Source organism: Solea senegalensis, linkage group LG7 (genome assembly GCF_019176455.1).
Source record: "Solea senegalensis isolate Sse05_10M linkage group LG7, IFAPA_SoseM_1, whole genome shotgun sequence".
NCBI classification, from domain to species: domain Eukaryota; kingdom Metazoa; phylum Chordata; class Actinopteri; order Pleuronectiformes; family Soleidae; genus Solea; species Solea senegalensis.
Genome location: NC_058027.1, coordinates 18802012 through 18857107, shown reverse-complemented (window position 1 = coordinate 18857107; position 55096 = coordinate 18802012). Strand labels below are relative to the sequence as shown.

At 40.3% G+C, this 55096-nt stretch overlaps 3 protein-coding genes and 1 long non-coding RNA gene across 12 annotated transcripts in view; 2 read left to right on the top strand and 2 right to left on the bottom strand.

Moving 5' to 3' along the window:
* Positions 1-13791, bottom strand: part of LOC122772053 (A-kinase anchor protein 13) — a 90395-nt gene extending 76604 nt beyond the window's left edge. For 4 of the 9 annotated variants that reach the window (XM_044029704.1, XM_044029706.1, XM_044029707.1 and 1 more), the window contains exon 1: positions 13550-13790. The gene's annotated coding sequence lies outside the window, so the exon portion shown is untranslated. Of the gene's footprint in view, positions 1-8478; positions 8630-13549 lie in introns of those variants that run through there. The other 5 variants (XM_044029710.1, XM_044029711.1, XM_044029712.1 and 2 more) reach the window with 3 other exon arrangements.
* Positions 13792-22170: 8379 nt separating this feature from the next.
* sv2ba (synaptic vesicle glycoprotein 2Ba) lies at positions 22171-40032 on the top strand. Its single transcript, XM_044030745.1, has 13 exons — positions 22171-22310; positions 26144-26867; positions 30588-30768; positions 33144-33295; positions 33763-33896; positions 34801-34890; positions 35569-35682; positions 35779-35867; positions 37203-37367; positions 37476-37609; positions 37686-37886; positions 37992-38151; positions 38640-40032. Exons 2-13 carry the CDS (start codon positions 26390-26392, stop codon positions 38821-38823), a joined length of 2082 nt encoding a protein of 693 aa, XP_043886680.1. The 5' UTR covers positions 22171-22310; positions 26144-26389; the 3' UTR covers positions 38824-40032.
* Positions 40033-42482: 2450 nt separating this feature from the next.
* Positions 42483-42836, bottom strand: LOC122772003. The gene is made up of 3 exons (XR_006360724.1): positions 42806-42836; positions 42607-42732; positions 42483-42513 (listed from the first exon to the last, which is right to left on the bottom strand). It is a non-coding gene; the product is annotated as an uncharacterized LOC122772003 (long non-coding RNA).
* Positions 42837-53979: 11143 nt separating this feature from the next.
* LOC122772633 (mesoderm posterior protein 1-like) lies at positions 53980-54880 on the top strand. Its single transcript, XM_044030821.1, has 2 exons — positions 53980-54714; positions 54827-54880. The coding sequence occupies exons 1-2, from the start codon at positions 53980-53982 to the stop codon at positions 54878-54880; spliced, it is 789 nt and encodes a 262-aa protein (XP_043886756.1).
* Positions 54881-55096: the final 216 nt, after the last annotated feature.

Below are 55096 nucleotides of genomic sequence, written 5' to 3'. Positions count from 1 at the left end.
CAACTGAAAGTTTACATGCACTAGTAATTTGACTCCCAATTGTATTATCTGGGTGTATAAGTCAGACTTTGAGGAATTAGATTTAGTACAATTTCAGTCACATTTTTGTGCAAAAGTATAAATTTGTAGCAAATTGGACAAAACTCCCTCAAGGTGTTACTGAGAAGTCGCGTCAAACATCGCCCAAATCAGTGTTGGTGCTGAAGGTGAAAGGATTCCACCATGACATTCCTCAAATACCATGTTCACAAAGCAAAAAATGTGACACTGACCTTGACTTTTGACCCTGATCGGTTTGATTATTGGCCACACAATTAAATATAATTTGACTGAAATGCCATTGTTGTTACTTTCTCTTTAAATTGTGAGTTTAAAGAGCTGTTATCGTGTTTAAGCACAATGAGACCGCTCGGGAGAGAACAAGATGACCTAAAGAATCACCAAATATGTTAATAATCAATTAATTGAAGTGGCCCTACCTCAACACAAATAAACACAGAAGACACACACTGACTCACACAGGTTTCTGTGCCTGTTTACTGTAAAATTGCTGCAATAGTGATTACGTTTTGTGAGCTCTAAGCCTCAAGCCTCCAAATCACCTATTAATTTTTCATTAAGAAAAGAAGGGAAGTAAACTACCAAAGCACACTGCTTTGCCTCTTACACACGGGTTTATGCTGGGCCGATCAGTTAGCAGGATTTAGAGGCTCATGTTCACGTTTGATTCCCCACTCCCAGTCTGAGACACAGGCCTCAAAGCTGTTCTCTGTGCACAAGGTCAGAAGCAGTGAGTGTGTAATTACATCCAAACAAACATATTACAGCTGTACAGTTAGGGACAAATGGATTACAAACCTTTTTATTGAACTTTCTTCAAGAGATATTGCATGCATTCATCTATAAATCAAGGGACGTGACAGCTTTGAGAGCCTGAATTCTCCTCAGTTATTTGGAGAGAATATTTTCTTTTTGTTTGCTGTTCCCTGGCATTAAAACAAGTCCTTGCTGTTGGCCTCAGTGGTCAGCAGTGCATTAATCACATGCAGCCCACAGCGGAGGAGTTGGCGACAAAAGGCCGGGACCTAATGAGTTCGGCAGAGTACACAAAAAGAGTCAATGCTGGATTCAACAGAGCGCTGAAGCACAGCAAGGCCAATTCACATTATTTACCCCCAATCCAAACATTTTTTTCCACTTTTCTGTTAAATAAATGGGCTTGAGCTAGAATTAGGCGGATCAAGTAAGGGGATAATCAGTAGCTCTAATAATACTCTGGAGTCTAATCCTCTTGCCTTAAGTGCACTGGGCCAGAGACCAGGTTCCTCACCACATGCACAACTTAGAAGACTCTCACATAATGTCCCCAACAAGCTCAGTCATTCTTTAGCATTTTGATGTTCGGGGCATTTGTCGTCTGCCGTCTTTCTGACTAATTCACAGTATATCACCACGCATGAGTCGAGGTCCTGCTCAAATGTGCTTAAACAGGACAGATCGCCGCTGCCATTAATGGCCACTACAAAACGTAACCCAATTTTAATTTTATAAGAAATATTTTGGAACAAGCATCTTGCTACACTCACAGTTGTGAGTGTTGAAGACAATAATTGAGGGAAGGATTGTTGTGCACTTTGCATTTTATTCTTCTTCTTTTGATAATTTCCGGCAGGTGGTACATCAAGAGATGTAATGCTGCCCTTCACTGTTCACAGTTCACAGTTCTTAATCACAGTTTTCTTGCAGTTTATTCACTTCACCTGGTTTTAAATAGTCACATCTGGCAGCTACACATAAGAGCTCAGTCTGCCACTTCCATGGTCACTTTCTTAGCTCAAGGGCACCTCAACAGGTATTAAAGGAAATGTATGTCAGAATGAATTTAAATGAGACGTTTCTCAACTTTCCAGGTTGAAGGATTTCTTTTAGACGGATAAATATCCAGCCTCGATTTTAGCTCTGCTCCAGCACTTGAAAGTCCAATCCAGTCTTACAACTAATAAGTTACGTAATCCATCAACACAGTGTTGGCCATACACATTGTATTGTCATGTTACTATTTTTCCATACATACATTTAATCCATAGCATTGATTTACTTTATATTTTTGTTTTTGACCCAGAAAGCTCAAAGAAACAGCCATGTTATTTCAGTACATCGTACAAACTTAATTGGGACATAATTATTAGCACTGATAGAGTCAGAAATAATTAAAAACCTAGTGTTCAAATGAAATTGCAATTGTTATGGAAAACACTATTTGATACATTTTCATTGCAAGTTCTTGCTGCTCAATTTTTCAACTCAGGAATAGATGCTCTTTGGGGGAAAGAAGCGTCCCTCTCACTGTGGGTCATTTATAACTACAGTTCCTGATGCAGGAAAGTACAGAAATGGTTCTTGTATCACAGAGGCTGCAGTAACTTCACGGGTAAACAAGTTCCAGTCAATTTACTGCAACAAGATATTTTTGGTGCTGTGGAAAACACCTGTGCTTGTAGGTCAAGTTGCAATGTCATAAAGAAGAAAAAAAAAAAGGAGTGTTGAATAAAATAAATTACATCTTAGAACTGCAAAGTTCAAGTTTGATACATGTTGACATGTTTGGTTGAACCCATAATCGGGCAATTATCTACACAAAACTCATATCAATCAATCAAATCTTTGAACAAGATGAGAAATAACAACATCTATTAAAAACCTGCCTATCACACGTGTAATTAACAAAAAGATGTCCATATCAACACTCGGATTCTTTCTCTGGTAACAGAAGAACCTTGAGAAATGACCTTCTCTGAGCACAACCTATGGTTACCTGACACCTAGTTATAGATATTGCCTGACCCATTAACTGGGTCTAAAACATTGGGTGCAGCCAGCCTTCAGTCAAGCTCCTTAGAGTCCTTGTTATGGCAGAAAATGCTTTTGAACTGCTACTAAAACAGAAGCAGGGGCATCAGCTACGTTCAAGTGCCCAGCCATCACAAATAGACTGATAAATCAAGAGACAAAAGGACCCCCAATGATGTGATAGGAGTAGTAATGCAGCAAGTCAGGGATGTGAATGGACCTGTTATGGCTTCAACGGCTCTAAAGGCTATCAGAATAAGCCATAATAGCCATGTGACTGCAGCGTGAATGGGGGGATGAATAGGATTAGCTTCACAACTCATTAATCGGACTGTCTTCTGGACACCTCTCCCCATTATCAGCTGAGGATTCCCCAGCACAACTACATGCACGAGGCAGTCTAAGACTGCAGCTTATTAACTAATAAGACATCCTTTTCTCACCGCTCTGTCTGCAAATGTGTTGTCCACATCCGTGTATCCAAATGAGTCCAGTTAACAGTCTGGAGGCAATATGAGGATCAATGACCACTGACCTTTCTTTCATACTCTGATACGTAGAGATACCTGGTAATGTTTTCTTGGAAAAAGAAATCCACATTTAGTGTTTACATTATTCTTTGTATCTTTGAGGGCAAACAAATGAAATGCATGAATCTCCTTCCTCAAAAAGGTTGCAGGTGGTAATTTAACCACGTCATGATCAAACTGAATTAACTTTTTTTTTATAAAAGGCAAGCTGTATGCATCTAATCACATACAACTAACCCATAGGATTGATGGAAGGAATAGTAGACAGTTGGTATAGATCAGAGGTGACTGGTGGCCTGTGACGGCATCAGCATAATCTCTGTCAACACCACTCCCTCAGAGACTTCCTGTAGAAACAGCTGAGTCCTGTCCAAAGGCCACAACCCTTTAAACTAATAAAACAAAGGCACGTGTTGAAGATTACGCATTTGCTAGGAGGAGTGTTGTATGTTGAAAAATGTTTCAGGGGAAAAGTGCATCCGTGTCATGCATGACACAAACTAATCTACCTCAATTAACTGAAGATGCCTCTTCGATGAGAGGTGAAATGTCTTCAACTTAATTAAAGCAAGTGCAGTTGCTTACAGCTAACTCCTGAAGATGACTATGACCTGGATGACTAAGAACCATAACAGACAAACCTAATGATGACTCCTCCCAAACCCCATGATCTACGTGCTCCATTCAAGTGCAACACTGATCTTTAAGACATAAAAAGCATCCTTATCAAACCTTTGTTGGAGGATATGCTGTCAAATTTGAGCTTCAATACTGCGATGTAAAATTCAAAATGACCGCATTCAGTGTGCTTCATATTTGCTGCACTTAATTACAAAACTATGCAGAAGTGCATCTTGTTAAACGGCTTTTAAAAAATTATAATAGTGGCATGATTTGTTTTGGCATGACTCTTCCACAACACAATTATCTTGCCTGTGTTCTCAGTGTGAGTCAGCAGCCGAAATCTTCCAGGAGAAGAACACACCAGGGGTAAACACACCATTTTTCATAAAATTATCAAATTAAAGAAAACTCACGGGTCTTAATGTTTACATCTGCTGCTAAAATAGAGCACAGTACTCGTCCAACTTTTCCTAAACAAAAACACCCCTCAAAACATTCGAGAACTAGTGCCTACTAAAATGTCCAGACTGCACAATCCAGGAAAAATACTGAAAAACTAAATAAGTTGCATTGTGTAAACTCATTGAGCATAAGGTGCATCAGTGTTGTATCACCTCGAAGCTTCACACTGCTATCTGTCTAGACTGAAAAATGTTCCCATTGGAAAGTAATGACCTTGAAAAATGTCATTGAGGATCTGTGTTATGGGAACCTAAGTTTCTTAATGAAGCTTTATTAAATTCAGCAGTATGTATAGAGAGTTGCAGTCAAGGACATGGAGACACCTGTAAACAGACACACAGATGCCCAATATAGACCCGAGGTGTCATCCAATACCGGAGCTCCATGATGACAACAAAGACAGAATTTAGGGAGGAGCAACACCGAGCTTGTACCCTGCCCATGAAGGCTTAGTCCCTCTTATGTAATCAAAAGGAGAACAATTTGGCCTGGGTACCCTTCTTTTTGCCACTACCAGACTCAATTTGTACATCACCATTAAATATACGCACATCTTGTCTTGACGTCACCCCCACAAAGGATTCTGCAGGTTTAGGCGTTCAATACCCTCAGCACTCTTGTTTTGGGTGCAAGGCCTCATTGTAGCATAAGGAGATTTGGATAAAAACCTCATGGCAGATAGAGTGCCAGGGAGAGCTTTTAAGGCTGGTTAAAAGCCTGGTGGGAGACATAGTTCATATGAACTGTCAAACAGTTCCCCGATCTTCACTTTCAATCATAACTCCTTAATTCTGTTGTAAACCAGCCATGTTTTTCATATCCTACACAGTTTTTTTTTCAGAATTGAAAATGCTGGAGTTCGGCCTGCATATTGAAACAAACACTTTATATTTGATTTAGAATACAGAAACTAGAAACAACATGTAGAATATCTTTATTTTTTAAATCCAAACTAAAAGTTTAATTACAAACGTGAAAAAATGTCACGCTCTCTCACTCCCTACCATGAAAATGTTGCTGCTAGATTTTTCTCAACAGCAACTTCCCTGAAATAATGCTATCTCTCTTCTAAAGTCTTCAAAACTGGGACACTGAGGGGGCACTGTGGCTCAATGAGGCTCAGAGAGGTATTAATATTTAACTCAGACATTTGCTTAACCTTTCGAATCTTCTCCCCCAACGTTTAACCACTAGGTAGTGGCCTAACACTACCACATGACTGCATTCAGCCACAGCACAAACCTTCAGAGAGTCCAAGTGCGTCTGCTTTGTGTTGAACGCTCAGCTAATTCTTTTTACGGTTCACTATCAGCTCGGCTCTTCTGGGGCACGGCTAAATTAGTCAGGGCTACATCACATTCTTAACAATGCCACCACAGTAACTTGGACACAGCATGTTGACTACCATTTAGATAGTCACGGCTGTTTGATTTAATCTAACCTAGCTATTGTCTCTATGGACAGATATGAGGCCTTCATGGTGACGCGGCCGTACCAGGCCACACAAAAGCTGCCTCTGTGCAGAGACTGCACACAAACGCTGGCTGACAACACAAGGCCAGGGGATGAAAGGTCTCCTCAGTGTTTGGTGACAGTTATTACCCTCTCCACTGAAACCAAATACCTGTGGGCCCAGATAGCATTATCTTATTGTGAGGGACACTGGGGGTCAGCCTGTAATCAGGGCCTGAGCCTTGATCAGTGCTCCTCCCCAGGTTTGATGCTACCCCCTCCCCCTCTATTTCCACCACCATGAGGTGCACTGAAGTCATATTAAAAGAATAGTTTGGCTTCTTTTTTTGCAAAGCACTATACTCACAGTGTTTCATAATACTATGTTTTCATCTAAAAATGCATAAATTCTGCTTTGGATATGACTGCCATTCACACTATTCCAGTGTTTCAGAAAACCAAAAAAGGCGTTCCTGGGGAAAAAAAAAATGCTATTGGCTTTGTTTTTGTTTGAAAACATCTTTGGAGCTTTGAAACGATGACACAGTTACCTACTTCCTGATTACTCCTTCTTGGGCACAACTTTACTATAAGCAGTGAACGTACCGTTTTGTTGGTCTCATAACAGAAAGCTTTATTCTTACTTTTCTCCATTGTTGAATCTCATAATAACGGTAGCAGGTGGTGGTAACAACTTAATTGACGATAGACGGCATATAGTGACACTGTACATGCATCTACAACACAGAAGTTAACCATGTTTTGGTTCATAATGAAACTGTAGCAGGCCTAATAGATTATAACATGCCAAGTAAAACCAGGTTAAATATTATTACAAATATTGGAAACAGGAAAAAGCTACGCTAGTCATTTCCTCTTCTCTCGTCACATTCTCTATCCTAACCTTTGCTAGCTGATTGGTAGTGGTAGCTTCATATTTGACTTATGCAATATGTGAGGGGTATCAATGTTCCAAAGGGGAAACATGAAAACTTCCCAAAACATACATAATTTACATTGAATTAAAATGACTGCTGATGCTACGTCAGACATAACAATCTTGGGCTGCCGTTTTAAGAGTGTTATAGCAACCTGATACCTTTGCCTGTGTTTCAGACCAATTCAAAAGAGTTAGAGCATTGTAGTACTTGCTTACTAATTTGACCAGAGTCGTGTAACTGTCATTGAAAAGAAAATAGCAGCAAACACACAGAAACTAAGGGAGATGAAAAGGGTTAGTCCCAACTGGGAGGTAAGAGATTTAGCCATTGTTAACCTCAGTCTCATTGCCAACCTGATCAGATTAATATCACCCCTACCCACCCCATAGCAGTCAAGGCTGTACTTTTAGGTTGCATCAGTTCAATAAACAAACCAAGTTTACCTGCAACACATCAAAAGGCAGTGATGCAACAACAATAATAAAAGGTATGTATAAAGTGTGCCAGATAGTGACCATATTACGACATTGTGGTTATTAGTTGCATTATACAGCAAGAGGGTTTAAAATAACAGCAATGGTTCATTCTACCTGAAGCTGAGACATGCAAGTTTGGTCAATCAGAAACTCTAAATTGCCCACAAATATGCACATGTTTGTGTATGTTTAACCTGTGATACAATGGTGACCTCTCCGTGGACTTTACAATGAGTTACACTTCAACCAGATGACACATAACCATCATTCCCCATCTCTTCAGAAATCATTTGGAAGTGAAAACCACTGCAGTGGTTTTGAGAAGTGTGGTGGTTGTGCATGAACTGCACACTTCCCCCACCGATTCCCTGCCAGACTAACAAGCCCCAAGTCAGCCCACAAGAACACTTTACATCCCAAACAGGACATACTTGTGAGCTAAATACAATCTGAAGTCTACCTCTGGAACTGCAGCTTGCTCCAGGACATCAATTTAAGCATTTGTTAAAACATACTCTGCATAAAAAAAAATACTGAGAGTACAACAAAGCATTATGGGAAATCAACGACCAAGCGTTTTTGTTGCTAGGCCCATTTTTAGCAACTCTAATCTCAGCTTGGACTGCTTTGAGTTTTCCCTTTCTGCATCTCTTCCAAGTTTCAAATATTTAGCCAAGAAAATGTTACTTTTTGAAAAGCCCCTTTGCAAGTATAAACTGTGTGGTCATCACAAGATGTCATCTTTTACAACTACTCTACATTAGATCCCAAATGACATGTTACTGTATCTTGTATCAAACACAACTTTTACACACATTATATAAAAATGATTTCTCTAAAAGTCAAGAGTATAACCCTTTGGTCATACGGAAATCATTACAGCGCTATCACTAAAGCACAGGTTGCTAAGCACAGAAGGAGCATCACAGTCAGACATTGCCCTGGGGAATATTATCAAAACAAAAACAAGGAAGAGGTCCTTCCTATTCTCCTAGCTTCATAGACAATCATGATTTTGTTTAGCTTACATCAACAACTACGACCTAAAAGCTATGATTATGTAACTGTTCCTCCGTCACCTCAAATTACAGAGAAACTTTTATAGCAATTAAAACCACGAGAAGGAATTAACTGAAACCTTACCCACAGTCTAGTTGATGGAACCCAGTTATGGACAGACTCCTTCTGGTGCACGTTCAATTCTTGTTAAGCCCATCAGAGAGAGCAGGTGTGTTTATACTAGCCAGGTATCGTCAGCAGCTAGCATGCAAGCTCTCACCACACTGATTACACTGAGCTAAATATGGCTTTGTGCTAACACAGACAGTAGGCAGATCAAAGCCTGATGTCAGAGGGGAGAGGCGGAGTCTACAGGCCACAGGTCAGGTGTCTGCTGCAACTGCAGTGGTGCAAGTCCAACTATCCTCCCTCTGCTCTTTGACCGTGTTGTCCTAAACAATGTCGGCACTACCTCCATCTTTTGGGGCTCGTAACAAGGTTTCTGGTGTTGATGCAAAAGGCTATGAATCAGCATGGTCAACAGCTGCACAACCTCAACCACTAAATTACAGGGGAAAGAAGCAGTTTAAGTTTTATTTTTCTGATACAGTGCCAGACATAAAAAGCATAAACAAGCATGTGTGTATTTTGTCAAACTGCCCAGTAGACGAAAAGGATGCTCACATAATACACATTTTTAGATACGCCACACCGTAAAAAGACTTTATAAAAGTTATATCTCTGAATTTAGCACTCTATTGAAGTATTACATAAAGATAGAAGGTGAGGTAAAGATCATTCAAGATAACTCCATTGACAGAAATAAATATGCAACAAATTTAGGGAAAACATTTTTTGCAGTTCATGAAGTGTTTAACACCCAGAACAGAACTGCTGTCTTAAACAGCAGCTAAATGTACCTTAAAGTATCAAAGTAGTTACTCACTTTGCTGCTACAGATGCAGCTCCTTTGATCTGATATATTTGCTGGGTATTTAACCTCAAAGCATCTTATTTTATAGGATTATCATATTTTGTACAAAAAGTCAAATTCAGGAACAAGTGTTAACTAAATACAAGTAGTGAATTCAAACATATATATATTATGTAAAATAGAGGTAGACCAATTATTCAGGCCAATATTTGCATTAACCCAGACCCACTGGTCACTGAAGTTGAGTAACTTTTTTATATTATTTACTTTCATTAAACAGATAAAAACAAACTATGAACAGCAACATCCTCAGTTTAAATTGGAAGGCAAACTTTGTTTAATATCTCATGCTGCCTTTAATTTCCTGACATCTCTTTCCTGCTGTTATCTAAAAAGGTACACAAAAATAATTAAAGCACGTCTGCTGTGCACTGGAGAGTAAAACTTCCTCAGCAGCAGCTTAAATGAGTCCTGGTTATATGCGACAATGTGTTTCACATTCAAATAAGCTTTTTGTTCAGTTTTAAATTTGTCCATCTGTCAATTGTCAAATGTCTTGTTCACACAAATATGCAAGTAGTGCTTTGATCACAATTTAATCTCTCGGTCACGCCAGGTTGACTTATTTGCCCTCATCCTGAACACAGAGATCAAATGTCCACACAAAAGGAATACGTCTCAGCTCTGTCTAACGGTTTTAGCATTACAATTACCAAGTGTCCTGTGTCATCTTAATGATCGCTATACCGCATATTACAAGTACCTTTAATTCATGTTGCATGCAGCATTTATACACAGGAAACTATTAGTATACAGTACACATGACATGTAATGTAATGTACATGTGTATAGGATAAGAGCGAATTTAAGCCGGTTTGTGCAGTTTTTTGAGAATGGATCAAGTTTGGAAAAAAAAAATGTATTTGCAATACAATGCTAGTCTAACTCAAAATGATGTTCCTTTTTTTATTCAGGCAAAGTCCTTGTGGGAGACTGTTGTTTACAAAAACTCAGGTAGCGTGTCGATGCATTACATTCACATCACAGGGTTAAGCCGAACCAAAACCAGTTAAACAGTGTGGTTAAATTCATGGCAAACCTTTGAGTCACCACAGGCACAATTAACCACAAATTCTTTTTCCAAGGGAAAATAAAGTTGAGGGCACAGAGAGTGGGCAAGCTGCAGAGAAGGCTGCTGTTTGGAACAGGGAGTGTGGCTGCTGTTTGGCATGCTGAGAGGATTCCAGTGATTCCAGTCTTAACAAAAACTAAGTCAAGGCTTTATTGAGAATATCAGCAGGGAATTCAGCAGTCGCCATCCAAGGCACACAAAACCCATCCTGAGACATCATGAACTAGTACCTGTAAGATTTCCTCTAATGCCTCCATTCAACAGTAAATGCAGTGTAATTACAAGGCTGACACAGTGCATATCCACCATCATCATTAAATTAGGGGGTTTGTGAAGATGAGAACTTGGCTGGGTTCAGCTTGGAGCCAGCAGAATCCTCATAGTAATTTACAGTACTCTAAATGGGAGGATGGCTCCTCTTTCATTTGTTTCTTACACTGGAGATAAATACATATTTTGGAACTGGGACAGCCTCAAAAGTGAGAACAGTATTTGTTGGGACACACAGAGAGCAGAATAATAAGCTTTCATTTCATGGAGGAATAGCTGAGACATTTTCTCCTGATAGTCACCGTCTTATGAGTAAATATGTACTGTACATTTGGATGGATGTGTACTGGTTTGTACTGGTAATCTGCATCTGCAGCTACAGCTTAGACTACTGGAGAAATACTAGTGTACAAGAGGCTCCAAGACATGACTACCCAAAGTTGCAACTGGTTGCTTGGAAAAAACTTACACTCATAAAAACATCTGGCATGAAGTCCCATAAAAATCAGTAAATCATTGTTTTTAAACTGAAAAAAGAAAGAGGGCGGGAAAGATTCAGTCTTTATGCTAAACTAGCTTGGCCTCATAATTACTGAATATAGATACAAATAAGAAAGGAACTAAGGCTGCTTCAATTTGTTGTTTCATTGTGGAAAATACAGTACAGGTCTTAGCTATCAAATTCTGTGATCTTTAGCATTTGTATTAATATGATTGAAACATTGTCTTATATAGTTGAAAACCTTCAATCAGTTAAACTCATACATTACATTACATTACATGTCATTTAGCAGACGCTTTTATCCAAAGCGACTTACAAAAGTGCATTTAAACATTTGGGTACAAATAAGAGCTAGAAGTAAGTAAGAGCTTCAAGTAGAACAAACTATGAAGTGCTAGTCATAAGTGCAATACAATTTTTTTTTTTTTGTCGTCTTAGTCGAGGTAGAGTCGGAAGAAATGTGTTTTTAGTCAGCGTCGGAAGATGTGGAGGCTTTCAGCTGTCCGGATGACGATGGGGAGATCGTTCCACCATTTGGGAGCGAGGACAGTGAACAGTCTCGAGTTCTGCGAGTGCCTCTGTGATCCTCTCATACAACATGAGTATGTAATTATCTATAATAAATAAACCTGGTGTAACAGACCTTTTTGATAACTGGTAGAACAATCACAAGTCTTACCAATAACATGAATTAGAGTTCTATTCCAGCTTTAAGAAAGCCAGGGTAGTGCCATCATTGAAGTGTAAGGGGAGGTCTGTCTCACATGATAGGAGTGTGACACACTGATCAAGAAGCAAATGGTTGATGATTTGTGATTATTCAAGAAAAAGGGAGAAGTAAAAGAAGTGGACTACCTGTCAAAGGCAACAAAAAAGCACCAATAGCGCCATGAAATATGGTGATATTTTAGTCCATCAATATCTTTTTCTTACACCCCCTAATTCAACTGCATCTTCTCATTTTTACTTGAGAAGATACTGTTATTTTAATATCTCTTGCAAGCTGCTGCTGCTACAGCTGAACAAAACAATGACCTGGATGACCTTAGAACCTTCATAAATGTTGGTAGTTTATTCATTGCACCAGCTCAAACTATAAAATGTGATGGCAGGCCTAAATTACTGTAAACATAGCTGCAGTCAGTTTGTGTGCTCCCTGCCTGCACACCACTGTCAGTAAAGATGATGACATCCATCGACCCTTTAACCTTTGGTGAATCCCTACATTCAAATGCACTGACTCACAGGCCAGTCTCACAGCAGTAGATGACAAGGTTCAGACAGTCTGACAAGACCTTTCTACTGACCTACAGTGACAACAAAAGCAACAGATGCCTGTGTCTAAGGAGTCAAAACCACTGTTTATGAGGCTCGTGCCACTACGTTAGAGGATTAATAACAACGGTATCCCGTTTTTGTCATTCATCCTCCCCAACAGCAAACAAAGAAACATTTCTGCCAGCTAGGAAGTATTAAAACAAATTATAGAAAACCAGTCTTTCCGGCTGCTCCTCCACATTATGTTTCTTTTCTCAGGGTGCAGGTAAAAAAACATTTAAGTACACTTCAAAGATCTAGTGTTATAATGGTGGGAGTAAGCATGGACAAGTGTGTGACAAAGTGGGAAACCATTTATAATGTGCCTGGTCCGTAGAACATGTTGAAGTGGGTGAGGTCAAGCAAGTGAAAATGAATTAGTAGGCTACTGTTTTCCCTTGCATGAGTGAGTACTCTCTCCCACAAGATTAAAAATAAAAAAATAAAAGCATGTGCTGGCAACTGGGATTCCTTGATGACTGAAGTGTTCCCTTACGCTTGCTTTATAGTGGTCTTCTTGAGCATGATTAATAATAGCAGACATTTTCTCAATGCAATTGCCACTACTGGTTAAACATTGGATAAGTTGATTAACTAGCCCTTCCAGATCATCATCAGACAGTGACTGTACTGTACATTAGTATTTAAAATAAGGTATTGCTGTCATCACCTCTAATTGTGTAGGCTGTTGCGTCCATGAGTCATTTAAAAAATATGAAGATGCCAACAACCCTTAATCTATGTGATACGCGGTAAATATATAGTTTAATTGTTCTGCGTTGGCAGCCTCTGTTGGGGATCACATTACATTTGAATGGGGCGGCAGGGCTGTTGGTCGGTGCCGCTGAGTTCACAGAAACGTGAGAAGTTTCTCACATTGGCCCAACACGCAGCGAATAACGCGGAACATGTCATCGTAGCTACCAAGCAACAAGTTTAAAACCCTGCGCCCCGCAGCCTTTAAACGCCTCCTCTCCGTGTAACAGACACAAAGTCACTCCAGAGTCCATTCATTGTTGTGGTGGTAGCACAGGCTACATTTGCAAACGAGTCCTCTTACCTTATGCAGTTGCAGAAGCAACAGCGGCAGGAGAAGCAGTCGTTGCAGTTTTTGGGCGCATACTAATTCTCCTTCTGGGTGAACTTTGAACGTTGAACTGGAAACTGGAATGTCCCTTTAAAAAGCTGTGTATTGTTGTGGAGTGAATTCGGCGAGCGGCAGCTTAGTTCCTTCTCCCAGCAGCGTCTCCCCGCAGAGAAACATGAGAAGTGAGAGCACTTTCTTACAGTTGTTACTGTTTCCCAGGACAACTCGGTGGGAGGAGTCAGCAGGAGGGCTATTATAAGCTTTACGCCACACAAAGTTAACTTCCTGTCCCAAAGAAGACCAGGACAACTTCCTTGACTGTTATTCTTATTTATTTTCTCATTGAACAACGTATTACGTTTTACAAGCGCGTGTATTGAAACTGTAACGTTCCTGTTTGATTTGGTCGCACTTTGACAACAGGATGAAGCTGGATAACTTCCTGTTTCTGTTTTTCAAAATAAAAGAAGTCACACGAGGTGAGGCCTATGAATAAGTGACAAATGGGGCTTTTAAAATATATATACAGCAGCACAGCCATCAGGCTTTTTAATAACGCAGCAAGTACGAAAGAGGATTAGGACCACATCCGACTTTTTTTTGGAAACAAAAAAAATAAAAACGCCTGAATTAAAGTCAGTATTCTGACTTTAATCTCAGAACAGGCTGTTTCCCTTTTCTTCTTTTTGTAACATTTGACTTCTTTTCTTGCACTGCCTTATAAAATGTTTTTAGCCAGTGACTTCAACTTTTATTGTTTTACTGCTGTATGTTTTTATGGTTGAATGTATTGTTATGTGTTGTTTATATGTATTGCTATTCCAGTATGAGCTGCAGGATACTTTAATTTCCCCAAGGGGAAAAATAAAGTTTATCTAATCTAATCTTAAATACAATGCAAATGCATAAACACAGCAATAGGGGGCCCACCTTTTCCATGAAGCATAATAATGTAAGCCATACTAATGTTATACAGTAAATGTTTTGGGCTGAGTGTCAACATCTCTGCATATCACTGCTCTACAGTCACAGGTGTCTTGGTTTTATAACTTGATTATAACATGACTTGTAACTTTGTGGCTATTTTAGCCTCCCTGGTGTAATTTTTGAGCACAAAACATCAATTTTTGTTGTTGTTGTTGTTTGTCAGTTTTATTGTGGGGAAAAATGACAAGTGGTGTTTTGTTGAAGTCTCTTTCCTCTTTGACATGAGTTTCCTCTTACATCAACCTGAACCTAACTATTGCCATAATAACTCTAACCACAGGGTGTGAGGGAAGTAGGCCTACACACCCATCAAACTCAAAAGTACAACTGTGGTCATGTTTCAACTTTATTGTCCTGTTATTGTATAAGTTAAGACTGAACCCCACACACCTTCTAACCAGCTATTGACAAATATGTTTCCCTGCTTCTAGTAATAGTAAAGTCAGACACGTATGACAACAGTGTCATTGGTCAATGTTCAGTTAGTTTTATTAAAACTATTTACATTAACTGTTTTCACTTTAATATTTAGTACAGCTCGGTATATATATAGATATATGTATATATATATCTATATATATATAGATATAGATATATATATACACTGTAATGTAGACGAGCAACTGTACATCTCATCTTGTATCACTACACACGGATGCATTGATTTTAAGGACACAAAATGTAACTATCCACTACGCAGTGCTTGTAAAATACAGGTCAAAGTGCCATAAGAGAGCAGGATGTCGTTCTTATTGTCAGGAAGTCAGAGGTGACGACAATAACTTAGTCATTTAAGAGATGAATCACACAGTCTAGCGGTTTGGACATTTGGAAGGTGTGTGTACTGTTCTACAAGGTCTCATTGCTGTCTCATTGTGACTGCATGCTTAAAAAAGACCGCTGTGGTTTGAGCTGCCCTCTGCTGGTTCAAACACCTCCTGCAATGATCTCTTCAAAGGGGGGAGAAAGTCTAATACAAAGATCCAGCATCCAGGGATGTGGAGAGATTGACTTATTTTGTATACTACAGATCCATAAATAATGGAAAAGTACAAGCACAGCAATGTTTGGTTTTACCCTGCAACTAAGCAACCCATAAAGTATCTGTATTTGACTGAAATGGTTTCTTGCTTTCAGGAGTGATGGCACTGTTTTGCATTCAAATGCCTCTGTTCCTCAGCAGCCCACTCATGTGAGACACTCTGTATTTGTTGCACCCACACTTTAAAAGGATTCACTGTTCGAATAACCTTACTTTTCATCAGGTTTCTATGCAGAGCACAGCAGCACAATGCTGAAAGGGGGAAATCATTTCCCCAGCTTTAATCTTTAGAAATTGTTTTTTTTTATTACCTTTCATCATTTCCTTTCAAACAACAGTGCAGTTCATTAGAACTTGTGAAGAAACATCACACATTCAGGGCAAACGACACACAAGAAAGTGACGTGTTCAAAGTCACGCCGATACAAATGCGGAGTTTCTCTGGATCATCTGAGCGGTGGGAATTGAATAGAGCTTTTATTTCGTGGCTATAAAAAAGAACATTCAGTGTGGTTCCTGGGGCAGTTAGCTGGCGTGTTGAGTCTGAAAACGCTCATATATGAAGATGATAAGTTGTGTATTTTTATATAATTTAATAGAAGTCCAGATTGACAGCCTGGCACTCGATAAAGATGACTGACCTGATGGTTTCATTCAGAGTCTGGGTTTGTGTGTGCTGACGCTCCGCTCTCAGCAAAGCTTATCTGTTACTGTGTATCATCACTGTGAGCATTTCTGATGAGTCACTCCACTGTCTGCTGGCTTTTCTATTTGAATGTCTGTTGCCAGAAAGGAGGAAAAGAGGAGAAAAAAAACACACAACCCTGTATCCTGTCATGGAGTGTTTTCAGCTGCAGCAGGCAGAACTTATAGGGACTTAAAATCAAGCCTGATAGATAGAGGGGAAATGAATCAAACGTCTCTATATTTGGGAAATAATGGGTTTTGTGTTTGCACCCACATCGGGTGACAAATTAGAGCAGAAATTAAAAGTGCAATGTGTCTTATGACTGCAAATTGTCACAAATGCAGAATTCCTCCACTCACTCCTTTCATGCGCCCACACATCATGTGACAACAAATATAAAGGATGTTATTCTTCTTTGTTTACGTTGTAAGCTTTCTCTTCAAAAGGGGAAATGCACACTCTGACTGGTTTGTCCATTTGGGCTTCTGTAGAGTCATCATGGCACAAGGTGACACAAAACATTTGGTGATTTTCTTGTTTGTGTTTTCAGTCATTCTCCACTCCATGTTTGCTGCTGTCTGGCTTTACTAGCACAATGTTTTGGAAACACACAAATCACTTCCTGTGTGCGGGCATCTAAACAGAGAGCTACACTGAGAAGAGAGTTGTGCAGAGCTGATAGGCTTAATCAGGATTGTGTGAACTCATTTGTCAATGGTTTGTTTGTATTTAAAAGTTACACGCTTAGAGTATAATGGCTTATTCTAAGGCTACAGAAACCAAATTAGTTTTATTTTAAAGGAAGATTGCAATTACTGTATGTAATAATACTTATGGGGAGTTGAATTTCTCCCAATCAGCCCTCGTAAATCTCAAACACTGGACCTGTAGAGCTATTCAAACAGTAACTTTACACTTCAAACTGTCTAAAACTCACAACATGCATTAGTTAGCAACACACCGGGTGCACACTTTCCATTACAACTGAACCACAGAAAGGTTGGCACAATGGTATTCAGACCTTTCCCCCAGTATAATCATCTGCTCAGAGCATTGTCTCTGTCCTCCACCTGTAACCAGCCCGACGCTTAGATAAATGGCAGGTGCTATTGAAAAGGCTCCCCATCCAGTGCCATGCTGAGCTGCCCGAACACACATTATTGCAGATTGGAGCAGGAGTGGAGAGACGTGGGGGGAATGTTGAAGCAGGGCAGTCTGCGGGTCGCCAGAGCATAAGCAAGACAGGGAAACAAGTACGACACAAAGAGGTACATAGCTGCTTTGTGCAGTGAGAAAGGGAGGTTTTGTACGTCGGAGGACTTGGATGGAAGTGATAGTTCTGGAAAAAAGACGCTGTCAGAGTAAACACTTGGAAATAGACAAAAACACACTGGCTGTGAGATAAAGGAGACGGGAGAGAGGAGAAAGGGAGCGGGGGCCATATCATTTGGCTGAAGAGCCTTCAAAGTGCGGCATTCAGTCTCCGAATTGAGACTTACACTGTTGACATTTCATCTCATTCAGGGTCATGGGAAAAAAAGGGAAAACTAATCAAATTATTTTTTAAACTTAGAATAACTGTCTTAAGAAAATGGAGCCTCTGTCATTCCCTCTCTACCTGAAACTCTGTCCTTGCACGACACAGGTGTGGTGAGTGGTTAGAAGACACACAGTGAAATGTTTGTTACTTAGAGACTCACACTGTCACAATGAGGCCATTTTGATTATGTTACAAGGTGTTTGTTAGATCTCTTGGGTTCAGGTTGGTTTGTTGGCTGCTGATTGAATTATTGAATCTTAATTAGTGATGAATCAGACTCTCTCTCTCTCTTTTTTTTAAGCTTTTCATTTTTATTTGGGTGTAAAATCATGTGCAAGTCGCAGCAGATGTCCCTTTCTGAAACGTGTGAAGCTATTGAATTAACTGTGAAATTAATTGATTACTTTTTCTGTTAATAACATGTTGTACTACTTTTTTTCTACAATATGCAGGCAGAAAAACGGTTGCCGTTACCATTGATAAAGACAAAACAAAGATGTTATTGTCTTGCATTACTGTATGTCTTCATACCATTCATACTTGAATCATTTATTTATTTTTGGTGACCCAGGTGCAGCACAAGATAAAAACACACATTTACTCAAGGTTTTTGGTGGCAGTGACACTGCCAGTAGAAAGAGAACAATATTAGCATTCATTTTTAGTTATGGTTCTGGCCTCCTGGGAAATATAAGTCCAATACTTGTCTTATCTTTGTTCCCCACTAACTGCTGAGGAAAATATCGTATCTGCTCATTTACATACTTTCTAAATGTACGACTGTGTTCAGGCACTAACGCTGTCATTCCACAATGCATCGCAGGTCGCTGCGACATATATATACTTTTTTTAAATTGCAGCAGCCAGCCAAATGGAAACAAATGATGAGGTAATTGACTGTGAAATAAAACAGACAAACAGGTAAACAGCTGAAAGACAGTAAAAGGGAAACTGGAAAGTCAGGTCATAATTTATTGTGTCCATCACCGTCACTCACAGTGCACACAGTTGTTAATATAAAATACAGATTAGAGAAACCTTTTTGCTATCGTCTACAGCAAAAATACATTTCTAAAAAAGTCACAGAAAAGATATTTGACTTATACGATGCAAGCTGACCTGGCTGTTCCTCTGTTCATTATTCAGGCAAATATTAACACATGTTCTGAAACTGCAAAGATGGAGAGAAGCACTGGAGGTTTGCTCTGGGCTGTAACTGTCACCTTTAAACTGTCGCTGGGTGTTTTGATTTTCCAACTGTTCAAAAGAAATGTGTGCCATGAAATACTACCATGAAAACATGGTAATAAAAATATTAAAACATTGTTAAATTACCCACAATGAAATTGTTGATTATCTTTTTTTTTTTAGATTTAAACATTTATATTTAACCTCAATAGTAATTGTCTGTTGTATGTTTTTATATTAATTCAAATCCAATCATGTATTTTGTAACTAATGGCACATGTGAATAAGCTCAGCCCCAGTCATGTCCACAAGATGGCAGTGTCTGTGGTGCAGGACGTCACTAAATCCAGTTAATCCTCTCTACTGGGATTTGGTGAGCCTGAAAACAAGTCAAACTCTCTCCCTCTCTCTCGCTCTCTGTATCTCCTGAATGTTAAAAATCAAATATCAAGTGCAGTGCAGTATAAATGCTTTGTATTTGTGTTTACAGTACAATAGATGTGTTGTTTTATTAATGCTATAATGACCATGCATTATAATTATCTCTGATTGCGTCCACATATTCAATCCTGCATGCACACTACTGTATGGAGAACAAGTCAGGTGACCTAAGCTAAACTGGTGCGTCCAATCCAATGAGCGGGATTTGTGGAGGTTGGACCAACACTGTCTCCTACCCTTTTCCACACTGCACCTCCATTCACTAAAGCCCAGCAGATTACCTCAGACCAGATCTCTGCTCTTTAATTAGCAGCAAACAGGAGTGAAGGAGTAACGTCACCGGGGATTCGTACATTCATACATTCAAAGAAGCACAGTTTAGGATATATGTAAAGTGAGGGACTGATGTATTGTTGCTCTCACGTAATCTCAGATGTCATCTGTCCGAACACGTGTGGTTTTAAAAGTATTGAATAAAGTAATAGTTAACAACGGGAACATCTCATATTGTAACATTTCAACATTACAATAGATACTGCCAGATAATGACTTGAAAAACTAGCATTATTTGTATTATAGTTTGCAATATCAGTTACATCAAAGACTTTTTGGTGTGAAGCTTTCACCTCCAAAATATCTACAACTACTTCATTAAGGCTCAGCAAAGCAGCCTTAAAATCTCTGGACATCAACATTACCTACCTGTGAGGATGTCAAGTCTCACAGACTAACAGACACTAACGGTTGTCATGTGACCCTGAGGTCATAATGAAATCCACGTGGAGCAAAGAAGCACACAGTGATTTCAAGTTCCGAAAAGGATGCGGGGAGTTGGCTTATCGCTCTCTCCCAGAATCCTCCCCGTGGGAGCCATTCATTTCCTGGATGCTTACACAAAGGCGTCTCTGTGAGATGCAGTTTACTCGCCATTACAGGGATTGTGCAAGCAGGCATCATCAACTTTAATCCCAGTGTGTTCATCAGAGGGAAGTCTTTGCAGATGAAGGGAAGGACGGACACAGAGGAACTGTTTTTGTCCCTCAGTGGAAACCTACACAATCTACACAATCACACAGATGACAAGATGGTGTCCTTGTGTGATGTGTGACAGGGTGTATAAGGCCTTAAATAAGGTCCAATGTGCTGCACCGCGTGTGAGAGGAGAGAGCGTGTCTGGACGGCTGGGCGAAGCGAGTCAAAGGCGTGGCCTGGAGGAGCAGTTAAATGGAGACTCGTAAAGACAGAGAGTATGGGGGCTAAATTTAGCCAATGGCTCTGCTGGGGTGGAGCTAATCCTCTTTGCACTCGAATTATCTGGCCTTCGGATTAGAGAGCTTTGCCTCTATGCAAGACATCTACTCTCTATAATGATGTCCCGCAGTGGGCTAGACCATGTCTCCAGGCAGGGGACGGTGAGTCATCAGACTGACTGCCACAATAAATAAAGAATTTGTTAAATGGGACAAAATCATTCACTATGTGCTATGCAGTGGTGTCATTACCAGTTCTTTTTTTTGTGCATTTACTGACAGTAATATTTTACTATATGGTGGTAAAATAATGATCCCATGATGACAAGTGTAACAGAATAGACTGCACAAATGTTGTGTTTTCAGAGAAATAGAACTCTTTATCCGTGGGATAGTTAAATATCTATATATCTCTTCCTTTGTCTTATGTGATAGTAAAGTATATGTATCTGTAGCCTCACTGACATTGGGAAGATCATATCACTTTGTAATTCGTTACAATTAGGGAATTTTATTGGCTACCCACATACATACTATAATTTAGCAAGAAATCTGACATCATGTCACTCAGCCGTGCCGCTCCATCTGTGGTGTCACTCCCTCCTTCTCTCTGATTCCAGATATTCTCCGTATGTAAACCACAGGAATGATGTGCGGTGCAGGAGAGTTATGATTATCCATCTCCAGCAGGTGCCACTTAGACACATCCATAATCCCCCCTCTGCACTCATCCACGCCCTGAGAAATAAAACCAGCAGCCCTTCCTTCCCGATTTGAGGCAAAATGAATATTTTAGCCGTTTTTTGCTGAGGCTTGTCAAAAGTGACTCAGGATAGATGAGCAGCTGCCGTAGCGAGGCTGGGTCTCATTCAAGGACACTTGACAGAGTGTGCAGGTGTTAAACTGATGCACCATTTTTGCCTATGATGCAGAGGGGTTTGCCCTGGCTGGAATAACTGTAGATAATAATCATCCAATATATCATTATAATCCACTACTGGAATGTATTTGATAAACTGTCTGGCATGGTTCCTAAGTGCTTAAAACGTGCACACTTCATCCAGTGATATAGCAGACTACCAGAGGCCTAGAGTCCATGCATCGTTTCTGCTGTAAAGTGTCCTCAGGGAAGAAGAAGAAGAAGAAGAAAATGCAGACTTAACCAAGGTTCTTGTTCTGGCAGGAGACACTGACCTCTGCCCTCCTTGTGAACTATCCTTTTTTTTTTTTTTAAATCAACAGAATGACATGTAATCCAGGTGATTATCAATACAGTTTACACCGCGTGTCAGTGTAGCCTGTTGCTATTGCAACCTTCAGGACTGTACCACTGTGGCCCAGATGTGGGGGGGTGCAGGGGTCAGTTCGGGAGTTTCCTGTGGAGATGAGCCATGGTGTGTGTGTGTGTGTGTGTGTGTGTGCGGGGGGTGGGGGGGGAGTTTGGATCCTAATCCCTCAGGCTTGGCTGCATCACGTCCTGAGGATAAACTGACATGTAGGCTTTGGACATGTGAAAATGTCACTTGGATATTGACATTTTTTATTTATGTTTTATAAAGAAAAGTACACTTTTGTACTACAGAGGGATGTCAACACAGGTAAGGCAACATTGTATGGATTTATTGTTTTTATGCTTGTATACTTATGTTGGCTTCAGTGTTCTATTGAATGTTTGGTTTTGTCATACAAATGTGTGAGGGAAATGTTACATACTTACTGCAGTGCTACATCTTTTTTCTTTTTATCTTGTTGCAACAATTTCAGCGTAAAGCAACAGTTTCTTTTCAGAACATGCATTTCAGTGCAATAATAAAGTATCCACTCGAGTCAACCTCAAGTCACACTGCTGCTCTTTTTCTAATATATACACTACCTTGTACAGTTTGTTCCGATTTTGATTAAAGCCACTGCATAAAAAGAGGATATGTTCTTACCGGAATGAATATGCTCAGGTATGCTCAATGAACGAGGAGTCTGCTTGTGTTATCAGGATCTTTTCAATCTAGAATATTATGCATTAACATTTTTTTTTTTTTTTATGAGAATACAAAGTGATATGTCTGATAATGCCCCAGGTCGCCCTCTTGAACTCTTGAGGTTGCAGGGGAGCTGAGTTTAAACCAAACTGCTTTGATGGTTGAGTTATTTCACCACCTATTTTTTAAACCAACTGACACCGGTAGAGGCAATCTGGTAATACGTGTATGCTGATGACATAATGTACAATTTTGGTCATCGAGTAAAAAAGAAAAAGAAAAAGGCATGCATTCATTTCCCTAAGAACTGTTCTGATATACTGTGTCTGATCCACCCCGCAAACGTACGGTTTGATGAAGTAAATCTGCTTTAGGAATAAACACATGTATAGGTTTAGCAGAGATACAAATATGGATGAGAGCAAACCGAGTTAGAAACAACAACCCTCGCACAGGTGTTACCCTCAGAGATTGTTACTACGTTACATAAGATTAACAAAGATTCACAAACAGAAGAAGACTCTCACTTCATAGTTTAATGTAAGAATCACAACAAAGCAGATCACGTATAATATATAGTGGTGGTGGTGTTGTTGGTGGGGGGGGGGGTTGTGGGTTTTAGTGTTGACTGATATACGTGAAGAATGAATAAGCACTTTCCAAATTAGCTGTGGGTGTTTACTTTAAACACAGTCATGTTGAACAAGGCATTCAGAGCCGACGGCAACAGCAGGAGACTGTGGTTGTTCTGGGTGAAATTACATACAAGAACCAAGGAAAAAGTCTCCAACTGCTGACCACAGAGTGTGTATGTGTGTGTGTGTAGTCTGGTTTAAGCCTTACTCCTATTGTAGGGACTTAAATCTGTTTACATACAGTCTCTTTATACATCCACATTTAACTCCACAGTGTGAGTATATGTCTGTGTTGCTTCTCTCCGCAGAACAATCGCTATAGAAACTGATGAAACACAACGACAGAGTTTGGCTCAGTCAAAAATAAGAAATGAAACGTGAAACAGTAAAAGGCCACTCGGCAAGATTGAAACAGCGTCCTGTAAATTACACAGTGACCTCACTGCTTCCTGTTAAAATATCAGACACACATCGATTTCCATGATTCAGAGCAGCACTTTTGACTTTTCAGCACTGGGTCACTTCGAGAGGAAGGAGGCAGATTGTGATCTTTTCAAATTGCGCAGCGGCATAAAATGCTGATCTGATGTTTGAATTTGTGTTTGTGTGTGATATGTGAACAGGAGATGAAGTTGATACACTCACAAATACTTACACAGATCAATAACTCAGAGGAAGGGAGACAGTGTGGGTACAGGCAGTCTGGCTGTTATGTAAGAGCCAGCTGTGTGAGTGGAGGAGCTGCAGTGGGATGATGAAAGCAACGCTGCTTCTCTCATCCAGACAGAGCATCCATCCTCTCACTTACTTTCCTGAATTGTTCATGTATTATTCAACTTAGTGAAGGAAACAACAAATAGGAAAAATCACATCATGGCACTGCAGTGCCTCTCATTACCCATGGCAGCAAGACAGATTCATACATATATTTTCACACTGATGATGGGATTCCAAAAGCTGTGAGTGCATGCTTCAAATCCAGACTCGGTAATCCACTGCCGCCATCGGCAACCACTGTGTGTTTCGTGATGAAACAATGATGTGAGATGGGGCAAGACGGGGGGGAAAAAAATCTGCAGTTAATCTGGATTAAATCATAGCGTTCATCATCCTGGATATAAATCAGAACATACCAGTTCATACCAAACCTTCCAGTCTCTGTCTGTCTGTCTGTCTGTCTGTCTGTCTGTCATAAATAGGCTCACAGCATTTTAAAAAAGTAAAACAAACTGTACTGTTGGAAACATAAAGTCTCAATATTGCTATTCAATTTGAGTCTGGAGTTTGACCAAGGGCCCTATTGTGTGGATCTTCTGTAGTTAGCTGTGGGCTACTGGACTTGCTTGAGTTATGAAACCCCTCGGAGGAGAGAACTACAGACGATGACTGAGAACCTTCACAGATTTACTGAGTGGAGTTTACGTGTTCTCCCTGTGTGCACGTGGGTTCTCTCTCTTTTTAGATGGCGTCTTCCTCCCAAAGACATGCAGAAAAGGTTGAGTGGACCATCCCTGACCATAGGTGTGAGTGTGAGAGTGAATGTCTGTTCACCTCTGTATGTTGGCCCTATGATGGACTTGCCTTTCACCATATATGTCAGCTGACATTGGCTCCAGCCCCTCATGTGGAGGGTAAAGTGGTAGAAAATGAATGAATGACATTGAATCTATATCAGACAATGCTCAATCATTTGAATGTCAAACAATTCTGTCATTTAAACCTCAACACTATCTGCATTTCAAACCCCTTTGCTTCCTATTGTATAGTGTGTTGTTCTGTTGAAAAGAGTATTAAAGTATTAGCGTATTAAACACATATTTGTTTCAAAACTGTGAACATTTTGGACAATAAATAGACCGTTTTATTGCTCTAAAATAAAATAAAATGTATTTGTAGCCTTAGGATAGGCTTTAACATATACTTTGGGCAAGGACCTTGCTTTATGAAGGCAACCATCTTTCACCATCATGTTTCTACAGCAGCCCAAAAGGAAATGGTGTATATTATGTGTTGTGAAGCAGAAGCTTAGCACACGAAGAACGAAGAAGAATGACATCCTGTGTGGAGGAGTCTGCTCCCTTTAACTGGGACCTGTTCAGGAGAGATGTCTCCACCTTCCTGTTTGCTGTTGTGAAGCAGTTTGACATGATGACTGAATGATGAGGTTCCAGCAATTATTTCGACAATCTCCGACATTTAAATAAAGACAGATGGTCGAATTGTGCCATTCTGAAGAACAAAGCCCAGCCATGGCTCCTTCTCCCAGTGTGAGCATAAAAAAAGTACCTCACTGTTGGACTGAGGGGTTGACACAAAGATTTAATCAAAGTTTATTTTATGTTATGTGCTGTATTCTGCATTTATCTAAGCAGCTTGGTTAATGCCAGAACATTACTACAAAACACCATAATGTGTTATTGTGATACTTGTTTTTATTAGAATATATGCTGTACCTGTATGTGACAGTTGACTTTTAGAAAGGTTATATAGCTTGTCACCCTGTCATCTGTGTTTCTGGCTTTTGAGACCGATCTGCAGTAGTGCTGTGCGGTGGATCAAAATGGCGTCACAGCATTTGAGCGAGGGAGATGATGAGATTATCTGGTTGTGTGGAAGGACAAGCAGCCTGGGATGGAACTGAACTGCACCCTCCTACCTAATAACACTTCATTTGTGACTAGGATCACTTACAGGACTTAATTAAACTTTTAAGCGCTTTAACACAAAAATAAATCAATTGCAGAGAAACAAAAAGCATCTCCTCTACAAGTATGTTCTTCTTTGCTGTTTTGCTGACGTGTGTTGTGCATTGTGTTACAGGTTGAGCATGCAGCACTGTGCACATGAAGGAAGATAAATCAACTCAGCTGCCGAGGCCTCGAACCTGAAACAGACGCTCTTACGACAGAAGACCCGCAGCTCCCTCTGGACACCTGGGACACCGAGAGCAACTTACGGCCTTCCTAGTGAGGATTATGTCATTATAGCTGACGACTTGGGCTTCTCCAGTGTTCGACAGCTACGAGGCAAAACCAGTCCTGCTCTCCAGACACGCAGCAGGGAACCATGGATGACTCTTATCACAACAACGTGAACCAGCAGGTGACGGAGAGCGGAGAGTACACCTACACCCAGGATGGAGGAGGTCACGACAGCTACCCTTACCAAACGGACTACCCTCCACAGGATGAGGACGCTGCAAGTGACGCCACTGAGGGGGCAGATGACAACGACCAGATGTATGAGGGGGAGTACCAGGGCATCCCGCACCCTGACGAGATCAAGGAGGCACGGCGGGCAGCCCGGATGGAGGCCAGGAGGAAAGCCCGTCAGGCTGCGCAGCAGGTTGACGAGGAGGACAACCTGCCAGAGCAGTACGAGGCCATCATGGAGGACTGCGGCCATGGGCGCTTCCAGTGGATGCTGTTCTTCGTGCTCGGCCTGGCACTAATGGCCGATGGAGTGGATGGTTTTGTGGTGGGCTTCGTCCTGCCCAGTGCTGAGAAAGACATGTGCATATCCAATGCTGACAAAGGACTGCTGGGTAAGTGAGGACAAAGACAGGGAAAGTGAAAGAAACGGTGAGGTCTCTCATGTGAGTTAAAGGTCTCTGTTGAGTTTATGTCTAGTTATCAATTCCAAAATGGCATAACAATTAATGTAAAGGAATTTAGGGCTTGTGAAATCATTACACTGAGGAGGGAAGTGTTCCAGGGGCTGATGAGAAAGTCATTAGTACATCCCTAAACCAGAGAACTGGAGAAATGAAAATTGACCTGACCTGATTATAGAGCTGGAAGAAAATGGCGACCCATTATACCGTTGCTGAAATATGCTGAGTCTGGACCAAAGGTGAACTTACTGATAGACCACCGTCATGCATCCAGCACAGCTGAAAACAGATTCCGCTCGCACGTTTCCCCCAGACCGATAAACAACTCTTTGGAAACCTAGACTAGATAATTGCAATCATCTGTCAAAGACTTCCAATCTTTACCCAGGGAAGAGGAACTCATCAGTGAAATGATCTGCCATTGTTCTTGGCAGAAACACAGCCTGCATGTGTTTGGCTCTTGATGGAAAATGGTTGCAGACCACTGATTCGAGCAGAAATATTCTCCAGCCACTGGGATAAATTAGGGAAAACAAGGCTTGGATCATATTGCAAATGCATAAAAAAAAGAAAAAAAAAAAGAAGAAAACCATTGTGTCCTAAAAGAGAATGAGCCGACTGGGAGCCATCAGATTAGCATCACTGAGCATTAGCACTGGTGCTACATATGTCTCAAAGACAACTCGAGATGATGCCACAACTCACGATAAGTGTTTCTTTATATTCGACATTAATCGAGAAACAGAATATTGTGCATTAATTGGAGCATTTCCTTGCGATTGTTGAAGTTTCACCTGCTCCAAAACAATGGACCGCAATCGTAAACGTGCAAAAGAGAAAGGGAGTTATATGAAACACAGACACAGCTTAATTGCAAATTTGAAATAAATCGGATTCTCACTTCCCGTGTAGACATCTAAACTGCAAATTAAATCCTCTCCCCTTATGTCCCACACCTTGTTGTGTAGCCAGGCGATGTGGTCGACCGCACATTGCTCATTTCATCTTAACAACGGGCACCTGAGACGAAGCTTTGCCTGATGACTGATGATGAAACAGGTGGTGATAGCATTCAGTGTGTGCTCCCAGGCTAATATGGAGCATGATGCAGAAGTGGAGGAGCCTGGCCTGGCCTGCAGTGCCCGGTGCAGAGCCGTCAGATGCACTTCAGGCCTCTGACAGTCTGTGGTAGCGGGAGGAAGGCCTGACAGCGTCTGTTTGTGCAGAGTGAAGAGGAGAGCACAGATCAGTGGCCGAGAATATGGAGTAGATATGGAGAATGACCCTGTTTGATTCATGCTCATGCTCTGCTCACCAAGAACGCGGGAGCTGAGATGTGTTTAATCTCCTTGGACAGCGAATAGACTTCCAAACCTTTTGTCAAACAGAGGGGAATGGGTTTCTGCTCTTATGTTTCAAATGGTCATGTTTACTCTATAAGAATGAAAATACAAGCGACACAGTGGTGAGGAGGAGGAGGAGGAGGATGTTCTGTTCTGTCAGGTTTTTAATCCAAGACTTCATCTGTTTGCTTAGATTTCCCCTCCTGATAGCTCAAGGGAATTGCTTGTGTTTTTGACATAGGGAGCTACATGTCAATGCAGCGGATGCATTTCTGGAATAAACTGCCCAAACTGCAGTTAAAAAGGTGATGTATAAACTATGAGGAGGTTTTATGATGCTTCCCCCGTGCTATTAATAAATATTAATCCAGAATATACACGGTGCATAGCATTTCATTCCAGTGTTGTACACCGTACGCTTCAGCGATCTAGCTCGATGAGCTCATTATGTTTTTCATGTGACATGTAGCATGCAACACTCTTGCTTACAAAGGTAATCCTGACTGTCAAAACCTCATAACTGCAGCAATGATTTTAAATGCAGTTGCAGGGTTAGTGTTATTATGCATCAATGAATGATCGATATATCTGATTATTTTTAAAGCTGGCAATTCACAGATTTAGCATATTGTGTTTGTTGGGTGTCAAATAATCACAGTTAGCAACAGTATACACGCACAGATTAGAGGGAGCAGGATGTTGTATGTGTCCTGTATGTTTGTAATAGACCTAAGGAAAATAAAAAAGGTTATCTAAAGAACAAGTTGGTAAAGTTTGAATTTAGAATATCAACTTTCATATACTGGCTGAAAATGAAGTCTTGTATCGCTATCTCAGTCAATCAGATATGTGATATGTGAGTAGCAGCAACAGATAGGAATATGAAAAAGATAGCTTTACCCTGTTATCACACCGTTTATGTCTTTCCATTCTGCCTAGTTATTCAAAAAATATTAAAATCTTAAAAATAATGAAACATTAGGAGTAGTGCTCAATCTCTTTCAGTCAGAATACATTACACACAGTAATAAAATGTGTTCATTACAAATATGGATTTGTTTCAACAGTGTATACGTTACTGTGCAAAAGCTCTATTGTTTTTTATGCCCGTCAAACTCTCTAATCATTTGCATTAGAAATTGGAATGATGTGACTGAAAGTTGGTCTTAGATATTAGTAAACTGTCAGTGAGTTGAACTCACGTGACGCTCAAGCATGTCTTGAATAAACCTGGCGTAATAGACAGATTTTACCAGCAACATTATTTTGGAGAATGATCATTTCGGAAATAATTGTCACTGTTTTTGCAGGAGGTTAAATGTCACTTCATGTGCATGTGCTGAATGCACTTACAGGAGTGCAAAAAAAGAAGGAAAAGAATTAGGACACTTCATGGAGCAGCCTGAATCTTGTTGCTGCAGGGGAACATCCTTGGCCTCCACCTCATACTTGACGCCCTCTGACGGATTTCTGACCACTAGGTCACCTGTCAATTTCTCAGGGACATACACGTTGCCTTAAGCAACAACTCAACCGAGATGCCACTTGTTGAATGAGCCGAGGATGGTTGAGATTGCCGTGAGGACGGGCCAGTAATCCATAGGGAGGGTGCGAATGACGCCTTCACGTGCCCGCTAAAGCACTTAATCCCACTGTAATTAGGGATGTGTGTAGTAAAAACACAGGGGAAGCAGAAGGTGTGCGCCTAAAGGTTTAAACAACATGATGGAGAGGATGCTTGAGGTTGTAGGTTGCAGTTGTGACACCAATAAAGGGTGGGGGGGGTAGCATATTACTCTCTCCAGAGACATAAAAAGGAAGTACACAATCTTTATTATCTCCTTGGTGCAGTAATGGGCAGCACTGTTGGTCATTTTTATGGGCTTGCCTCTCGCCTTTCAACAATGACAAACAGTGGCATACGTCTGCAGGTAAAATAAAGAAGACCATTCGTTTTGCAGTAATAAAAGACTGACAGAGAAAAGCACACAGAGAAACAATGTTGTTGGGATGATGGAGAACCATTCTAATTATTCAGAGATGTGTATCTGAGCATGCAATGTTGAATTACACTACAAGTATGAGGGTCTCTGTGATTCTGCGTTCATGAAAAGGTAAAGGGAGCCCCCTTGTGGGCATAAGGAGTTCTGGCCTTGGCTTTTGCCTTCTTTAAATATTATAACGTCACTGGTGTTTTATGTATGCATCTCCATTTGTTTATCTGTTGGCTTCACTAAGATCTACCGTGTGAGTAAAACATAGAGCTGGATTATAAATTTAATCTCTTTGTGTGTGTGTGTGCTTGCAGGTCTGCTGGTGTATGTGGCCATGATGGTGGGGGCGCTGATTTGGGGGGGTCTGTGCGATAAGATGGGCAGGAGGAAGTGTCTGATCTACGTTCTGACGATCGACCTGGTCTTCTCCTTCCTGTCCTGCTTCGCCCAGAGCTACGGCTTCTTCCTCTTCTTCAGGTTCTGCTCAGGCTTTGGGTGAGACTCACATTTGCATTTAAATGTGTGTTCACGTGTATGTTTCCAGACCTCACTCAAACCACAGATTTTTACATGGGCTGACATTTTTTTTTCCCATTAATACTCTAATCCTTTTAGTTGAAATAAGTATGTCTGTCATATTTTATTGAGGAAAAAAAAAGTATTTGTATTCAATATTCGTTCCTGAAATGAAAAACTTGGCATTTAAATAAAAATGAGTAATAGGTGGCAGCTCCTTTCAAATACACGGTCCAACACAGAGGCAGAGAAACACACCAGTCTTGCATTTCATTTCTAACATTTTAATTATAATATTAATATATAACATTAACTGGTAAATTTAGTTCATTGAAAGTCGAGGAACGAGACATGGCACCCAGGTCTTGGTCTCTGATACTTACAAGTATCTAATGGAAATGTAAAAACAATCAAGAAATAAATAAAACCAATCAATCGACAGCAGCATTAAAAGGTAAAGCGCTTTTTAAAGTGCAACAGGTTCTAGTGGCAGAGTGGAACGGTCTCACAGCATCCGGGAAGAAGATGTTTTTCAGTAGTGTGGTCCTTGCTTGGATGTTGCAGCAGGTGGCAAACCGCTCACGTGCAGGGTGAGTAGTGTCTCTCGTGATGCAGACTGCTCTGTCTCTGCATGTGCTGGTGTCGAAGTGTCTGCAGGACCGGGTAAGCTGCATCCTTGCATCCAGCAGCAGAAGCACCCAGTGATGCAGGAAGTTGCTGTGCTCTCCACCACACACCTGCAGAAGGAGCCATTTTTATGATGTTCTGTGTTATCCTGCAAAGTGAGGGTGTTGGAGAGGTGCACCCCGAGGTATTTAAAGCGACTCTCCATCTCCACAGCTGCACCGTCTATATATAGGGAGACAGAGGGACAATTCTGGTCTTCTGGACGTCCACAATCATCTCCACTGTTCTTCTTACACCACAGTCCCAGTCTATCTACCTCCTGTCTGTGCTCTGACTCTTTTTCCCGTTGGTTATTAGCTCCACTATTGCAGCATAATGTCTGCAAACCTTCACGATAAGGTTGTTGTCACATGTGATGTTACCATGTCTGACAGACTGGGGTCAGTTAGTTAAGAAGTAGCAAAAATCCAATTGCAGAGTGTTTTGGGATGATTGTTTTAAAAGCAGAACTACAGTCCAGAAAGAGCAGCTCCCTCATCTCCAGATGTGTGAGAAGCCTGAATGGATGAAAGTGGAGACGTCATTAGATGTGGCACCATTCTGTTTTGTAGGCATGCAGTACTGCTTGGGGTAAGCTATTATTATCAATGGTCTCCATGATCATTACCAGCCTCTCAAAGCACTTCATTATTAAATATTGGGTGAATAATTTAATCTTATGGCTTTTTCCTGTAAAAACACTATAAAATCTATACTAAGATCCTACTGTTGCTGCTGCAGGTTGAACGATGCACATGACAAAGAAGGGCTTCACTTCACTATTCACGTGAACTCAAAGACACATTAGCTGTAGCAGAACTCCACTTATTTACCTTATCAGAGCATTTCTTTATGACACTAATTAAAACAAGAGAACAGAGACCATGGCTTGTTTCTAATTTGAGTTTTATTGCTGAGTTTGAATTCCCACTGTCGCCAGCACCTTAGGGTGATGCATTTTTTTTTTTTTTGCTGTGCACACTTTACTTTTACAACTTTCAAAGACACATTTTTTGGATAGTGATTGCAGCATGACCCTTCCCAGACCTGCAATATCGATGTTTGAGCTATTTCCTCAGCCAGAAAAATAATAAAATAAAAAAACCTCTAAGGCCATCAAAAGAAATGTTCACTTGTCATTGATTTAAAATGAGTCCCATGTTAGTCATTTCGCTAGCTTCACGAAAACACAAAGAGCCAGCACAATTCAACGTCTCCATTTTTATCTCTTATGTATTGATATTACAATCTGAATAAATACTGCACTGACAATTGACAATTTCTGAATTATAATCCCAATATGAACCATGTCCTCAACCTGATTATTACCTGATAGGCTTGTCAGAAAAATGCATTAATTCCTTTAAATACAAATCAAGACGAAATCTTTAAAAACGGTCATCTTGATGATGTTTTCTTTTTATAATGTGCATCATATTTTCTTCAAAATCGGGGCATTATAAGCAGATTTACAGTGCAACTAAACAAAATGAACACCCGCATCGAGACCTCCAATTTCTATATTACAGTTTCTGGCAACACAGGCTGCCACTGAATCTTATTATTATCTAACCACTAATGTTGTTTAATTAATTGGAATTGTTTCCAGTACATCCCTGGCTCTCTACATTAATAGCATCTTGGGAAGAATCTTTTATAAAATATTCTTTTTGTGGTTTCTCCTACAGAATTGGTGGCTCCATCCCAATAGTGTACACCTACTTCACCGAGTTCCTGCAGATGGATAAACGTGGAGAACATCTGAGCTGGCTCTGCATGTTCTGGATGTTAGGCGGCCTGTACGCCTCCTTCACCGCCTGGGGAATCATCCCTCACTACGGTAAAACACACACACAGTATACTGAGGTATGATTCACAAAGGTTTAAATATACCATAAACTCAAACAACAGAGATAATGTTTATGTGACTTTTAATCAAAATTCAAATGAAATGTCGGACTCATTTCTCCAGCCTGCAGAAACAACAGAATGTGGCTACGTTATTTTAATTTTTTTTGTGCTTGCTAATACACTGCATCTAATCTCCACAGTTTCTTACGTCGCATGAATAATTCATAATAAAGCAATTAAACATCTTGGCATTCTCCACAAAAACAACATTTCTGGAAGACTCCAAAACAGACCCACAGTTTGCCGTCAACTTTTGATCAAGTGAAATCTCTCAAATGCAAATGTCACATGCAAAATTAAAAAAAACATACAGTGCTGCATTAATTCTTAAGTCATTTTGGCTCGTGCTTCAGTGAGGTCTTCTTTAACTTAGTCGTCGTCAAATTGGTTTTCTAGGTTGGGGCTTTTCCATCGGTTCAGAGTTCCAGATGCACAGCTGGAGACTGTTTATCTTTGTGTGTCTCTTCCCTGCGCTGGCTGCACTCATCGGAGTCATCTTCATGCCAGAGAGCCCACGTTTCCTCCTGGAGGTGAGATAACTAAAACTTGAGGCCGACTGATAAGGGTTTTTTTCAAATTTGATCTTTAGAAATCCGAAAGCTGCGTTATTTATCAGCTAGTGGCTGATATATGGCTTTTTTTTCTTTTGTTGAAAATGTATGAACTAAAAACTCACTAACTAAATATATAAACTAGGTCATCCAAAAAAAATCAAAAGCTGACTTGGCAGCATTTGTAATAATTTGCTGATTAATTATATTATAATCTGCACATGGCAAATATTGACCTGCCAGAGGTTCTTACAAGGCAAATCCCAATATTCATTGTGCCAGTGTACAGTGTTCAAACATCGAGCTGTGATTGGCTGAAAAAAACTGATGAGTCATCAGACACCACAGCAAAATCCCACTGCCGTGCAAAGGTAACGAAGGACTGTTAAGATATCACCAGAATACCACCCGCTCCTGTTTCCCATCCAGGACAATGTCAGGCCTTTAACCACATGTGGTATTGTGTTTGTATGTTACTGCTGCAACATGTCCATATCACACAAACCCCCAAGTTATCACACATTGGCCCTTCTGATAAGAGGCAGACCTCATGGGAATACTGGCCTTATCTAGCTATTTTTTATGTGGGAAATTGTCAAAAGTTATAACTACATAATAAAGTCACAAATCACTCACAGAGCTGATCTGTTCCCCCACAGTGTAAATACACTCTTTTTGGCATGTTTTTCATGCTTCACAACCAGGCCTTGATCCAGATTTGACCAAAATCCTGGCTCTGCATCGCCACCAAAACCAAACATTTCTTCATTGACCCATAACCCTACACATTCAAAAGATTTGAAATCATGCTGTGTACAAACAGATGTCAGTAACAGGAAAGTGTGTGTGTGTGTGACTTTACTTTCTTTTTCACTTGTTATAGAGCGCCCGGCATGATGAGGCCTGGATGATCCTGAGACAAGTTCATGACACTAACTGGAAGGCCAAGGGGGAGCCAGAGAGAGTTTTCACTGTAAGACTTAAGCGTAACTATAGTGTGTAAATATAATCCATTTTTTAGGCCCAATAAGCTGCGTTACGGTTAATCACTATGAAGAAGCACAAAACCATCCAAACGTACATTTTCTACCGCTTTATCCTCCACAGGAGGGTTGCGGGGGGGTGCCAATCTCAGCTGATAGGGCGATAGGCGGGATACACCCTGGACAGTGTGCCAGTCCAACGCAAAGCCACATATAGGAACAAACAACTATTCACTGTCACACCTATGGTCAATTTAGAGTGTCCTAATATTGCATGTTTTCGGAGGAGGAAGGATGTGGGAGGAAGCCGGAGAACCCAAAGAAAACCCACGCACACACGGGGAGAACTTGCAAACTCCATGCCAAAAGGTCCTAGTTCTAACCGCGGCTCGAATCTGAGTCTTCTTGCTACAAAGGCAAGAGTGCTAACCACCAACCGTGTGGCCCAGCACAAAACCAGTCAATCTTAATTTATATTTTTAAGCAGTAGGTCATGTAATTAAAAAAAGAGAAGCTAAACTCGCTGACAAAACAACAGGAACAGGAAAAAACAAAAACAAGCCCCCAATTGTTTAAACATCAATAGAAATGTTACAAAGTTGTCGGGCGGAGTAAAAACAGTTAATGAAGATGAAAGTCTTATACTCTTTCTTTGTCTCTTTGTGAAGGCGACCAACATTAAGACCCCACAGACACAGGAGGATGAGTTCATAGAGATCCAGAGTGACACCGGCACTGCCTTCCAGCGGTGGACTGTCAGACACATGACGATGCTGCAACAGGTTCACCAAAATCACCGCTACACTAGAAAAAGAATATGCCAACCCCCATTCGTTTTCACGCAGGAATAACATGTGCCTCTCTTGTCGTCCTTTCAGGTGATGGCTAACATCATGTCATTATCAGCGCCAGAGCTCAGACTGCAAGGTCTCTTCCTGGTTATTGTCTGGTTCTGCTTGGCTTTCAGGTACAACCACACATTTTAAACATATTAAAAATGGACACAGTCTTCAGGTGTCAGTAAACATTAATGTACGCAGTTTATGTTATCCATTGCTAATTTCAGGTCTTCTTTAATCAAGCATGATGTCAATTTTGTGTGATTGCCAGCGAGCATTGTCCGGTAGGAGCCTGGTTGCAGGTGATGTCTCTGAACTTCTAGATTCTTGCCGCTTGATTTTAACCCACAATCACATGTGGACATTAAAACCTACAGGTTTTCTTTTAACTTGAATCTTTGTTCTTTGGACATCTTGTGATTTGCTATTCCTTAAGTTCAAACTGAATTGGGAAAGAAAGCTGAAAGCAGTTTTTGGCGCCTGATACTTGGAATAATTTATAGTCTGACTTTCATCTTCAAAAGCTAGTAACCACGAACAACCCTCAATCGGTGGTGAAAATTTTGGGGTCATGGTCGTCCGTTTTAATGTCAATTGATGTGTTCTTGACTTTTACTGTAACCGCGATGCTGCTGTCATGGTCAGGTCTCGTCTGGGACTAACCTGGTTAAATACATAAAATACATTTCTGCTAACATATCCTCAGGTACTCCATTAGTATTTTTGTTGCTATGTTTTTATGTTATGGAAGGGATAAGATTTGGTTTGTCTAAATGTATTAAGTCTTAAAGGGTTGCTTGCTGGTAAACAGTCCATGTGGAGAACAGAGGAAGTATGACAGATAAACAGAACTGCAGCAGTTATTGTCTTTATGGGCATTCATATGCAGATAACTTTTCATAGACAGTGGCCAAACACTCACTAGTGTTGGAAAAACGTGGTTGTAGACTGGTTTAAAGTCAATAATGGCAACAGGTAACCAAAAACAGCAGCCAAAAACTGTAGTCAAGAGGCACAAACATGGTCTAAATACACTGGAGAATGAATCACATAAGGACCTGTTTCGCTGGAACACTTAGACAAACAGGCAGAGAGCACGTGCAAAAGGGCAGGTATATATACACACACTAGTTGAGCGGAGATAATTAGACACAGGTGGAACACATTGGGGCAGGTGCAGGTAATCAAGGGGGCGGGAAACACAGGAGATCAGGAAGTGAAGACACCTGAAACAAGATGACATATGCATGTCAAAATAAAACAGGAAATTACAAAAATTTGCTTGTATAACAAAAATGAAGGACCTGACCATAAAGAAACTGTAAGAGTAGATGTCATATAGAATGCCCCAAAAATATTGGCTGTTGCCTCCAGAGGCTGATGTGACACCAGCCATATATATATTTTTTTTGTGTTCAGTTTTTGTCTTAAATAAGCCTCCTTGTTGTTTCTGTGTGCATTAGCTATCACGGGCTGGGAGTGTGGTTCCCTGATATGATCAAGTACATGCAGTATGAGGAATACGAATCAAAGGTGCGAGTGTTCCACCGGGAGCGCGTGGAACGCTTCCACTTCAACTTCTCTCTTGTCAACCAAATACACCGGGAGGGAGAGTACATCCATGACAAGTAGGTTCCCTCAACACTGGCTCTCTGCGGTATCAAAATGTTTTAGGTCACACTTCAAAATTGTTTTTTTCCTGCTGCTTTGATGTCGTCTCTTTCGCTTTCACTTAGGTTCGCAAACATTGAGATCAAGTCTGTGAAGTTTGAGGATTCTCTGTTTGAGAACTGCTACTTTGAGGATATCAAGTCAACCAACACCTTCTTTGAGAACTGCACCTTGAAAAACACTGTCTTCTACAACACGGGTAGGCTCACTCATGTGATTTACATGATGGTAAAAATGCTAATGAGGATAATAATCCTCTGCTCTTCTCTCTCTAGATCTCTGGAAGGAAAAGTTCAAAGAATGTCGAATGGAGAACACCACCTTCCTCCACCCAAAGAAGGGCTGCCATCTAAACTTCCAGGAGGAAAATGACATTGTCATCTACATCGTCAGCTTCCTGGGCAGTTTGGCTGTGTTGCCTGGCAACATCATCTCAGCATTATTCATGGACAAGATAGGACGGATCAGAATTATAGGTAAGCTCGGGAAAAAGTGCCAAAGCAGCAGGAGTACAGTAATGTAAAGATAGAAGCTATATTTTGCTATAACAGTTCTTTCTTTACCTACCTACCTACCTATAGGTGGTTCGATGCTGGCATCGTCTGCCTGCACTTTCCTGCTGCTGTTAAGTTTCAGTCAAGGAGCTGTAATATGTTGGCAGTGCATCTTCTATGGCGTCAGTGTGGCAGCCTGGAATGGACTAGAGGTCATTTCCGTGGAACTCTATCCATCCTCTAAGAGGTACGGTTCAACTCTATCCATCCGTTTCTGTTCTAGCACCACCATCATTTTACAAATTCTTTTTCCCTTCATCCCCATCAAAATCCATGTTTTACTTTTTGAGTTACACTGATGACAGCCAGACAGATAAATGCTAATTTTGTGACAATGCATTAATTAATTATTGCATCAATTAATAATTGACTGTTAAACTTGATTTTTGAGTTGGTGTTTCTGTCAGTGGTGGACATTTCTTATAAGGTCGGTTGGTTAATACTATGTTCGTAAAACAGAGGACCTGCACAATAAGTTACCGTAATAGTGCCATGGCTTGCATTCTAAGCAGCATAGAGTGTATACAATTAAGCTGTGGCTGCAGTGTCTCTGGTTTAACAGCACCCCGTTAAGCAGGTGTCAGTGCTGCCATGCATTAGTAAATTCTCCTTGTAACTCTTACTTTACACACAACACTATATGCATCCAAGCATTCCTTCCTTCTGATTTTACAGGGGCACAGCATTCGGTATCCTGAATGGAGTCTGTAAGTTTGCAGCCATTATTGCCAGCTTCATCTTTGCGGCCTTCATCGGCATCACTAAGATCATCCCCATCTTCCTGGCCTTCGCTGCTCTCGTCTGTGGCGGCCTGGTTGCTCTCAAACTGCCCGAAACTCGAGAGAAAATCCTGTTGTGAAAAGCCAAGGACCTGCAGCCTCCAGGCTCCAAACACAGGAAAAGCATTTTGTTGTATCAGCGTAAACTGAAATGGGATGCCAAGAAAACAAAGCGCCGTCCTGTACTTGCTGTGTTCATCAGTCTCTCGTGGTTATTCTCTATAAAATGTTTAAAAACCTGTTTGGTTGCCTACATGGACCTGTTGTTGCTTTCTGTTCCTTCAGTGAGCTCCACAGGCTGCCCAGCTTTTCTGACAGAAACTAATGTTTGTCATTTCCTTTTATTTTCCATTTACTGCCCACACATACACATACACACGCAGGGTAGACTTGTTTATATAAAATTAAATACGGGATAAAATTGTGTCTGTGCGTGAAAGGTGATGTAGTTCATGTTACCATGTTGTGCTTTGATTTCATCCCCTGCTGGACAAAAAAAGGAGAGTGTGAGTTATAACTGGAAGTGGATTTGAAGCCTCACAGCCTCAGCTCAACAACATCCCTGCTGGTGTTATTGAGAGAAAACACCTCTTTCGTTCTCTCTTTATATATTCTGCACTATCCCGTGGTGTCTATAGTCTTTTACAATACATGTTATTGCTCAGTTTGTTCTCCGTAGACAAAAACCTGGATTGACCGTCTTGTTTTATGTAGGAGATGTTTTTATAAGATCAAGTCCGACATTTCATTTCTTCAACCTGATCCAAATCCAATCTGAAGAGCCAACTGGATTTTTCCTCCTGTTTATTCGTCTTATTCTCGACTCTGAGACATTGTGTCATGTCCTTAAGTGTAGCGCTGTGTTCTGTAGATGGTGATAACGTAGAATCGGTCTTTTCTGTCACATCTTGCCATGACAATGTGTAACTGAACCGTTTGTTTATTGATTTTTTTTTTGTCTTTATTTTCTAAAAAAAGAAGAAGAGAGAATGTTACAAAACTGTGATATTTCATGTTTTGATATTACACTCTTATTTTAAGGTTCCGATGTTTTACTGAAATGGCTGCATTTCTGACAACACGTGTCAACATTTCTAAGGAGCATGTTGTGGGATTTTTTTTGTTGTTTTTTGTGTGTGTGGTTGTTGTCCACATTTCTGTGAATTCAATGAAACACAACAGTCTGATTACCGATACTATATTTGTTGTTGTACATATTGTAGACCTGTGTATATTAGCCGTAAAATAGTAACTCCATCATTACTTGAATAAAGTTGCTTGTGATCTTGTTTTTTCCTGGTTAATGTAGAAAATTACACTGGACACAGAGGATTTAGGCTGCTTTTTTCAATTACTATGTTAAAACATATATACAGAGGCTATAAGAATGTTCAATATAGAGTGTCTCATATCTTTTTTTACAGCACAACCCATAGGCAATCTGATGAAAACGTGAGTACTCAAAATGTTTAAAATTGGATTGAATTTGTGCAATTTGGAAAACACATTTTTTAAGCCTGAATATGTGACGTATAAAAACACAGCCCCAGGATGTCCATATAAGGAGCTGTGTATTATTCCCATGGAAATTTACCAAGGGTTAAAAAGATCAAGCCAAATGTTAAGACACAGGTTCAACGTCCTATTTCAACTTGAATGAAACATTTCTCATATCCCAGGGACAAAAGGGAAATGCAAACCTTGAGATTTTTTGATTTATTTTGCAATGTAAAAATAATGGTGACTGCATCAAGAGAAAAGTCAAAATGATTTTTTATAATTCATTATCTATGCTGTGTACATAATGGTCTTGACCCCACCTTGTACTTCAGGCATAATAGCAGTGAGTGGGAGCTCAACGTTACTGTTCCCATGTCAGTGCCAGCTGTGTGTTGGGGGATATGAAGAGCTTGTAAAAACATGGTAGGATAGAGGAGTGAGCAAGTGCTGGGAGCAGGAGTGTGTGTTTACTCTGGCAGAGGTGTGAAGAATCTGTCCACTGGATTTATCACACACTGGCAGACTGGAGGTCAAACGAGCATGAGAGTCATGTTTTCTCTGGAATCAATATTAAAAAAAAAACAAAAAACATTGTCTGGATAATTATAGCGGGAGGTTTAGCCAACCAGCGCTGCATGCTCACATTAATGACAGCTAATGTTCTTAGAATTCAAGTAGAGGCAGAGAAATTAAATAGAATATCCAGTAATCAACGCTTTGGTACTTGCTCAACAGTTACATTTTTATATATATATATATATATACACATTTTTTTTTTTTTCCTGTGTAATTGTGTGATGTCACTGCCTCACAATTGGATGACATTTACTGTCCACCTTTGGCTAACCCCTCCAGCACCAGCTATGTTTCACACCTAGGGTGCAAAATGTATTACCCTCACCTGCCATCTCAGCCACTGACACACACACACACATTTGCACTCCATTCATTGTGAGGACCCTCATAGACATACTGTATTACCTACCCTAACCTTACCCATCACAACTCCCTAAACTCAACCTAAACTAAATTCTAACCCCAACCTTAAAACCAGGTCTAAACCAGTTCTGTGAGGACCAGCCAAAATGTCCTCACTCAGTATGGTTTATATAATTTTTGGTTCTCACAAAGCAATAAATACAAGAACACACACACACACACAAACACACATTAAGGAGCTTTTAAAAATATTACCACACAAATAGTCTATTTCACATAAAAATGTTATACGAGTTCCAAGGTTTAATTTATACCATATGGCCATTAAGTGACATTACACTTTTATCAGCAAGATTTTTACTTTTAGTGGTAGGAATATAGATTGTTTTGAATTGCTTATATGTGGAGGCAGAGTGTTCTTATTTGAAAGCGGCAGTTTGAAAGGCAAACATGTTTGTATAGATGTTGGCAAAGTGTTCACAACAAAGTAAAGTTATGACTGATGAGACCGCATTTGGGAGGTTTTTACAAAAAGGAGGAGATAATGCAGAAGTAAATTACTTACGGCAGACAGATAATTAGGCTGACACCAGGGACTAGGGTGGAGGCACAAGGGAAACAGGAGAGACAAGGCAAAAATTTGGTGGAAAAAAACCCTAATACTAAGGGAGGGGAGATAACGAGCCACAGGTGACAACGATTAGAAACAGGTATGGGTAATCAGGGCAGGTGAGAGGTTGAGTAGTGAGAAGGCAAGTGAAGAAAAAAAGTCAATATCAAAACCACTGAAATACAAATCACAGTCCATATGAAAATTCCAAAAAAACACCCACATCCATGACAACATCTAGTGTGGATCGAAAAGGAATATCTTTTGTGTGTGTGTGTATTTTAAAACTAAATGGTATTAAGGCTGATTATAATCACTTTATGTTTGATCCTTTTTACTTGTCAAAGGGGTTGAGGTTATTTTTATTTGTATATTGTAATCCAACATTTTTAAGTTTAAAGGACTAACTTACTAACACTCGTCACAGAATCACTGAAAAAATACAAGTCAACCATAAAGTTAAGAACAAAAGTTTTACTTGATATAAAGAAGTCAAAACATACAAGTTTTCAATGTCTAACATTACAGGGTGAAAGTAGCAGTGTCTGTATTTTAGTGTGGTGATGCATCACATGTACAGTGTTTTGTCATGTGTGGTTGTGCGTCAGTTGGGACGGGGACGGGGGGGTCCATTTAAAAAAAATCTCGGTGACCATGTCCTGTCGGGCAGAGTGACGTAGCAGCCATTGAGGCATGTGTATAGTTTGGCAAGGTCCAACACCTAACAAAAAAAATAAAATAAATAAGAGTCAGCACACTTCAGTATTAAGTAAATATGGATTAAACATATTGAGTACCATCTGAAAGAACGTACCTGAAGACATCCCGTGGAAAAGAAGGAACAGGTAGGTTCATCTTGGGCTAGGTCATCACGTGGTGTGGTCGTGGTGTCCAACATGGAGTCGTCCTCTGATTCAGGAATATGCTGCAACCTTCATCTCTTCAAAACAAGGAAGAATTTAATAAGTCACAAGAAAAAATAAGTAAACCAATGTTTTCTTCAGGTAGCTCACCTGGTCAGGTGTGACAGGTCCTCACATCCAGTCAGAGCTCACTGATGGATGCCCTCCCTAACCTATACCTGCCTTTCCTGTCCTACACTGACAGTTACAAGCAATCTTCGCCAGCCATTTGGGATGATGCTAACCCCAATGTCTTGGTTGGCTGCATGAAAAACTGTAAATCTCCCAGTTGCCCAGACAAACGTTCCTTCTGATTCTGTAGCCTCGCCACAAAAAGGTCCTCTGCTGAAACCCTCATTTTTCCAAGCATGAAATCAATTCCACTTTCCTGTCCTCAGATCTCATTTTCTCTCCCTGCAGCCTTTCAACAGCCATTGCTGTTGTAACATCTGCAAGAGGCAGCAGTTTCACAATTTAGAGCTTCTTGTGTGTTTGGCAAGACATGGCACCAGAGTATTGACAAAGCAGACACCTGAAAATGCTTGACCTCAATTTAAACAAATGCTTCACCATCTACAAATGATGTGATTTACACTACAAACCTGTCCATTCCAATCGTTTGTTTCGAAGGAAGATACATGCATATCACGACAGGCCGAGTCACAAAATCAGATGGATCCTTGTCTGATTTTGGAAACTGCACAGCCATGGTATGCCACTCAGTCAGGATCCGTGGACAGATTTCCTCACACACAGAGAAGAAGGGGAAGGACGAAATGCCTTACCATGTTACGAGTCGACTCAATTTACCTTGTTCTCTGCTGTGCGAAGAAGACCCAGCTCATAAAATCTTGACTGATTTAAAAATTGAGCAATTAAATAACTCAAACATCAATGCTTTTGGGTCATGCAGAGAGCTTGCGATCTTTTGCATGGTTTCCCAAACATTTAGAGGTCAGGTTACTGACCCCAAGAATGTCAAATTCAATGATTTTGTGTCCTAAACTGATGAACCATTTGGGTAAATTAGATCAAGCATTTAAAAGGTGTTTACATTGTTAGTAGTCCAATGACACTTCTTACCCAACACATGAAGACGCAGTGAATCAGGATACGGCTACCTTAAGCAGATGCAACAGCAGCAGTGGGTGGTGGAAGGCTGCAGGGAGAAAAAAAATTGATATGGAGATAAGTTGGAGGAATCATTTAATGCAAAGCTCAACAAGAGTTAAAGCGGAGAGAAACTTTAGGGCAAGTCTATAAAAATCAGAGGAGGAACTTCGCCAACACATCTAAGAGATAGCAGTTTCTCATGCAACCAACCAAGACATTGGGATTAAGTATCTTCCTAATGACCCTACAAGCTGCCTAAATTGTGAAATTTGAAAGAAAGTCATGGGCAATAATGGACTACAGACACTTCGCTGAAATAGCTAGTGTATGGTGAGGTGTTAACCCTATGCTCTATCAATAATCCCACTCTGGGCATGCCATAAAGTCCTATCATTTCAAACAGCTGCCAGCTTCGCAAATAAGAGGCAAATGACCACTTGTGTTTACGCGTTTACATGATCACTGTTAACCACAAAGCTCAAGACACCAAGTCAATCCAAGAAACAAATCAAATACGAAAAATAAATTAAAAAGCTGCAGCTGCTCACTCCTGTTACAAGAGGGTACTTGCACAACATGAAGCCAAATTATGTCTGATTTCTGTCTGAACTCAGCCCACAGAATAAAAGGTTTTATTTCAAAAGATAAAAAGTTTGAACATTTGGCGCAACTTTCACTTAAATAAACCGAGTTGTCTCTCTGCCAGGTTTGTGTCCTCCTAAAGAAAAGAAACACGCTCTAATCCTGCAACCTACAATCTCCTTTATGAAAGAAACTATGCAGGATAGCCCTGCATCCCTAAGGCGAGTAACGCATAGTTTTGCAGGGGAAGATAAAAATCCCCTGCTGGGAGGCCTCCCAACATGACGCGCAAAAAGAATATGAACACAAAAATGTTCAACTCCTTTAGAGGGAAATAAACTTGGCAGAGTGAGACAAGTCAGCATTAATATTGAATTTGATTTCAGTTAGCGACTACAAAGGCTGATGGCAGTGTGTCAAGTTTAAGACTTAAATGGATATCAAAAGTGTGCCAACAAATGCCAAATTTAAGGTATATCATAACATTATCCATGGGCCGAATAACACCTACAATCTAATGTGACTACACTTGCATATAAATCAAATGTTTAGCTTCATAATCATATCAGGAACCAGTTATTTTATCAAAGCAATTACCAGTTGAAAATAAAGGAAGACCTGGTCTAGCTCATCATAATCAATTACTTCACTACAGCATTTTGAAAGACAAGCTACAGTAAACCTGGATGCATTTACTACATGATTCATCAGCTTCCATGTTTGTCAACAGTCCAAGTTGCAACTATGACAACTGAGATTCAAGACCAAAATTACATTTTTAAATTAAAGCCATTTCAAAATAAGGTACCAGACTTTCCTGCAGAAATCAGACGCCTCAAGACTAATCAACTTTAAAATCATCCATTTAAGTTGAGACTAAAAAAGGGACTAAATCCGACACACAGGACAGACGGACAGAGACCAGACACATAGGACAGACAGACGAATACCAGACACATAGGATAGACAGAAAGAAACACGGGACAGGCAGAGCAGCGAGAGAGAGAGAGAGAGAGAGAGAGAGAGAGAGAGAGAGAGAGAGACATGCCAAGACTGCCGTCATGGCATACGTCAGTGTGTAAATAAAGGCCTTTGCACTCAGTAACGTAAAACAAAAAAAGTAGATTATTGTAATGCCATTGTGTCAGGCATTGAAAAGGTTTAGAACTTTATAAATTGAGTGGACACGATTTACCCACAAAGATCATGTGGCAAAGGCCTTTTATACTTACCTGAAAGGTAAAAATTTTACCTGGTTTTGAAAGCATTTGAATTTGCTTGTCATCTAATTGGTGTGCATCTTGCCAGTCTTGCAGCATATATTTTGTTCACCTTTCTGGTGCAGTAAAGTCAATTGGAGTGTTAGTCTTGGTCCAAAGGTCAGTCCAAGTCAGTCATCACACTCACTCACTCACACACTCACACACTCACACACACACACACACACACACACACACACACACACACACACACACACACACACACACACACAACCAACCAGGAAAACCAGATTAGAAATTATAGACTGGCATAAACACCAAGACCAAGTACAGTCAGTGGCCATGAAGAATCAAGATTCAGGTCAGAGCAGGTATAGTAATGGCACGGCGGCCAAGCAAGAAAGAAAAACTGCACATACCATTTCAAATTTTACCTTAACTAAAACGCGATCTAATTAGGGTGGACATGCAGGGATGTCGGTGCTCCTCTTGACTGATGCTAGAAGAAAAGTACAGGTTAGTTCACTTACTGTGCATGGACGCGGAAGGCACCCATGTTTGTCTATGTAAAATGACTATACGCGCAAGGCCAGCCGTACAATGACACAAGTAGGCCATGAAGGCGCGGGCACAGTTAGCGATCATAGCCTACTTGCATTAAGGGACATTTGGCAATACAAAGGCAATGGCACGGCTGCCATCCAAAGCTAGGTACTGTAGATCACCAGGATCTATTTTAACGTTCTAGGGCTAACGGTAGATTAATGGCCACGATGGAAAAGAGAAAAAAAAAACAAAGGCACAGCGGCCAAGAAGTCTAAGCCTTGTGACAGAGTGTAACTGTACACCAAATGCTCCATGTACAACCTTCAGCTGTTTGACAGACGGAAAGCAGGAGAAGAGAAAGAGCGTGGCCATGTTGGACAATGCAGAGAGATGTAGGCACAGTGGCCAAGAAAGAGTGGGGACACGGCGGCCACCCAGAATTAAATCATGACACCTACTATTTGACAATCTTCATGAAGATCAATCTGGGGGGGGGGAAACAAACAAAAACATTTTTTGAGTCCAGTCTCCAGCCTTGACAATGTTCAAGTTCATACCGTTACATATGTAAAATAACTAGGTAAGGTTTTCTAGAATGTGTTTGTATGAGGTACAGACATGGTTCACCCAGCCTGAGATATAAAGACTCACTTTCAGTGAAAACATTGCTGCCAATGTAAGTTAAGTAGTGTGATTGAAAAAGAGAAAACTCATCTCATGACATGGAAACTTGTTTGTCCTATGGTAATTAAATGCAGCACCCCTGTGGATTAGGGTCGTGCACCCCGGGGAGTAACAGCAGTCGGACCTCGCTGTCTCCCTTGTAGGTGCATGAACTATGAGCGCCGCAATTGTTTCATATTAATTACGTTCATTTTAATACTAAGGGGTGGTTTAAGTTGTCATTTTTTTAAGCATATAGCTCCCAAACGGACGAGAACGTAATTTTTCATAAAAAGTTGACAGTATTTTCTTTTATTTGTGTTAACAAAATGACTAGTGCTACACGTTGTTAGCTAACCTGCACTTTCTTTTCATTTTACATTTTTCAGGCATGTATGTGTGTGTGTGTGAGAGAGGAACCGGGGACCAACTGTACTATTTATCCCTCTGTCAGGTACACTCTGTGCGCATATTGTCCGAAATAAACGGCAAGACTGCCAACCTGAAGGTCTACTTCGTCTGTTAAACTACACAACGCAATGTGTACAATAGTGTACAACACCAGCACAAATTCTATTCTAACAGTGAAACAAAGAAATTAACATAATCACAAGTGATGTAGAATAAAGTTGATTAAGATTTAAGGAACGTATAGAAATGTCAGTACCTCATACAGCTACACTCTTTAAAAACACAACAAAAACTTATATAATACATATGTGATTAAATTAATATGATATATTGCCATCACTTAAATACATTATGGAAATTAGCCATAACATTTTCAATGACGTAGTAAATTTTCTCTAAATGTGTCACTCACCTTTTTTTGAAAGCCTCAGGCTTTTGTATATGGCGGGTCTGACCAGGTCTCCGTGAGCAGGAAGCAGGTTGTTCCTTTAAAAAAAAAAAGTTTGTTTTTTTTGTAGTTTGTATCTACATTAAAAGTTTAGAATTATAAAAGAATCTGTTTTTAAACATTTAACATAAAAAACAAATAAGTATTTCCAGTGAAAAACTCAATGACCATGAGTGGAACAGTGAGTTAACGTAGCACAGCAGCCATTTTAACTTGTTTTTGGTCTTGTTTTGTCTGCTTTGATAATGGATTTGGTTTAAGTGTTTGAGTTTTAGCCGGGATGTCCCGTATATTGGGCCTAATTTATTTGTCCCGTACATGCCCTCTCTTGTCCTGTTTATTGACTGCTACGCTGAACTAACCCATAGATATAAAGGCTAGATGTCTCGTCCGCGCTGCTGGCCAATGGAGTCGAACGTCTGCACAGGGCGGCCCATAACATGTGTCATAGTGGTACATGGACTTTTTAAATAACCATAACTTGCTCAATTTTCTATTTATAATTTATATAATCCAATAATTTGAATTATTACATGTTTAGTTGAAACAAGTAATAATTATTAAATAAATTATTGTATTATATTAGTTATAGTCCTATTTTAACAGTATAGATATATCTCATGCCATTCTGTATCCTGAGTTTCAGTAGCCCATATACTGATTTAACATAAATACCTTGTGTGTATGTATTCATTGCACCTTTCTGTTCTGTTTAATGTTATTTGAAGCCCATGGTTATAATTAATAATAAATATGCAGTGTCATAATAACTACATCTCTGACGTTTATACTAAATCAAACCGTTTGAAAATCGGTAGAAAATTTAGCAAGTTATGGTTAATTATGGTTATGGTTAAAAAGACGTGGGGTAAGCCCGTCAGTGGTAATTCAACGAAAGCCTTCTGCACTTTACGTCGGAGGAAATTTTCAGTTGGCCACACAGATGGTGCACATTCTGAGTCACTTCTATTTTATTCCTTTGCAAAACTGCTATCATTATGACAAATGCCTTAAAACAATACACGGTGTAACCGAGATAAGGGCGTCTACACTTGGTACGTAAAAAAACAATCGAAGGACACGAATGGCCGGTGTTGACGCGTCTCACTTTTATTCCCCTTCCCTTTCTATACACGTAAAACAACCCTTTTCCCGGCAACAACAACCGCGCAAATTCCGGTCTACCCTTCACAATAAAACTATACATCAGGTATGAGAAACAATACCTGACAAACTCTACTAAGAGCTGCCATAATAAAAAAAAATACGTTACACACTGTATAGCCACACAAAACCATACTCGTCACCTTTTGTCCCTTATGTCATAGTGACAACGTTGGCAAACCTAAATGAGGCACAGTTTGAATATTGAAGAAATGCTAATTTTGAGCAAATAATTAAGCTAACATTAAGCCAAAATTTAGCTGACACTGAGCCAGGGCTAAATTTGAGCATATCATTTCGGCAAACAGAGTCACCATTAAGTTAACTTGACAAAAGTTACTCACCATTCTGGACGGGCCACCAATCTGGACCAGGTCCAAAACGCCATCTTGAAGCGCCTTTGCTGCGTTTTCATACAGGAGCTGATGCACGCGGCCACCTTTTCGGCGTCTGACGTCACGCCGCGGTAGGTAGTTTTTTTTTTTTTCTCTCTTCTTTTTTTAAAGTTCGCTCCTTTTTTGAGGTTTTATGGCGGTTGGTGCATTACCGCCACACATTCCCTCCTCTTGGAACAGTTTCAGTAGCTAAACAGCAACACGTTTTTCGCGTCTTTTTTTTTTCGTTCCACGGCTCGTGCAGCTTCTCCTCAAAGTAACATCAGCTGATTAAAAACACCTGCGTGAAGACGAGCAGGTGTGTTGTGTCACCAATCAATCAGTCTACTCTTTATGGAGAAAGGTCTAGCTGCAGATCCGCAGACCACTACACGACACACCTACTCAACTCTGATTGGGTCACAGAAGAGACTGCGTCTTAAACGGGATGACGTTTACGCTGGCAAAGAAGAAGGGCGAAGAGAGAGAACCCAAGAGTTTAAAATCGTTATTTGTATACATTTAATCAATTAAGTTTGGTTTACTAACCAATAATATCTGCATGCTGTAACGATAGCGATTATAACAGCAAGCAAGACACAGCGGTTTATTTATTTATACATATATACATATATGTACAGTATATATATACAGGTGCTGGTCATATAATTAGAATATCATCAAAAAGTTGATTTATGTCAGTAATTCCATTCAAAAAGTGAAACTTGCATAATGTATACATTCATTCCACACAGACTGATATATCTCAAGTGTTTATTGCTTTTAATTTTGATGATTAACTGACAACTAATGAAAACCCCAAATTCAGTATCTCAGAAAATTAGAATATTGTGAAAAGGTTCAATATTGAAGACACCTGGTGCCTCACTCTAATCAGCTAATTAACTCAAAACACCTAAAAAGGCCTTTAAATGGTCTCTCAGTCTAGTTCTGTAGGCTACACAATCATGGGGAAGACTCTTGAACAAGAGACAGCGTCAGAAGCGTCTCGCCTGGCATAAAGACAAAAAGGACTGGACTGCTGCTGAGTGGTCCAAAGTAACGTTCTCTGATGAAAGTAAATTTTACATTTCCTTTGGAAATCAAGGTCCCAGAGTCTGGAGGAAGAGAGGAGAGGCACAGAATCCACCTTGCTTGAAGTCCAGTGTAAAGTTTCTACAGTCAGTGATGCCAAAGCTACCAGTACCTGGTTTAAGGACCATGGTATCCCTGTTCTTCATTGGCTAGCAAACTCGCCTTACCTTACCCCCATAGAAAATCTATGGGGTACTGTGAAGAGGAAGATGCGATACGCCAGACCCAACAATGCAGAAGAGCTGAAGGCCACTATCGGAGCAACCTGGGCTCTCATAACACCTGAGCAGTGCCACAGACTGATCGACTCCATGCCACGTCGCATTGCTGCAGTAATTCAGGCAAAAGGAGCCCCAACTAAGTGTTGAGTGCTGTACATGCTCATACTTTCCATGTTCATACTTTTCAGTTGGCCAACATTTCTAAAAAACCTTTTTTTGTATTGGTCTTAAGTAATATTCTAATTTTCTGAGATACAGAATTTGGGATTTTCATTAGTTGTGAGTAATAATCATCAAATTAAAAGAAATAAACATTTGAAATATATCAGTCTGTGTGGAATGAATGAATACATTATGCAAGTTTCACTTTTTGAATGGAATTACTGACATAAATCAACTTTTTGATGATATTCTAATTATATGACCAGCACCTATATATATGTATATATATATATATATATATATATATATATATATATATATATATATATATATATATATACACATGTACCTTTTACCTTTTACTAGTAAAAAGGTACTAGTTCTATATTGTTTTTGCTTTCCTTGATAAAACTTTACGTGGTCAACTGTTTCACTTCTTTCCCCCTCTTTCCTAATTCATTGTATCACTATTTACTGTATTTACTATGGCACCAACCCAAATTCGACATGGGAATCATTTAAACTGTGTCTAATGTGATTTTATTCCAAGCAGAGAGAAAGATTACCAGAGGTCGTGGTGGGGTTGATATAGACATGGGAGGCCCAGACAGGTGGCAGGCAGCCCAGCCTTGGAGCTTGCTGTGGGTGGGCATCAGTCCAGAGGTGCCAACCTCACAGCCAGGCTCCCACAGCCTCACCTTGGTCAGAGTGAGTGGCGAGGTCGCACAGTGGGTTCAGCCCCAGTTCAGCCTGCCCTCTGCCTGACACAGCACATTAGTTGGTTTAAAGTGTAATGTGTTTTATCGTCCATTAGATTCAATAATTGTTTTTTATTTTTTTTTACATTGCTGCAAGTCACCTCTCCATCAGGGAGGAAAATATCTTGACACTAAGCCCAGCTTTGTTGAAATTGAGCTGATAAACACACACATTTATGCCCTGTAAAGTCAAGGTTTATGATTTATGACAGGTTTGATTTTAAAAATTATCAATAAACAGCAGCGACTCAAGAAGTCAGACTAGAACATGAAACTAGATGAGCATGGATTTTCACTCACGCTGCAGTCATTTTTTTAAAGGATACTTTTCAAAAAGAACGACAAAAATGATTTAGTCATCAGAGGTGATTTTCATGACATACTGAAAAATCTTTCTCATGAAATCTGAAGTTGCAGCCAAATTTTCAGAGACAAAATTGCAAAACTACATGTGAGGAGAACAGAGCAGAGACAGGAGAGTGGAGGTCAGCAGTGTCCATGTTTACCAGCATTTCAGGTTCTCACAGCTGAGGTGTGAAGTGACACCTCGAGACTCATCAGTTCTCATCAGCGTGAAACCATCACACCTCTGCTTTGACTGGATAATACGAGTCATTATGCTTCATTAAGCCTAGTGTATTTACTTTCTACATTTTAGCCATGTTGGACATACACTGTAGAGGTGTTCTATCCACAGCATTAGAGAACAGGAGCAGCAGTAGCAGCAGCAGCAGCAGTGCATACGCTTCACTTCCTCGGGTTGCGATAAAGAAAATGAGGGGGGTCAGAGATGACAGCTCACGCATGAGTTGCTGTGGCTATAAAACGATCATGTTGGTGAGAAATGGTGGGAAATAAAATGGAGAAGATGAAGAGACGGGCGGAAGATGCGGCTGTCAGGTTCAAGGTTGGAGTGAAGTGAAGACACGACAGTAAATGGTCTGTACTTACCCTATAGTGCTTTTCTCATCTTGACGACAACTCAAAAGCACTTTAAAGTTTTTTGCCATTCACCCATTCACACACACACATTCTTACAGCACATCTGCAGTATATGCAGCACCTTTTTTAATCACCAAAGCCCTTTACATACATCCAGCATAATTTCAAGTTAAGTGGCACGTAGACTTAAGAAGTTAAGGATTGAAGCCCCTGAATTTCTGACTGGAAGAAGGAACACTCCACCCCAATCATGTCTGCTCTATTACAGTAAATGCCAGGCATCTCCCAATTTTAAAGCAAGTGATATAAGTATTTGTTATTTATAATTCAGTTAACACACATCAATCAGTCACTGGATTAGATATTGGACTGATAAGAATGTAAAATCCAAAAATCCAATATATATCTCACGCTTCACTTCACTTCAGCAAAAGCATTTTTAAATTGGGCTGTTTTTGGGAGAACAATATTTGTGACACAGTTGGAGAATGATGTCTTTGAAATGGCTCAGCAAAAATGTGTTGTTGCTGCTTTGTAGTACATAAATGGTCTAGGTGGTCTGGGTAAATGATATGAATCAAATACACATGTGTCTGCCTATATTTGCTATCTATTCTATAGCTTAATGATAGAAGAAGGGCTGTGACTATACAAGTAGAATGTACAATATGTAATCATAATTCAAAATGACATCTTAACCTGGCCGTCATTCACGCATTGATGCTACGCCACTGTAAAAGTGATTTGTGCTGTAATGTGTTTGTGGGAGTTTATTTAGATTAGCCAAACATTATAAATACTGTCTCTTTTATGTTAAGGCAGACATTATTTCTTGTAGCAGTGCATTGTGTTTTATAACCTCATCATATGTAAAAACTATCACCTGGATAAGTAGCAGATAAATATTACAAAGTAATTATGCATGTATGTGTATGCACCTAAACCAGATTAATGTTTATTGCCAACATCCCAGTGAAGTTCTGGATTACTATATCACTGACGTATATGGTTATCTTGACATGAATAATGGCATGGTTTGATTTCATAGTGATGAAAAAATAAATATGACTGTATTGGTGGACAAAGGGTCGAAATTATGGTTAACCATTCTTTTCATTTGCTCCTGTTTTCACTATATGCACTGGCTTCTTTACATTTTTATGTTATAGTATTTAGTTTGCTGAACAAAAAAGTGATTGCGGGATTATTCAATCCCTTCAACATGTGCAAAAAGCATCTGAGCTGCTGCAGTGTGTGTATGTGTGTGTGTTGGGGGGGGCAAAGAAGCTAAATTGTTTATTGTTTTGAACAGGAGTCGAAATTCACACTTCCAGTTGTGTATAGCTGAACTTTCCCAGACATGGAGGAGAAGGAGAGAGAGGCAGAGGGAGCCTGAGGGTGGGTGTGTGTGTGTTGATAGGGGCAGTGGCCTCTGCCTTGGACACTGATGGTTTGTGAGAATCTGTGGAGGTGTCACTTAACACCTCTGTGGCCAGGCCTGGACTTATAAACCAGTTCGGAGGAGCTGAGCAGCACACACTGCCTTCCAATTGCTCCAGTCAGAACACTGAGTTCCTTCACACAACATGGATACCTCCTCAGTGCCTCTGCTCAACTACATGCAGTACCAGTGGTGCTCGGACTCGGACCTCTCCAGCATCTCCTCTTCAGAGACCCTCTCCCCCGTCCACTCTATGGACTCCAGCCTGTCTCCTTCCTACCTGCAGCCTCCTCAGTCCACTCCAAAGACAGCTAAAAGTGGATATTCTCAGAGCAACACCTCCTCACCCTACTCCCTGTCTGGACGTGGCAGGAGGTCAGGCCGAGCCACCCGTATCCGCAGCAAACAAAGGGAGAGCGCCAGCGAGAAGGAGAAGCTGAGGATGAGGGATCTGACCAAGGCCCTGCATCACCTCAGGTCCTACCTACCGCCTTCTGTAGCCCCCGCCGGACAGACTCTGACAAAGATTGAGACGCTCCGCCTCACCATACGCTACATCTCCTACTTGTCGGCTCAGCTGGGCCTCAGTGAGGAGGCGTTGTTTCAGCAAAGGGAACAGGGAGACCCCTCGGCCAGTGGCACCTCCTCACCTGACATCCTCAGCTACTTCCAGCACGGCTCCATGGAAGGTCAGGAAGTTCAGCTCCAGAGCCAGAACCTGAGCCAAAGTCTGTATCCGATCCAGTGTCACAGTCCAGACACCATGCTGCATTCTGGGAGCTGTAGTTTTGGAGCTGATCAGTATAATAAGCAGTGCAGTGGAGCTCCTCAGGGAGACATCAGCATGGCTTCCATCAACACAACACAGTCCTCCTGTCAGGTATGTCAACATTAACCTATTATTCATTTATAATTATTCATTTATAAAAATGACACATGGTGCATCTGTGTACAAACTGCTCACACCTTTCCTGATTTATTTCTTTTTACAGATGTATGGCAATGACTTCTGCATGCCATTGGCTCCAAGAGAGTATTGGGGTTAAAAACAACAACTTCAATACTGAATGATCATCGTCCAACAACAGACACAAACTACTTCACTGTTTTTACTGCCTCACTGTGAATCGAGTAATTTATTTGAGATATAAATTCTACGTTTTATTTATTTTCGTCCCGTGAAATGTTCCTTGTAAATATTGATATGTCTAACAACTATTTTTATATTTCTTTTATACTGCTATTTATAATAAAATATTCAA

What these genes read in the sequence shown, in the direction of transcription:
- LOC122772633 (XM_044030821.1), top strand. Translation starts at nt 53,980, where the DNA reads ATGGATACCTCCTCAGTGCCTCTGCTCAACTACATGCAGTACCAGTGG. An exon ending in CAACACAGTCCTCCTGTCAG is followed by an intron (nt 54,715 to 54,826) that starts GTATGTCAACAT and finishes TTCTTTTTACAG; the next exon opens with ATGTATGGCAATGACTTCTG.
- sv2ba (XM_044030745.1), top strand. Translation starts at nt 26,390, where the DNA reads ATGGATGACTCTTATCACAACAACGTGAACCAGCAGGTGACGGAGAGC. An exon ending in TGGTTCTGCTTGGCTTTCAG is followed by an intron (nt 35,868 to 37,202) that starts GTACAACCACAC and finishes TGTGTGCATTAG; the next exon opens with CTATCACGGGCTGGGAGTGT. An exon ending in CTCTATCCATCCTCTAAGAG is followed by an intron (nt 38,152 to 38,639) that starts GTACGGTTCAAC and finishes CTGATTTTACAG; the next exon opens with GGGCACAGCATTCGGTATCC.